The sequence below is a fragment of the Ruditapes philippinarum genome, unplaced genomic scaffold, assembly GCF_026571515.1.
Source record: "Ruditapes philippinarum isolate M1 unplaced genomic scaffold, ASM2657151v2 ctg6363_1_1_1_1, whole genome shotgun sequence".
Taxonomy (NCBI): domain Eukaryota; kingdom Metazoa; phylum Mollusca; class Bivalvia; order Venerida; family Veneridae; genus Ruditapes; species Ruditapes philippinarum.
The window spans coordinates 37,397-99,281 of record NW_026860791.1 but is presented as its reverse complement, the minus strand read 5'-3'; the positions used below and the strand labels follow the sequence as shown (position 1 = coordinate 99,281).

The following is a 61,885-nucleotide window of genomic DNA, read 5'->3' as shown; positions in this document are numbered from 1 at the left end:
GATGGCTTTTTTAAACAGTTCTTTGTTAGTAAGTATTTTTTCTGTTTTACATTTATTTTTAGCATTATTTGAAGTTAAAATATATATGTTGAAAATCTATTCACAGAAATGAAAACTTTTAAAGATTTTATAGTGCAAAATAAATCAAATCTTCAGCACAGAAATATATGTATGACTGTTTTATCAAATTCTCTATGAAAACAAAAGTCTTTTTTCTTCAATATGAACATAATCACTAAATGCTACTGTGATTTTTTGTTAATTTCCTTGCAGAGGAGAGGAGTTATTACTGCATTATTTAGCATTTATTTTATTATTACAAAAATGTACTTCAATTTTTTGTCGATTGTTTAACTATCATTTTAGTGCAATACGTGATTTTTGATGTCCAATATGAGGTTCAGTTAGACCAAACCTGTTGTTGCATGAGTGATAATTTTTATATTTTCAATATCTAATTCAAATGTACCAACTGACATTCCGTGTGTAAAGGATAGTCAGTTAGTAAAGGATAGTTGCTTTAAAGAATTAAGATGTTGTTCAGACTTGTATCCATTTACAAACGTTGCATAGTCGTAAACTAGTACAATGTAATTTGAATGTTTCCAAATACAGTTAAAGGCACATTTTTTATCAGAAACAAACAAAAAAATACTTCTTCAGAAAAGGCAAACATGAATTTTATACTGTTTAAATAATGATTAAAGAGGATGTTAGATGCATGTTACATGAAGAAAGTAGCGATAAATGTGAAAAGAATTGTCATAAAATAGCATTTTTTTATATTTTCCATACAAAATACTTATAACTGTACTTATTGTCAAAACCAACAGATGAAGAGGATACTTCTGGTAAATGGCCAATTCTATAGAAGTACACTAAAAAAGAAATCTTTTTGAGAAATAAAATCAAAAGCATTTCTGGGGTATAATGGGTTTTTAAATAAATCAAATGAAAGACAATGTATATTTTTCAAATGTAAAGTAATAAAAAGAATTCGAAAGTGTTTTTAATAGTTATTTTCCTTGCCTTACTTGCTAAGAATTTGAAAACTAGTATGTTTTATTACAATTCAGGGGAAAAAAGTAGTTTTGACATCATACGGTTGAAAATGTCCTCTTTATGATTCCTAAAATAATTTTCCAGCAAAATGGTGCACCTAATATCAAGTTTGTTAATCTTTAAAAAGTTGATAACATCATATATTGAAAATAAAATATGCGAATATATGCGAAAGTTGTTATTCTTTCTTCTGATTTCCATTAAAGGGAGGCAATGGGTACTCAAATCAATATTCGAATCTTTGTTTTGCAATATTCGAATAATCTATTTTTCAGTCAGTTTTAGAGACAGTCAACTGAATGTTCATATCCAAATTCTGGCTCAGTTTTTCATTCAGGTATACGATTTGCCTTGATCATCAATTGTGAAAAATATCATGATTACTTTTACCATAATATTGGCGATATGTTTGTAAATATAATTGTATTATAGATTATGTATGTGGCGCTGTTGTATGAGTTTACGACGCTAAATGTCGCACTTGTCGCTAAATGTTGCAACATTTGTGCTAAAACACGCATATTCAGGACAAAACAAGATTCGGTACGATCAAATTTTTCTATGTATGTAAGTTAACTATTATGTCACTCACTGTTGAGTTCATAGACGTAGGGTCATTCTTTATATTTTCAGATAATGTGAAACGGCACTGAATGGATTGGCTCCGTGTGATTACTGTGTGCCGTTAAAAAGTGTTGTAACTTCGGTGCACCTATCCCATGGATAACTTTTCAATCTTGAAAAATATATAGCAAATGAAACTTTTAAGGCATAAAGGCGTCCCGAAATCTGTAAAATAGAATTAGAATTAGCTTTTATCAAAAAAGTAATTGTGTAAATATGACAACTATAACCGACACTGCATCTTTACACAACCGGAACTGACAATTGTCGTATATAAACCAATTCAAGACATATTTTTAAAAAATAATCATTTACAATAAAAAATGGCATATCTTAAAGTCTGCTCTTTGATAAAAGGGAGAACAACTCTTTGCCCTTTAGGGGGGATCCTGTGGTGCGTATATGTAGTCCAACGGTCATTTTCTTTGCATGTCCTCGATGCATGTATGTGATAGCATGGTCGAAAATCTCTAATAAAATGACAACGTTTTCAAAAGAGTTTTGGTACCGAATTGTCTGGTGCCAAAATGTTAATGTTCTTAAAAAATGAAAACAAAACTGTTGAAATCGTAATAAAGAAATTGAAAAGCCTAATTCAGACTTTGTTACTTCTGCTGAGTAGTTTTAAGGCCTTTTTCAATGTCTTAAACGTATAAAGGACTTTATGTGTCCTAATTAGAAGTTATGAAAACATGAGTCAATAGTTAATAAAACAATGATAAAATAGAGTTTTCTGTCAGAATGTTAGCAAATTTCAGAGCATTTTCCGTCACCTTAGCAAATTTATTTCTGCCTACAACGACAGCATTTATAACATTGTCATTCTAAAGAAAAGACACACTGGGTACGAGACCGTAAATCAATTAAATAGTTAATCTGTAATCTGATAGAGGTAAAATAACAACACATATAGGATCAAACATTTAAAACAGATAAAACCGAAGGTAAATATGCTTGTAGATGAAAGGCCGACACAAAATATAAAATATTCTTAACTGAGATTGAATTCAATTTAATCTCTCTAAAATAAGCTTCTCGGTGTGTTAGATCCATCTCAAGCTGATTTCGTAGCTCAAAATCACGATATCTGGGTAGCTAAATGGAAAACGTATACAAATGTGTTTTATTTCTACACGGCTCTTTTGCATGAATTGTGGACTTCAATTTTAACTAATTACTTTGTACATCACAGCAAATCCTTTCCTGTTTTATAGATTGCTCGTCCCAAGATCACCTTCATAACGTTAATATTGATATAATACCATTTATTAAACGTGAATTTAGATTTTGCGACTTTTAACGATAATGTTGTGATATTTAACGGTAACGAAAAATTGTACGACATTTAACCTCATCGTTGCGCGTTTATCGGCAAAATATCTAGCGGCTGTTGCGACATTTAGCGGTATTAGTGCGATATTTAAAGGCAAGTGTGCTATTTAGTGTCGTTGCGACATATATGGGCGACATAGTGTACACTTCTAGATAAAGTGCCTGTTCTGTTCTTGATTAAATTTCCACTTGCTTGATGAATATTTTGATTAGATAGTATAGGTATAGTTATAGGTAACATTTTACACACATTGATTTTAACACGTCGAATTTGTAATCTTGGGATCACGAACCGTGTAGGTTTAAATCCCGTCCGGGCCAAGTCATTGTTTGCTTGAGCAAGAAACTTTACAATCAGTGCTTAGTACTTGCTGGTTTCAGGAGCGGATTTGAATTTGTGTCTATAAGCTAATAGCTGCCTACTCAATTGAACTACAATAAAGTCTGCATGAACCAATGTTTAACATTACGTTTCAATGACATCACAAATTCATTTTCAATATTGAACATATTTTGTGCCAACGGTTGATCGATGCTTAAATTTCAAGTCTCAATTATATCAGAAAATAAAAATTTTAAACAGACATATTTTCTATCGTTAAATTATTACAATACATCTTTAAAAAATGTTTCAATTTGTACATCTCGGAATGGGTGCATGCTATGTACCGTGTTTTGCTTTCATATTTTGGAAACCATAACGATATAGTGATTCATAAAAGTGGAAAAACTAAAAAACATGCGTCAATAGTTATGTTTACGTGAGAATAAACATATTGTTTGTTTCTTTAATAATATTTTGTGTTAGCACTAAAATTTGTTGACAATTAAAAGATTCAAAAGATCAAAACATATTTATCCTTTTGAGAACACTTTTATACATTACATACCAAAACAACATTAAATGTGCTAACATATTTTCTCAGTTTTCTATAGAAATGGCATTGATTTGAAATTTTAGAATAATATGCAATTACAAATCGGGGAAAAAGAGACAAAGAATCCTTCTTGCTTAAAATCAACGGACATATATATGAATGTTATTTCGGAGGTTTTCTTTCTGTGCTCAGTTTTAAAACAGAATATTGTTTGATATTTAAATGCTTTTTATGAGTTGGGTTTTTTTCCTTTTGCTGTTAAATGATAAGTGAACACTGATCATTTCAAAAATGCAAGACTTTTGACGCTAAGATGTTTTTATTGTTGAAATTGTTACTCTCCCCCCTCTCTGTCCCTTTCTCTGAAGATAATCGGGAAAGGGAATACTCAAGACAGTCGTGAAAAGACAGTGGTAAAAAGGAGTTTTTGTTGTTTGTTGTTGTTTTTATCTTAAAACGAAACAAATATGTTTTGTTGAAGATATCTATTTTACATTACGGTTTTATTTACATGTACTTTAACTATAAAAATCACATGAGATTGATTGATTTAAATGGGATAACATATAAATGCTTTACATGTTAATTGATCCCCTCACGCGACCCATCCCATATTGCGTAGATAAAAAATAACCAAATTGTGAATGCTTAGCTTCTGTTTAAAGATAAAAACCATACTTTCAGAGTTTTATTCAACACATGTCATTGTTCGTATGTTTTCAATTAAAAACATGAGACATACCTACAGATGCGACTCTCTTTGATACTTTTGTATTTTTATTTAGTTATTATTTTACGGGTAGGTACCGGAGGAGGCAAACACTTTTTTGTTTAGGCCTTATTGTTAGAAATAAGTGATTGTAAACCTATGAATGCGTTGATTTTAAAATATATAAATAAACAAATTGTTACATACATATGAAACACAATGTCAATTGATAAGAAAAGGTTGACAATGACTTACTTGTTAACAAGTTTTTCCACGAAATATTTTCGATGTCATGGTCATGCAATAAAATGATATTTTCCTCGGCTGTTTAAAGGTAAGCTGTTTGTTCCAAAAGTTGTTTCAAAATGTCATAGAACAAAAAAGTTGAACTAACAAGTTAGTGTTATATTTACATTTATTTGTTTGCTTCTATGGCGTACTAACGCAATTTAGGTCATATGACGCAGAAACGGAAAGATGATTTTGACTAACCGTGGGTGCTATAAAATTTAAGTGGTCAAAACCACCTCACCTACTGGAACTAGGAGATCCAGTTATTTGAACACATTTAGTCATCGCTGATATTTTAATATTTTTTCAATTATTTTATATTTTTGCATTGTTGCATAATTGTATTTCTAACAATTGAATTCATTTGATATGTTATTTTGTTTTAAATTTGTATGTTTTACTATTATGCATTTTTCACATTTAAAGTCATCTAAAAAGCATTAAATGAAAATGTCACTTTATTGTGTCTTTGTTTTTATCTGATATCAAACTGAGAAAAACTTCAAAAACAAAGAAGCGACATACATAAAAGATAATATTGTCATTTATCTACACCTTTAAACTGAATTTATGAAAAAAAATATGTTGTATAGCACGCACAATATTTTGAAATTCATAACTACAGCTCATCTAAGAGCCTGTGAATACAAAAAACAATTATTCATCAAAAAACAGTGTGTCATTCTATATTAACCATATTTTGAACGGATACAATATAACGTCCATAGAAATAACCAATTTTATTGAATCATGCATATGGCAATTGACAGGGTTGTCATTAAAGCCGAAGATTACCGAAACAGCTTATGGTTACCATGTCAATAACTATTTAGAGTAAGTGGCAGAAATGTAACATGGATATCCAAACAAATTTATTACAATGTCCATCATGAAACTATGTCCGATTGAGCAAGAAGTTCAAAAACTTCAGGTAAGTTTTTTTTTTTCTTCTTATATAAGGAAATGTCTGATTTGGCCGGGGAGAACAAAGTAGTTCATGCCGCGTGCTCATATGTCGTAGAAGCCAATTTGAAAATGTTATGTTGTTTATGAGAAAAGTGTCCTCTGACAAGAATTAACTGCTTTCTCCCGAACATTGTATTGCTCATAAAGCCTTGTTTTCTTTATTTTCATTAAAACACATCAACAAACTTTCTCCAATTTTATCGCTTCTCAATACAGAAAACTTGAGTGCAACAAAAGCGGAATAATGGCGCTCATGATAACCCTAAATCATTACAAAATTTTAAATATTTAACATTTTCAAAACAATTATTTTAATTCATTTTTTTTTCCAAGCGGATCCAAACATTTGAATGGATTATCGATAAAAAAAATAATTTTTAAATTGAAATGCTTTTCCTGAAACTGGCATGTAGTTATACTGAATAAAGTAAATGATTGATTAATATATCACTGATACTCAATGTTACTGAACTAAGAAGTCTCATTGCTTCTTAATAGTATATATCAGCACTCGTAATAGAGAGAAGGAAAAAAAGATAATTATTGTTCCTTGTGAATATTTTATGCATTGTGCAAAACAGCCCTTTTTAAGTTTTGCTTGCCTTTGAAGTGACAAGGACGTTGGTTTGACTGTTTATATAACATTATGATCCCTCACAGGTGATCCCAACATATTTATTTGCTCAAAAAGTATCTTAGTTTTCATTCTGCCTATATGTCAACGTCATTAAAAAAAGAAAAAGATGTACATTGTCTTATCTTATATTGATTCCCTCAGTTTGAATACATAAGAAACTGAAAGCTCTTTTTATTGATTCATTAAGTTTGTTAGAAAACTTTAAACTTTTATTGTTTCCCTAAGTTTGATTACGTAGAAAACATGAAACTTTTATTTATTCTTTATGTTTGATATCCTAGAAAACAAAAAAGCTTATAGAAACTCCCGAATCCTCTCATCTTACTAACATTGTAAAACTTCTTGCTCAAAAACAACGGCTTGCCCCTAACAAAGATCAGAAAACCTAAGATTACTGGTCAGATATTGCTTCATGACAAGTTAATGTCATTCATATAAAGTCCTTATATTGCGTGATGTGAGAAACCTGTAATATTGATATTTTGTGGTTGTTCTTTTTATTTTCAACCTGTTTGATACAAAAACAAAAACACAAACATGTCCTTCTTGTGAAGATGAAAGAATTTTCAAATTGTTTGCAACATTGTCTTTTGTAAGCACTTTTAACATTTTAAGATTCAAGAATTTAGAAAATCTCATTCAAGTCATCAATATCAGGAATCTTTGGAGTGAGAGACATTATTCACAAAATTTCATACTGCATTATGGCCTATAAAATATCGATATAGCACTTCTTAAAATGTAATATATATTATGATGGATCACTAGCTATGGATTTTGCGAAAATCGCGCGACAAACGTGCTACACATTAGACAGCTTAAGATTTCATATGGGAGCAAAAATATTCACAAAAAGGATTTTTTTATGCATCGAAAAGCTTTGTTATTAAATAAAGACTAAACAAGACCCATCCACATTTGTGGTTTTTATTTTTTTAAGTTACAGGAAACACAATACAGGGTAATTTATAATGGTACTCGTTTCAAATCTAATGACAAATATCTGAATTATCATCTATTGTCAAAACTCTAACATAATTATAAATCACCCGTTTCTTTTATTAATAAGAATACATATACATATAGTTATTCATGAAACTATAAAATGACAGGGTTTGTCTCTATTGAAATTGGTTCCTTCATAGGCGAGTGGTTAAGGTTCCTGACTTCGAATGACTTTCACTGCTGTATGTTCGAATCCTTCCAGAGACTTTGAAATATTTCTTGTTAGGAAATTATACAACTGGTTGACAGACGGTCAGTGGTTCTATTCGTGACTGTTATGATGTACGAAGGAGTACCTACCTCAGGTCTTTCTTTACCAGTTGAACTGGAAAATCAACATAAGATCTTTGTCGTGTCAGTGGAACTAAAAAACTTACTACATAAATATATATATAATAAATTGTTGTGAATGGATACTGAATCTAATAGACAACTGTATTAGTATATAATTCAGAATTTCATGAAACACGGATCATTTTTAGAGGTGAAATGTACACACTGAATAGTGAACAGTGCAAACCATAGTCAAACTGATTGCCAACTTAGTATGTAATTGTTGCATTTGGTAGAATCTGTTGCCGCAAACAGACTACTAGTTTAACTGAAGTTTTTGAGGTTTCTATTTTATAAAGTTACCCAAGTTGCAAACACTGTTCTGTCAAGAAAAATGTTCAAAAAATGTTATGCTATTCATATTTTTTTATATAATAATGTCATAATCGAAGCTTTTACAGGAATACAATGACATGATGTGTAAAAGCTGTCAGAAGAATTACCAACATTTAGCATAGAGTTAGAAGTAAACACTCTTTTTGCCAATTGGGAATGTATCATTCCAGGTTATTGGAACCAATTTGGACGTTTTAGATATTAAGAACACAATTATGTCTGCAGAAAATGACAAACATTTGACACATGATATGGAGTTCACACCTCCACGTCCATTGGTTGTTCTGATAATGACGACGATACACGATTGAAACAGGAAAATCTCTTGTAGACTCTGGAACTGACGACGGTACTCGATTGATTACACATTTTGATTGTATAATGCCATTCTAATAAAATATACAGTCATGTAAGTTTGAACACAGAAATAAACTCCAGCTTATATTTTAAATTGAATTAAATGTTGTTTAATATGCAAAAGCCAACATTTCTCTTGAATGGTGACGATCCCCGCCTTCAATTTTTTTGTAACATTTGCCTTTTGTTCAAAACATTTTAATTATTTACAGATTCAACTGTTTTAGAAAATCCTATTCTAGTCAATAATATCAGGAAATTTTAGAGTGAGTATCATTTATTCACAAACATCACAAAATTTCAAAGTTTATAATGGCGTATAAAATATCAATGTGACACTTCTTAAAATATTACATATATCATTATGGATTTTAAAAACAACGTGCTTCAAATGCGGCACACATTAGAGAGCTTAAGATCTCCTGGGAGCAAACTAAATATTTAGAGAAAGGATTTTCTATGCATTGAAAATCTTTGTAATACAATAAGGATTGAAAAAGAGCCATTTGCATTTGAAAAAAAATCTGTACTTGCAAGATATAGGATATAGGGTGATAATGGCACAAACTTTAAGTGTAATCATAAATATTTAATTTCTCATATTTTGTAATATTTCTGAAACTTTCAACTACATTGTATTATAATAATACCGTTAAAAGCCATTTTAAACATCAAACATAATTCTATACAATTTATTCCGTTTCTAAAAATGAAAACAGATACAAATAGTTATATATGTCAAAAACTCACACACGACATGTTTAAATCGGATTTGGAGCCTCCGCGGCCGAGTTTTTAAGGTATTTTCCTCGCTGTATGTTCGAATCCCACCCGGGGACTTTGAAACATTTCCCATGAGAAAACTATTCAATTAAATTATAGTAAGTCAGTGGTTCTACTTAATTGACTGAAAAAATGTACAAAAGTACCCCTACCTGAAGTGTTCCTGCATCAATAAAACTGGTGATTCGCTATAACCCTTAAACCGCGTCAGTGTGGCTTAAAAACATAACTAACTAAATAAAGAGATGATTAAATTAATTAATGTGCATTGATACTTGACAAGAAAAACAACTTTAGCAATACATATGACAGAATTTCATGAAATACAGATCTTTTAAAAATGCTTATTAAGCCATTTCCATGCTAAATATCCATCCGCAGCTTTTAAGGGAATAAAAATGGCATAAAAATTAACAAAATTTAGTATAAAAATAGAAGTAAACACTCTTTTTGCCAATTGGGAATATATCATTCCAAGTTTTTGGAACCAATTTGGACGTTTAAGATATTAATAACACAATTATGTCTGCGGAAAATGTCGAACATTTAATGCATTATATAGATTTCACACCCATATGTCTAAAGTCAAAGTCAAAAAACATTTACTTCACTCATTCCATGTACAAAGGTGACACAATCAGGTTGTTCTTATACAAAGAACGATACACAATTGAAATAGGAAAATCTAATGTAGACTACAGACGTAACAGACGTATATTTCTATTCTATACTAGTTTTGGTAATTTTGATAATATTGAAGCAATAAAATTCAAAAATATTACAAAGTATGTAATTTGATGTTCAGTGGCATGTTAAAAACTTTTGGTTATATAATAAAAGGTCTTTCAAAATACATGTACATGGTAATTAAGGTGTATTGAACCTTTTGCCTTCTGGCTGCGACTGAATATACCCATGCCACTGTCCTCTCTGCTCATGGTATGTGTGCACTGTTCGCTATTCAGTCAGTATATATTTTCTTATTTTCCGACTAACGGATTGGTCTGGATAGAAAGATAGGGCAAGTTCATTCATTAAGTGTTAAAGGTAATGTCAAACTATTCAAAGTACTCGTGTGCTGCCATTTATTACTAACTGAACATAATAATTATATCTTTCCAATATTCTAGAAATTGTATTTTAACAATTATCAAATTCATCATTATACTTGTTTACAAAATAGCGCGAAAATTGAATTCGTTTGATTTTATATAACTAGGAAATTATTACATCTACCACAAACACTAAATATTTGTACAGGCAACAGATAAAGTGAAATTAAGTTTAATTCAAATGAAAATCTAACCACAAACACTTAATATTTGTACAGGCAACATGTTAAATGAAATTAAGTTTAATTCAAATGAAAAATCTAACCACAAACACTTCATATTTGTACAGGCAACAGAATAAATGAAATTAAGTTTACAAGAAAAATCTTGTATATATGGTTTTTGTATTATCAAACACCAATTTCGAAAACGATATGGCGCTTGTTATGTTGTTATTGTTTGGCATTTTTTGTGTTTTGTTTTACTTCTTATTAGAAATCCGTCAATCACTTACATTTCTTTGCACTTTACTGTTGTATTTTTCCTCGCTGTTTTACATGCACATCCATTTCATGTATATATGTAATTTCGATAGTCCAGCGTGTTTTAAAAAAATTATTATCTCAGTCGTTTAAGAATTTCTACATTCGGCAAAAATACCTTGATAATATACGATGACTTTCATTTAGTTGAAGTTCATAATCTAATGTCTAGTAATTATAAACAGAAATTTAATCTTCTTTTCGGTGGTGCTGGGTTCCGTGTCGGTTGGTTGATATTGGCGGGGTTTTTTTTTGTTGTTGTTGTTTTGTTTTTTTGTTTTTTTTGGGGGAGTACGAGTATTACATATCGCCTTCCTATGTTGATGTTTGTCATCAATTTTCTATTATTATACTTCATTAAAGAAATTTTTGAAATTCGTTTACATGCCACTGACACTAGCTTTTACTCTTTCATTAACGGTATATATTTGTATGTGTTTGTGATTTTTGTACATGTTTGTATTGTTTGTCATGGTCATACTTAATGCGTGTACTTTGTAAATGGCCAAAGATTATTGTTATTGCGTTTATTTTGATGCAATGGCATGTCGCATTCTTTTATTTGTTTAATTTGTGTTATATTTGTCCAAGTTAAGCCGTAGCATTCAGTGCTTTCAACGCCTTGTTCTATATTATATAATAATAATAATAATAAATACCACATTTATATAGCGCCCTTTTCATTAAAATGTTCAAAGGCGCTTTACATCAATCATATATGTCTAAAACAATATAAATGAACAGGATTATGAACATTAAAAATATTTTGCATTAACTAATTAAAAGTATAAATTATGGAATTATTTTTACATATTAATACAATATAACTTAAAGATCCTTAAAACTCACTTTACAATATTATTGTCATACATTAAAATTGTCTTCAATATATAATAATAGATAAGATCTTGCTAAATCATCATTATAAAACAATAGAAATACTAAATTGATTTAAAAAATGTTTGTTTAAAAAAAAAATAAAACTTTTTAATAAAACTAATATTCAAATAACAGATACTTCGTATTCACTGTTTATAAAATTCATTCATACCAGTCACTGATTATTTTCCATAAGCTAAATTGAAGTAGTGTGTTTTAAGATGTTTTTTGAAACTTTCTACTGTGTTACAGTTTTTTAGATGACTTGGTAGTGAATTCCATAGCTTAGGAGCTGATGCCGAAAAACTCCTTTCACCAAATTTCAGTTTAGTTTTTGGTTGCACTAATCGTACAGGTGCATTTGAAGAGCGCAGATTTCGGGAAGTGGAATAAACTTGAATCATTTCCTGCATATATGATGGAGATTGTTGTTTCAGTGACTTAAAAGTATGTAATAAGATCTTGTAATTCACTCTATATTCGATTGGCAGCCAATGAAGATCTTTCATCACTGGTGTAATATGATCTTTCCTAGATGTACGTTTAATCACACGGGCTGAAGTATTTTGAACAAGTTGAAGTTTTTTTCATGGTTTGTTGAGGTATACCATATAGAAGAGCATTGCAATACTCCAGTCTTGATGTCACGAGAGAGAGTTAACGAGTGTTTTGTAGCTTCTTCGTTTTGATATATTTTCGAATACGTCCTATCTTACTTATTTGGGCATACGAAGATCTGCACACGGAGCTAACATGATGTTCCATATTAACCCTTGAATCAAGGAATGCACCCAAATTCCTTACACTTGATGACTGTTTGATTTCAACTTGGTCCACATTGACCATTGACCATATTGCATTTGCATTGTAATCGATCATATCATTTTCTTTTATCATCAAATTGAATTCAATAACAAGTTTCTCATGGAACTTAAAACGTTTCACTATGTAAAATAGCCCTTTTTTTCTTAAAATGTCTGGAATCGGGAGACGGGTACTTCGGCTTGCCATACCATGACAGCTCTTGAAAATTTCGGAATTCTGTTTTGGTTTTTAGAAAAAGTGTACAAGAAGGTTATCACACAATCTGATATACCTTAGAATTCTAGGTACCAAGGGTATATTAATGTAACAGCAAAATTGTCTTTTTTTATAATAGAAATATTACATAAATCGAGCAATATCTATTTGACGATATATGGCCACGTGGGTAGAGGTGTAAAAATTTATTTGCAAAATATATTTTTTGTTACCCATTGAAGTTATGATGTATATAGGACTTTCAAAAACAGGTATTATTCAGAGCGGGCGCTATGTTGCAATGTAACACTGTCTGTCTACCAATCAAGGGGTCGAGAGTTCGACCCCCCGCTACTACACTGTAAGAATAAAATGACTACAAGACTGACAAAACTAGAACAAAGAACGCTAGAGACTGAACACTTAACGTAGCTTTTTACAAGACACGAACAGGAACAGACAAAAGTGACTTAATGGAGCAAGACACAAGGACATGAACAATACAGACAGAACTGAAGCCAGCGGAACAGGAAACGAGGACCGATAACGAGTACCGAAAACAGAGGGATTAACAGATACACAACTACGGAATATGTCAACATATACAAACATCAAAAGACATAGCGAAACAACAGACTGAAACGGAACAGGAAACGAGGACAATAAAGACAAAACAACATACAACAGTCCTAATGGAGTAATCCACATGACATTGATAACCAGAACAAAACGCGAAGAAACGGAAAACACAAAAACGTCATATGAGACAACAGCAAATTACGGTAAGCATACAATAAAAAACTTAATAGGACAATTAATAGAAAATAGAAAATACAAATGATTAATAGATGAAAAGCGGAACATTCTCAGCAAGATTCCTAATGGAACATGCAAAAGCAGAAAACACAGACTTAACTGAGCATTCGACAAGACACAAGGACATAAACGATACAGGCAAGAGTTAACAGACAAGAACAAGACACACAAAAACAAAAAGCATAACAGAAAGCGAGAACCAAAAACAGAAGAACGAATAAGGAAATACGCAACACCGCAACATTTAAGGACAGACACAACGGAAAAGATATCATGTTCTTAACTGAATGACAAATACAGACATCAAAACAACAGAAAACAAAATATGTCACGTCCCGTCGAACATAACATATACATACTTAAACATGAAAAGGAACAAAATACACAAATTGCAACTAACAAATTAAACAGAAACACACTTTCAAATAAAAACTTAAATAACCAATAAGAACGAACTCAACAAAATATAAAATTAAAAACTAAAAGGGACATAATAATACTGTGTAGAATTTTAAAGACAACATATTTACTTTGTTTGAAGTTAAAACATGTTTATTTTTACAAAGAGACTGTGTAGCAATTATAAATATTTTCAAATCTGAAATTTGAGCATAGTATATCTTTAAACGAATTAGCTTTTTATTTCACAATTATAAACATTTTTTGTAAATGTTTAAGATCTTTGAATCAAATGTTTCATTTGATAGCTTTCAAAACGTCGGGGGTTTACTGGCGATACCCTTCAAGAAAGTAAGATATTGATATTTCTAAAGTATGTCCTTTCATAAAACGTTTGTCTAATTTCTATTTTTACAATATATTTCAGATTTAAACAAGTTCATATATTTGTTCAAACAATGTCAGAAAAAAAAATTATTTCAAGATTAATTCTTTTGACGACTTGAAAAAAATGAGATATTTTGTCGAACATGTAACATTTATTACAACAATCTAATCTGTTTCAAGGGACACGGATGTAAGCGGCGGACAATATGCGTGTAAAAGCATGAATCAGGCAATAATTGCTACAACAAGAGCCATGGGAAATGTTTCAATTTCACTTTAAAGAAATATTTGTGACATTTTAGACAGGGGAGACATAAAATGAACAAAAACTCAACTTTCCCCAGCATATTATTTTCAATAAAAGATCAATGTATATTAGCTAATGATGATGGATTTAAATGCGTAAAATGAATTAAATTAGATTATATTTCTGCTAAAAAAAGACAAAAATCGTTTTGCGGATTTTGTAGCTTTAGTAATCTTTGCATGTATAAATTTGACACGGAACATTCAAGCAATTATATGGCTAAAATATTTCTTGTTTTCATCGACTGTGGAATTAATGCATTTTCTTCTAATAAACGTCTGCAATTTTGTTCCAAAAAACAGCCAATAAAAACCAAGTATTCCATAGTGTCTTAATGACGACATTTTTACCACATAATATGACAATTTATTTTGGCACACGACTATAAAAGCATCTAACTTTCTACTGATAGCGTCTTAATGGTCGCTAAGGGTAAGAGAGATGTATTACTGTACCATCGTTTGGGATTTATTTCTTTATTAATTTAATACAAGTTGTTAGTTTGACAGACCATTCTGTAAATTTATTTGGAAGGTGTCAGATAGTGACATATTTAAGTGAGACATTTGTAGATAGCTTTCACTTATACCATTCATCTCGTGAAAGTGAAAAAATAGTATTACGGTTTTTGCGCAGTATTTAAGTTATTTTGTATAGGCAGTTCTAAAAATCATTGGTTGATTTAAAAGAACATTATATAAACTTATTTTAACAAAAATTCATTAGATAATGAAATAATAAAAACCGCGATCCATACTGAGAACCAATAAAAAATTCCGAGTAACATTCTATATACATGTATATTGCATTACAATACCCATTGAGTTACATTAGGCCTTTTAACAATTTATCAATAAAAATGCACTGTTTAGTCTTTTTGTCAAGTTTAAATAATGCATACTTTTTTGGTCTCGTCTTGAAATGTGTTATTTTAGTCAAATTTTTAATGTTTATAGTTTGCTCTACTCTGTGTTATTGACCCTCTGAGTATAGCGACTATGCAATGGTAATCTGTATGTGCTGTACAACTGAAAGATTTAAAAGAATCTTATAGAGACTTCCATTCTCAAGTATCTGACAGTTTAACGATACTGGGTTAAATTCATTACCTCAATAGCAGCAATGAGCAGCAAAGAATCAATAGTTAAAAGCTTCTAAAAAGAACCGATTTCATTTAAAGCATTGCGTAGGAAACATCTTAATTTCAATCCAGTTACAATTGTCAATTAGGATTATCTGATATTTTTTAACGCAATTCAGATTCAGAAGGGTTTTTTTTTTCTTCTTATGATTTCAAAGCATTACAATAACCAGACGGCAAAGACAAAGACTCTCAGCATCTATATATTTACTTTCCTTAGTAATGAACATAACTTAATGTGTATCTTAGTAATTTAATGGATATAAATAATTGGTTAAGGCATGTAATTTTTTTTTTGTGATGGACAATATTTCAAAGTTTGCTTGAATGTAGTACTGAATTGATCATACAACATTTAAACATTGTTGAACCACTTTCGTATCAAGTCGTTTGTAATAGATATTTTTTAAAATGTGTTTGACTAAATTAAAAGGTTAGCATTAGCTGATGCAACAATTTTGTCGCCTGTTATGTTGGTCGTTGTCATTTATTCACGAATCATTATATAAACATATAAACATAGGACATGTAGGCAATACTCTTTTTCATGGTTATACTGAGAGGAAATTTGATCACCAATAGTGACTTACATTAAATTTAAAAAAAAAACATAAAAAAACTGAATCTCTTCGAACACAAAGGAACATGCTGTATCTGTTTGATCAGCAAAGCTTGATTTAAGCAGGTTTTAATGAATCCCTTCGAATACAAAGAAACATGTTTTATCTTTCTAATCAACAAAACTTGATTGCATCTGGTTTTAGTAAACTTCAAAACTGTTGAACATTCAAAAACGAGGCAATTTGTAGCAACCCACTTACCGTTCAAAAAAGGTTGCGAATATTGAAACAATTAAGAAAAAACCGCCGTTTATTCATTGATAATTTTTTAAATGAAAGTGTGTTGTTAATTTCTCAAATTACGTTGATAGAATTGTAACAGCTGTGGCAAGCAAATGAGACTTCGCTTAAGCATATCTCAAAAAGGGAATTTTCTTTTAAATTTGACTGATATCTGAACTCATTAACGGATACACTTCTAATCTAGCTAATTTGAGATCAAACAAGAGCCACATTAACAAAATGATGTTTATACTTAAGCGCAAACATCTGAACTATCATATAAGAGCGTATCACATGGCGCCATAGTAAAATGGTATACTAGACTAATAAATAAGAGATTTATTACTACTTAACCACTATTATGTTATATAATTTACAGCATTGGTCTACAAGAATGACAAGTTTACAGGTATATGATTAACATTCAATGGAATTATGATGCAAGATACTATAAAAATTGGTCTAAGTTCTGGGAAGTATATACTATTTTGGATTCAAAGATAACAAAGTCATGATTCTGTCTGAATAAGCACACTGTAAATTGTTGATTTGCGAGCATTTTTTGTTATGAAATAAATCAACATAGAATACTAAGGTCACCATGGACCCATTAAAATATTCTTTTTTTATAATAATTCTAACAAGTGAAATAATTTCTTTGACAATATACAAATTTTTGGCAGTAATCAGAATTCAAGATGCTTTTATGTGTCGTGTATGAACTTGTACTCGTTTTTTAAAGTTATTTTTACACATTCTTCTGGAAACTTAACCTGATTTTGCCACTGGACTTTAATTTCTTTCGCGCACGTCTGCAATGTTTTATTTTTTCCTTTTTATTTTAAAGACTTCTACTACATAGATATCTGAAAATATTTCAATTTCGAAGTTTTTATTACATATTTAGGATAATTATTATTCATGTTATTGCCGTTGTTTTGCACTGAAACGACCGGTTATTATTTGTTGTTAAACAGATACGTGCCTATATTTATGACACATACATCAATTGACAATCCACACAAGAAGTCACATTTGATATTTAATCTTTATTACTTTATTATTTATTTGCTAACACATTTTTTAAGATTGCATAATATGCAAATACTTCTTCAATCTGTCGCTTCTAGTTTGCCTGTTTAAATCATCCGATATGATTATCGAGGGAGACTCAACTCTATGTAAGCAATTGACAATAACTAAAATTCCCTCGGGATCAAGGCTGAAATGTTAAAAGTTTTGCTTTTATCGTAAACTGACGACACAAACCTTCAAGAATGAATGTAATAGGTAATAGAATTCAGTTATGATTTCTCATTTTGCTAGAAGTTAATAGAAGTGACGATTTAGATTTAATATGAATAACGAAACAAAAAATTGAGATTAAATATTAAAAAAAGGAGTAAAATATTTAAAGTATCGCAGCAACCTCAAATACCTCATTGGACTACTGGTATCAACAAGAGCACCTAATGAAAAAGTGACAACGGGAGAGGAAAATGCGCTGAAGCTGAAGAGAGGGCGAGAGAAAGAAATTTTTAGTTGAAACCACAACATAAATCACAAATACAAAAGGTAGTTTTATCGTTATAGGTTAAAACCGGATATTTCTGTTGTTTTTGTCATTAAAAAAACTTTCTTTAAGAAAAGAAAACCTCATCGAAGGTGATACATTCAATTTATTAAAAATGAAGTACTGCAGAACATTTCAATCATTATAATGATGCAATACAACATTTTTGGGGCATCTGAAATGAAGCTAAAAAGGCTGATTTTAATTCTTCTGCTTTATTTCAAACGTATAAAAATTCAATTACAAGAAATTGGTAATGGCTCTAAGGAGTTTTGTACGGCTTAACTTCGACAGCTTTAAGACAATCTATATGACTTTACGAATATAAAAAGTATCTTACTTCTCAATGATTGCTACTTAATATACCACATGGGATGACTAAGATTTATCAACACAGCATTGCTTGAAGATTTATTTTTCTTATTAATTCAATAAGAGTTGTCATTTTGTCGGAAAAAAGTTGATATTTCAGAATGGATGGAATAAATCCACAAATAGGGAACATTTTGAACGGAATATTTAACATAAGTAACATACACCAGCAAATTAGTCTCTCGTTATCAAAGCTTTTTCAAGTATCTTTATGTAATATGCAATATTTGTTTTTGGTTGGATTTTACGTCGCACCAACACAGTATATCTCATATGGTGATTTTCCAGATTTACTGGTGGGGGGGTCAGGTCTTTATGTAATTAAATTATAAAGGAAATAATTATATGTACCGTGGCTACTTCTTAAGTAATTGCCAAATCCATTATCTACATATTATGATCTTTGAGTTATATCTCCGACTACTTCGTGATGAATTTAAGGATAATAACTGATGTGGGAATGCCTGTTATGCTCAGTCTTGATTCAATATCCTTAAGTTACTTAAATAAATTGAAAAAAATATGTTTTTAAAATACTACGGGTGATGCAACGGGAAAGTGATAGCTTTACCTTGAAATAAAAATTGCCTGATGTTTTGTTAGGGCAAAATATGATAAAAAAAATCCAAAACAAAAACACAAAAAACAAGAAAAAAACAACAACAACAAACAAAAGATGATAGGAGGATTTTCAAAATTCATTACAAAATTCAAACAGTATCACCAGATTGTAAATTAAATTAATAAAAATGCTATTTGATCGAAAATTACTGTAGCATTTTTTTTTTTTTTCAAGTAAACTGTTTTTTTGTGACAGCCACTAAATCGACGCGATAATCAAAATGTGCCTCTTTTTATGTTTTTGTGATCGCATTCCTATGGTAAACCGTTGTAAAAGTCACACCTTTAAGAATGCATTGTAAATTATTAACTTAATCCATGTAAAATGTTGTCCATTAGTGCGCTTTTTAAACGAATGATTACTCAGATACTTTGAAGATATCTTTCTTGATTTGACACATGGTAATTTGAAAATTACAGTCCAAACAAACTATACAAATAAAAGAAGTATATTAAACAGTTTTGCATAAAAGGTTTATAATAATATACATGGATATAATGGAAAATATTAGAGAATCAATTAAAAAAAGAAGGCAAAATTATAAGGGTATAAAAATACAAGAGCAATTTTGATGTAGTTTATTAGTCTATAGGCGATAAAAACAATGTAAACTCAACTTAAAAGTTTACTTTGATCCCTAAAGTAAAAAAGCAAGGTATCTGAATCATCCTAGTTATACCCATTAAAGTTTTGAACAAATGATAAACGTTGGACTCAAGTTTGTCATAATAATTTCTGATAAAGGGTACAGTATATTTTAAAAAATGTGAGAGTACAGGACTAAGCGTTACGAGGTGTTTTAACATGAGAATAGAAATTAATTTTGAAGATGTAGCTGTAATAATTGTAAACGTCTTACTACTGATCAATATTTATTTTACGTAAAGATTTCGTAATGTTTATTGCGACAATTATAACACCTCACTATTTTTGTAATTGTTAATTTCCAATAGGCCAATTGGTAGATATTCTTTCTGTTAATTCATAGATGTACTATGTGGACTCAAAATTTGTACTGGGCTCATAGGTACTTTTCCATAAAAATTAAAATAAAAGTCTATGAAAACCAGTGTCTCAATGAAGTATTGTTCTGAGTAATAAAATAAATAACACAGGTAGGTGGTGAGTACCAGCAAAAAACGTCATTCCTCGTGATAACAGTAAACTTTTCGTGATAATATTTTTGATATAATAAAAATAATATAATTAATAACTTGTCCCTCTATTTCTATTAGTACACTAATTCAGGCTGACAAAGAAATCTAAATAGTAAAAAGAGCATAATATAATTGTTTTTAACTTAAAACCTTTTATTATTATTCAGACAATAAATATACTAATTTAATTTTAAAAATCGACCATGTTTATTGTAACAAAAATTATGTACAACAGATATCATGCAAAAAATAACAATTTTGAAGTTAATAGTTTTCAAATCGTTTACAGTCATTAAATTATTAAATATTAACTTTATACTATAAGGATATGACAGGTTTCAAATTGAAGATTAAATTTATATAATTGAAGTAATATCATTACAAATAGAACCTTGCGGCGTGCAATTTAAAGATCTAGAGAACGGGTGATCCCCTTGAAGCAATAAAACATCAATATTATTTTAACATTTCAGACTCGATTCTGTGAAAGATAATGTAATGTACAACATCTCGAAAAATCTCTCATAATTGCAATTGCATGGATTTTAGCATAGACGATTTTATTGTTATTAAAGACTCTACACGTACTTATGGTAGGTACGTTGTGTAAAGCCAAATTTAATTTGACAAACGAAATCGATAAACTTGTAAGTGTATGTTACTTCGAAATCATCCATTCCCATAACGTCGTTATATGTTAATTAGATGGCTGAATTATATGACATACCGCATGCTCAAATTTCCATATATAAAAGTACGAGAAGAACACACAAAAACATAAACGATGAATGGGGCTTATAAATAAACGTGGTGTTTATAAGAACAAGATGACCAGTGCATTACATATTTCTTGTTATAGAAAAAAAAAATTAGGAAAAAAATACACGTCTTGCTTGCCTGAATATTAGTTAAAAGCAGAATTTAAAATTGACCAAGATGTATTTATGTGGATTTATAAAGTTCAAAAAAGTATCTTTAAGAATTGGTTAGATTTATTACTTATATTTACATCTATTTTTTAAAAATTACTCAGCTTATTTTCCATTTTTTATCGATATTTTACATTACGATTACCAGAGTTCAGGGTTATGGGTTGAATCTAGTTAGGGTCATGACGGACTTTTGTATTGCTATGTTCCAGGAAGCGGACTTGATCGTGATTCAGGGGAGATAAACATTTAAGGATTCGGTTAAGTAGAAATTTAACCATAACGAGCTATACAGGCTTTCTTAATTAAAGATGCTACTTATATATCCAATACTTATGAATGAACCTTTATGGAACTATTTAAGCAGCAATTAATCAAAACATGTATTTCGCAGTTGATGTTGATGATTTCGTAACCATATCAAAGTTTATTTGATATTGCTCAAAGTGTAATTTTACCAGTGATTTGTAAACTGCTAAATATACCAGGATTATCATTTCCCCTCTGTTAATTTATAAAAGAAAAAATAGATTTAACATTTAGAATTTATTATGAGCAAACCAAATTAGCCATGGCGAATAAAGTTGATAATGATGTAATGATGAAGATGGTGATTATGAAAACGATTTGGTCTTTTCGTTCATTCATATCGAGTTCATTTAGAATATTGTGTCGATGATTCACAGTTCAGTACGTTATTTTGTTATCTTGTATGATAGTTATAATATTTCTACAAGAATATATATAGTACAAGGGAGCGAAGTATGAATAACTATAATTTTCACCTATATTCAAATATATTTCATTTTTGTTTGTGTTAGCCATTAGGTTTGTTCTATTAATACGAAGTTTATGAAAATATATATACAAACGTTGATAGGTAGAAACATCGGAAAGGAATTTAGTTTCCCTTATTATAACAGTTCAGCCATTTTAACATAATGCCAACCAAGTATTGTAAACTGATAAAATACGATTTTTTTCATTAAAACGTTCTTATCTTGAGTTTATTTGTCAATGAGTAAAACTGCAACAGAACATTTCAAATCGTACTTGTAACATGCATCATTTAAACTGATACGCAGCATGAACCGCAAACACTATTTTGGTTCAAATGGTTCAAAAGAGTCTCTCGTAACTCAATTAAAAAGAACGACTGTTAAATAACAATTTATTTGAGTTTATGTCTATAAAAGGATCTTTTTTTTCTTCAAAGTTTGACATAATCTACCTCATGGGATTACGGAGATTTATCTTAGCAGCATTGTCTCAGATTCTTTTTCTTGTTAATTCAATAAGACTTGTCGTTTTGTCAGAAAACATGATATACTACGTAAAAACAACTGATCATAAAAACATGATATACTATGTGGAACAACTGAGATGATGACGCCATAAGTCATCGCAGTTTCAGATTTGTCTACCCATGCGATCAGTGCAGACCAAACTCATCCACGATCATAGTCTGCAGGGTCTGTTATTCAGTCACTGCATTGTTTCATATTTTCCCTATAAATGATTGATAGTTTTGTCAAGAATGAAAAATGGTCAAGCCCCTTTAAAGATTAATTAGTTCAAGTTTAATTGGTAAGGAAATTGATTTAGGCATAGATATAAATGCGACATTCCTAAAAATGGCTGTTAGGAAAATTGAGAAAATGTTGGTAAGCTTTTATATTTGATTTTGAAAAAAAATATTCTGGCATGTTCTGAAAGTTTTGAAGCTTATTAGAGCTGCTATCAATACAACTCCGTGGAGCTTATTATTACCTTTGTAATATTAGTAAACATAGTCTTGGTGCATGTCAATTCAGGCCTTTTCTTTTTATGTTGTATTTTTCAGTTTTAAGTTGTATTTGAGATATAATTTTTCATATTTTTACAGCGTGGAGGAATAATCTAAACTTGTTTTTATCTTCTACCTTTAAATTGCGCATTAATGGCTTTAAATGTTTATAACATTATGTAATGTTTTTGAAATCAAGATAAAAAAAAGATATAATTTTGTTCTGTAATTTCATACTATTCTGGTATGATTTTAGTAACAAAAAAGATGTTGTTTGCTTTATGGTAAATTATTAAAATGTCAAATACCGTTTGGAGTAATTACTAATAATGACGGAAATGCTAATTCAAATTCACAACTTTTCATTCGTGGTACTTTTATATAATTTTGACGTACATTTATTAGCGCCCTATCCCCTGTATTGGTGTTGTATAATTATTATAACTATAATAATAATAATTTGACTTTCGGTTACAGTAACACTGTAAATGTCATATGGTGACATGCCAGCTTTCCCGCTGTAGGCACCTTAGGCACCCTTATTTGTATTATTTTGAGTACGAGTGGGAACCTTAATAGAACCAGAGACCTCCCGTAAGTTTAATGAATAGCTTCCTCACATGGAAGAATCCGAAATCTTTGGCGAGATTCGAACTTACAGCAGTGAGATGCAAGTGACATGAAGTCAGTGGCGACTATAACCATTCGGTCTTGGAGGTCCTGTATTAATTTCATGAAACGTGCACTTTCATATCTTGGTACATTGCACATTAAACGCTATAAATGTTTGGCCATTTGGTATATAATGTTATCTTATTTATGAAATGATCGATGAAATATTTGATTCAGAGTTCGAAAATAAAACAACGGTGAAGGTCCCTCGGTTTAATTACTGTACAAAAAAAATATTGATACATGCTTCGACCATTGCTAAAAAGACCATTTTTTATTCTTGTTTTAATCAATTTGAATAGAAAACCCTCTCGTGCATTTTGATCTTCATCAAAACCAATATTTAAGAAACCCCTTTTGCTTATTTTTATGGTTGATTAAAACGGTAGTTTAAGAATAATAGAATCTATCATTGGATTAGATAGGGGATAGAGAAACACCTACCCGAGGGTGATCGGTTCTTTTGGGAACGAGCCTTTTTCTCACTCACCTGGACGCACAATAAATTTAATATTAAAATCAATAGCAGCTGCTGCTTATGCGTATTACAACCTTGTTTGAAAGGCAGGCGGGACTTAGGTACTTGACGTTATTTGGTTAAAAAAAGCACTTTACTGTCAGCAAAAAATACTATTAATCCAATTAACGAATAAAATTATACATTGAAAATAAATTCCACTGACATTTTTTATCAAGAAGCAAAGTTACCATGATAAAAACATCAATACTAAAGGTGGTGAAAATGTCATAATATTAGTGTTTATAAGGAATTCAGTCCATACTTCAATGGCTGACAAAAAGCATTTTATCGTTTGCGAAGATGTTTCCACTTTTTCAGTTATTTTGACAAAACATTTTATTAAAATTAATTAAGATGAGATTCGTCATCAAGAAGCATCGTGATCATTACAAAAACATGAATGTTTTCAAGGCAAAGTGTCAAAAAATCAGTTTAACAAAGAATTTAGCGAACTTTTAAGGTGTGCTATTTTTAGTTACAGATCGATTAGGAAAATTTCGGACCTAGGTAAAGTAGGACTCATTGAAGCGTGAAAGATATAATCAATTTATTTCTTTTCCGTGGATAATTTAAAAGACTAGCTCTCATTCTTTTATACATTTGGCTCTTAGTTTCATTTTTGCCAAAAAAGGAGTGAGTATCGCATATGAGTAGGAATACGTAAAGAAGTGTTGCACGGAGAAGTAATAGATATACCATTGCTGCGTTGACGATTTCTGGGTTTGCGTAAATTATACCATAATCACGTGACCTTTCTTATGCCTTAACCTCACATGTATTTCGTTATATATTATTCACCGACAATTAATCACGCTGTGTTTCATTAAACCCATACAATCAGGTATATAATTTGTACGGATTTCAACAATCAATCTGGGTAATATGCTTAAATAATATTTGAAGTCTGATTTTGTATAGAACTAACTTATATGGTAACCTACAAACACTTTTTATCAATTTAAATACAACATGTACACAAGACGGACAAAAAACAAGAAGCAAAGATAAAAACTCCACATAGAATCGTTTCATACAATTTTCTTAAACACTGCCTTGATTTTTAAACACTGACTTTCTTCATTGTGCTCAACTTGATATATACGAGGATGAGTCAATATGTAATTCAATATTGTCAATAAATTTAACAAAAGAGCAAATAATTTAAAATTGTCTTTTTCAACACTCCAAAATATTTTTTTACATACATAAAACCAATGTTTCAAACGTTTAATCCATTATTTAAATACTTTAACATAGTTCTCCATAGGTATACATTTCAATACCTGAAAAATGACCGAGCCAAGCCCATTTCTAGTCTTGTTGCAATGACCTGCAAATGATTATTTCTCAAGTCTAGGAAAGAGGAAAAGGTCAGTCACAGGGTGCCGGGTCTGGAGAATACGATGGATGTTTCAGTTTATATGTATCTTTGAATATGAATAGAAGTCCTTAATTGGTTGACTACATACATGCTTTTGGTATCATTTGAAATTATATACTTTGGATAGTGTACACAAACTCAAGAATAACGAGCTAAATTAGAAAATATACTTTATATTGCATTATATATTTATCCTTCCTCGTATGTAAAGGAAAATTAAATTTGTTTATCAAAATAGATATCATAGATCCTTGTTTAGTATTGATAGTTAAGAGTGTAATTGATAAAAATCCATGATTGTTCTAATTATCCAAACATTAGCCCATCAAATAGTCAAAAACAAATGCCTTTGTTAAACAATGTTTATGGCAAAATTGGTGTTTTTTGTTATTTAAAACGATTGAAACACTGAAAAAGTCCGACCATTTTAATGTCTTTTAAGATAAACAATTTTGTCCCACGTTTCATTAGATATCGATTCCTAATTGAATTTTTAAGGACATGGTTTGATTGAACGTGGGGGTAATCGTATTAACAATAGCTTTGATATTAATTTGAAATACTTTGTAATGCAAGGCCCCGTTTGATGTTTTCGGTTTTGATTTAGATATTCTGGTCGTATCATCTGATCATGCACAGGTTATCTACCGGAACCACTGTAATTCATACGTAGAAATTAAAAATAACGGCATTCGAACAAGAACACTTGGTAGATTAAAGGTTTTGCACAATTGAAATGAGTACTCTGGGAAATGATAGAGAGCAAACGATCTGAAATTTTGCACAAATGTTTCTTTTTTTTGTTCCATGCCTTCATCAAAGTGTACACAAATCTTAAACATATGTTCAGTCCTATGATGTTGAAAAACCCAGGAGATTCCTTTTGATGATGTTGCAATACATCTGAAATGAAATATCAAATAGATTTCAATAACATAAGGGAATGAAAATAACCATCACATTCGTTAAATAGTGTACCTTTTGAATTGTAAACATGGAACAAATAAATGTTAATAATTAAAAGGTCATAAATAAATAAATAAACAATAATATTGTTCTTTTCATACTAAATAGGATTCAAGCTTATCTCAATTCCAAAAGCGTGTGTTATATTTTGTAACGATATTTCTTGCAGCTCTTTTCCAGATGTAGAAAAGTTATAAAGTGATTGATAAAGTGTCTAAATCATGATTGAATGATCCTCAAATGACAACGACGACGGAATAGAAGGAGCTGACAAATAATTGTTCTTTAGAGCTTTACCTCCTGATAGATTTATTGGTACAAAAGTGTTTTGTCTGGTTTATCAATTTTCTTGCTCTTATCCAAATACAATCCACTTCAGACAATGAATAAAAACCGCTATCATAGGGTACCGAATATTTAACAAAACAAGATAATGTCATAAAATTTGACAGGTTCACTTTTTGGAATATATGTGTCATGGGAAGAGAAAAATGAGTAGCCTTAAAGTGACTCGAGACCGGGACCCTTGGAGTAACGTACCGAGGCTCGACCGAATGAGCAATTTGGTCACTGATAATTTCTCATAAGTAATTAGTGAATAGCTCTAAACCGCGTGACACGTCACATTTTTGGCCGGTTTGAATCAATATAAGTTAATTCTTAGCGTTTTTCATTGTTTTGGTCAAGCTCAAAATGTTTTGTCCTTAAAATACCAAAAATAAAACGCTTCAATTATAAAATTAGTTGCATGCACAAATGTAATCTGTGTACAACTTTAGAAAACTGGTGTGATGTAATTTATGGTTAAAATGTTGATGTCATTTTTTTGTCCTTAAGTTTGATTTAATGTACCAAACATTAACAACAACTATTCTACCATGGGCTATAATCAAGCGTATCCATTTAGAATCAAATTAGAGATTGATCTTAACTGAATAATTAATCACAATTTCAAATTAATTATAAACAGTCGGAATCCTTTGAATTTAATGTTCAGATTTTAAAACAATTCTAAGACAGCATCTATATTTTAATTACGTCATTAAAAAGGTAAAAAAGTTTAAAAACCACTTGAAAAATGTAGTTTTAATAATCTTCTGTGCACATTTGTTACAAACTGTAATTCAACCGGGCTCTAAATATTAGCAAACCGTTTTCCATTTACTTAAAGTAGTGTATGGATATCAATTTGCTAAAAATTTGATAACTTTTAAATCTACAGAATTTTGAAAGTTGATAATGACGCAAAATAAAATGTAAATGAATAGTTTAACTATGCTTTTAACGCTGTATGTAAAGTTTCTATTATATTTTAAAATTTTACTTATTTAGAGCTAATAATGGTTGAAAAGTGTGCTTCATATTTGATATCTTTACTTCCGTGAGCAGAATCTTACAGATAGAATTGAGTTTTCTGTTTGGCTTGAATATTTTGACTATTTGTGATACTGTTAAAATAATGTATGTATGTGTAATTTCCTTTTTAAGTTATAAAGTCAATTTTTATATGTCATTGATAGAAAGAAATCAAGTACCAGCAGTAACAAATTCATTTTTAGGATAAACCGAAACACGAGATCCGCTTTTTGTTTTCATGTTTTTGTGCTCGATGATATCTGCCATGATTGAAAATTCTGTTATCATTATTTTGTACAATTTACATGCAAGACTTCAGTAAACATTCGGAATTTTGTTTGTAAAACAATAAAAAAAACCAATGCACAACTTAAAGTGCAAAAATCGAGTTTTTGTCTCTTATGCTTTCATAGAAATCTCTAATAACAAGAATCAGAAACTCTTTGAAGAAAATTATGACTGTTAAATGACAATTTATTAAAGCTCATGTCTATAAAAGTATTAATTGTTTTAATAAGTGCGACAAAATCACCCACAAGGGATTACGAATATTTACCACAGTGGCATTGTCATTTGATTCGTTTTTGTTTTTTGTCAACTAAATAAGACTTTTCATTTTGCCAGAAACCTTGATATATAAGTATTGGAAACTAAAGTTAAATGAAATCACAAAAGAGAATTTCAATTCGACGTTTCTGGTGGTACAAACGATTTGCAAACATGATTAATAAAATTTCTTTATGTTGTCGTTTGATGTCGACTCGAAAGCTAGAGCAACTCTAAAGTACGTATTAGGTAAGATCTACCATATCTTTTTGAAAGTGATAATGATGAATCAGTTAAATTGTGTTTTATTTTGTACGCAGCTGACAGAAACGAATAGGAGTGCGAAGTTTATAAAGCATAAAAAACATAGTACAATGTTTGTAGCCACATAAATACAAATAAGCATATACAAATAAACATATACACATACAATAAGAAACAGAACCATTTTCCGAAGAGTTTAAACATTAATAAAAAAAGCCCTAGATTTTCATACAACATAGATAAACGCCAATTATTAACATGATATAATTAAACATCTTCTTTTGTAGAAAATAAAACAGTGTGTCTTTGAACGTTAATAAAGCTATTATAGAGATATGCTTCATGCATTTTATTGAAGTGTCAAATTAATAACTTTGTTCTGTTCCTATCTGTTCTGATAATTCAATTGTTCATTCATTCACGTTGTATTGCAATGTGTATAAGCTATTGTGTTTAATTATCCGTTTGAATTATTATTGTACACAGATTCATGTGTTATTTTTGTCTTGGCCATATTTTATATTAAATATTTACTTGTAAATGGCCAATTGAATATTTATGCTGATTACTGAATAAAGATTGATTGATTGATTGATTGATAAATAGATTGACTGATATGACTTTAAAATCTAAAAACCCATTTGTAACAACTAAAATGTAAATGACATGAAGATAAGATGATTGACAGATAAAAGTCAAATACCTTTGGCAATATTTGATAATTACGATAGACATGGGATGAGAAGTGTCATTTCAGATAAAATAAAATGTCATTGACATTAAGATTAGATGTCTGACAAAAGTTTAAATACTTCTTGGAATAGTTGATAATTACGATAAACAGAGGATGATAGGTGTCATGACAAATTCACAACTATAGTTAATAGTGCATGTTTACTTTATTTTCACTTACGTAGGTTATCGCCACATTCCCTGCATTGGTATTTTATCAATTATAATTAAAACATTTCGTGAACAAATACGGGAACCATGGCAATCATAAGTTTAAGTTTATAAACATGTATGTATGTATAGAAATTATTATCTTATTGAGTACATTACCTGTCAAATATGTCATTTTGTAGTACTTTAAAATTATCTTTTTCAGTACAATACCCCTTTGGTATACTCTGGAATTATTTTATTGAGTAAATTAACCGTTAAATATGTTATTTTGGTATACTTTGAAATTATCTTTTTCAGTACAATACCCGTTAAATATGTCATGTTGGTATACTCTTAAACTATCTTATTGAGTACATGGCAACCATGAAGTTAAGTTTATAAACATACATGTATGTTCTATGAAATTATTATCTTATTGAGAACATTTCCCGTTAAATATGTCATTTTGCTGTACTTTGAAATTATCATTTTCAGTACAATACCCGTTAAATATGTCATTTTGGTATACTCAGAAATTATTTTATTGAGTACATTACCCGTTAAATATATAGAGGATATTTGTTTGTTTTGCATGTAAGATTGAAATATAATTTCACTGAGTGAACACCAGATGCAATATTTTCACGAGTGGCGTAGCCACGAGTGAAAATATAATTGCTGGTGTTCACGAATGAAATATATTTCAATCTTATATGTAAAACAAATAAATTTTCTTTTTATTTCATGCTTTTTAAGTGATTTTAAGTATTTTTTTACTGATTTTGCCGCGTAACGTCGCGCATTCTCCTTTGTGACGTCATCACATCATGACGTCACATCATTAATTTTGAAATATAGTTCTGTTAAATTTCTCTAATTTTGTTACATTTTAAACATGTTGTATGGTGACATCGACTTTCTTTTCCTAAAGAAGCAAAATTTACGTATGACGGCATTTATTTTTGCCTGTTATTCCATTTAGTTATGTTTTTCTTTTCATCCGCATTCAGATATAGTTCGGCTACAGTGAAAATTATATTTTATAAATTTCACTAGTGGTTTATCAGAATATAATCATCTGATATATTACAATAAAACACTGGAAAGCATGAAATAAGTCATTTTGGTATACTTTGAAATTATCTTATTGAGTACAATACCCGTTTAATATGTTATTTTGGTATACTTATAAATTATCTTTTTGAGTACATTACCCGTTAAACATGTCATTTAAGTGTACCGAATGTACTAAACACATAGATAGCCAGGGTATTGTCTATTTATATAAAAATATATAACTACTATTGATATTTGTTCAGAACATTGTTTTTGTTTTTTTTACAAAAATCACTTTATAATTATATTTTAGTTAAAGATACATTATGGTCAAATAAGATGTTTGAAAATACTGATAATGTTTATACAGTTACGTTTTAATATAGAATACACATTTTTAAAGTACACAAAGAAGATACGTTAAGTTTATAACACTACACACTATAGGTTAACAGAGTACTTATACATAGAGTCATAAAAAACTAGCAGTTTTTTTTTTAAGAAAAGACTCAATTAAATTGACCATTCAAATGACGTGCAGCTTTCTTAACATAGTCTGTGTATTCTTTTATTAGAATATAGTATTCAAAAAGTTAGTCTTTGGCCATTTATCTGAAGCATCATTTTCATCTGTTGCTTTTGACAATAAGTACAGTTATAATGAACTAATATATCTATGGACGTCGTATCTTTATTTTGTTTACATTTTGCTACTTTTATGACGATTTGTTTTACATGTATCGCTACATTCTTCAGGTAACAAGCATCTAACATTGTCTTAATTATTATTATTTAAACATTATAAAATTCATGTTTGCCCTTTCTACTTGAAAAGTATTTAAAAGTATTTGCAAACATCAAAATGATTAGTTAACGACTATACAACGTATGTCAATGGATATACAATATGGTCTTAACAATCTCACATTTCTTCTTTAAATCAACTATCCTTTACTTAATGACTTTCCTTTACACACGGAATGTCAGTTGCAAAATTTGTATAGATATTGAAAATATAAATATTACCACATACATCAAACACTGCATGCAATAACAAGTTTGGCCTAACTAAACTTCATACTGGACAGCAGAAATCACGTATTGCACTATAATGATAGTTAAACAATCGACAAAAAGTGGAAGAAGTTATAAAATAAATGCTAAACAATGCAGTAATGATTCCGCTTCTCTGCAAGAAAATTGACAAAAAAATCACAGTTCTATTGTTTTTTATAGAGAATTTCATGAATCATTCATAGCATGTATAAATGTACTATAGATTCGATTTTTTTTTAAGTTTTCATTTCTGTTAAAGGATTTTCAACATATACATGTATATTTTAACCTCAAATATTGCAAGAAAAGTAACAGAGAAATAATAAGTATCAGAGAGTACTTACTACCAAAGAACTGTTTTAAAAAGGCCATCTTTCGGGATATCATGATTTCATACATAAATTATATAGAATATTTTAATTTGGCTTACAAATTACATCATTAGAACTGATAGGCAAATTAAATGCCATTCAACCACAAGATTGCAAAGATATATGAAATTAACCTTTTACCTACTGAATTTGTAAAATGATTTTTTGAAATTCATCTCACCTGATTTAGATTTAAACCAATCTGTACTATATTTTCGGGATTTCAAAATACAAAGCAACTGAGCAACCAGCAGTATCGAGTCTGTCCCGACTGCATGGGAGTGCAGGTCCGCCAATTTAAGTCATGTTCATATTAAAATCTTAATTAAAGTTGATTTTTTACTTACTTTTTACGTTTATCAACAACAGTTTTTTAGGAGTAAACACTTCATTATTCATATTGTTTTCCTTTCTGGAACAGAAGGCTCATTCAGAAATGGGTGGCAAAGTTTTCGTTTTCCACCTAGCTTCTGCTCGTTCTTCTTCCGCCGTTTCCTTGCCTTCAATGCCAATTCTAAAAGTTCCATTCAGAAGATGGATTAGACTCTGATTAAAAGAAATTTCCTTCTTTTAATTTGATTTAAAAGCGTGTCTATTTTTAGGATCGCAGATTTCACTTAATGATTGTCTAAATTAAAAACAATTCATCATCTTCATAATTCCTCCTATACTTGTGCATGACATGGTTTGTATAGTAATTTTACGACATTAACTTGTGAGAAACCACTTTCAGTTAATTGATATAATAGTGCGAATTATCTCTAACAAAAACGCTTGTAGAACCAATTTCCGTGAAGGAATATTCAGTACATCGAATAAATTTTCAGGACATGGATTTTTTCTAAAGATATCTTTTAGATTCATTGCAATACATCGCCATTATATCATTGATACGTACATACTTACATTCCTTGTCTTAGACATATTCCTCAAGGTTATCATATTCCCGAGGTCCGCATGGGTCATATATTTAAATAGCTCAGAGTGTTATAGATTCGAAATTAACAATATACCTTAAACCGGTGCTAGCGGGTGGGGTGTGAAAGATATTGGCACCTTTTACCACCGTTCACGGACAGACTCAATTGAAACCGTTGCTGCAATTTTCATATATTCATTTTTGGTTTCATTGCCTCTGTTGGGAACCCTGTTTTATCAGAATTTCCATGAATACCACGTAGCGTTGCTCACATAAATTGCTAGAAACCACTGATATGAGTGTATCCAAATAGGAATAATTACCAGAATATTAGTCTGGAAAAAGATATATGTAACATAATTTCCTACTAGATGGAGAAAATAGTAATATAAATGATATTGTTTATTTAGAGGATAATTTCTTTTGTAATAAAGCACTGTCGATAAACAATAAAAAGTCATTTCGTAATTTAATTAGGTAATATTGTCTTTAATTATTTAATGCTTCATAAATGTTAAGAACATATCAATAGGTAGCATTCTTGGAGGCGGTCAAATTACGCAGGAATATTGCTTACAACAAAATAACATATTAATATTATTTTTTCAATGACCAAAATAAGCTTTTTCCCATGTAAATATTATGTCTGCTTTGTGCACATTTCTAAAACTTATTCACAATTTTTAAAGATACCAAACCGTTTGAAGATGGCAACAATTCCTTCGAATGAGTAAAAAAATGATAAATTATTCCGAAACTGATAAAGTACGATTGGTTTAATTACGTTTTGCATTGACCAGGGTCATTTACAGGGAAACATATCTTCTTGCAGCAGATAACTTGATGGGTTATTAATATAATAATAATTTTTATTATTATTATTATTATTATTATTATAATTATTATTATTATATCATTATTGACATATTAAGCATGTTTAAAAATTATCTGTGCTTACAACGTGTAGCTCCAGAAAAAAAGATTTACAGTTATATAATTTTGCTAGGTTTACATCTTCATATTTTCAAATTAGTTTTTAATAATGTTATTGTTAAATATTTCACTTTTGAAAAATCAAGAAAGCTTTTGATTGGTGTCCTTTTTTCTACTTTAAAGTAGTTTGAATTATATTTTGCCCAAAAAAGTCGTTCCTTTTCTAAGTCAGTGGTACATTTAATATATTTTATCTGCATCAACGTGCCATGGTTTACTTTTCCGTAAAATCTTATTTTTACTTATTTCCACCAGTACGGTTTACTAACAAAACGTTTTGGCAATTCATCGGTCATTATTATATTCAAGCGCAACATTTCATAACAAGCTTATGTGCAATATTTTCAGATTTTTATTATTAAATCAACTATACTTTATTATATCAATTTAGTTAGTAAATCAATAAGAATTTTGGTTTAGATGTATGATATACAGTTTTTCTTTTACTTCGCTTCAGATCTTAAATGAACATTTTATCTTCCATTCTGGACACAACAAGTCATTTTAGGGAAATTTACAAAAACTATTCATTAAATAGCAAACTGTGCATGCCGGGGTTTCCATATGACTGCATTTGTCCAAAATGATCGTTCCTTTTTTAAGTTAGTAGTACATTTAGTCAATAAATTCTGCATCAACGTGCCATTTATTACTATCTTGTGAAATCATCGTATAATATTCGGCCGGGCTAGACAGGTTTAATTTCATTAATACTGACTTACAGACACTAACTATCAAAGAATTCATGAAAGAATGAAATGTATTTGTCAAAAATTAAGTACTTGCGTGATAAATAAAACACTTCATGTAACGTACGAGTAAGAAAGTTAAGTAAAAGCGCCTGAAACACTTGGATGAATTTAAGACTCTGCAAATTACCTTTAAGTTTGTTCTTCCATTGATTTTAGAGTAACTTGTTCTTTTCATTAAAGATGCGGGCGTATAATTTACTTATCGGCGAATGAATATGTGAATGTACTTTCATCCTAGTTTGAGATACACATACATGTTGTAGGTCATGTGAAATTCAATGACAAAATTTACTGTTCCAAGGAACATTTTTTGAATTGATTTAATGTCATCACTTCGTTAAAGCACTTTACTGTGACAGCAAATTTTAAATTATTTTGGAATTTAACTGACAGCGTTTGGGTGTTTTTTATAGTTTCTGGAGGAAATCAGTTTGCCAATATGCAAAACACTGAATTGTAGTAGCTCTCACGCCTTTCATAGTACTAGTAATTATATTTTATTAACCTGTCAAAACACTTATCAAAGACATGATAATCACACCACGAAAAACTGCATTAGAAGCTTGCAAAACATTGTAATTATTTCACAAGAGTTATCTTCTTAATTTTTTGTCAGACATTGAATCTCATGCTCTTTTTGTTATTCAAATTTTATTATTTTAGTTACTCATATAAGATCGTTCGTTTAGTAAAGATTATTCGACTAAAACCGTTTTATACTTATTTCAACCGATACGTTTAACTTACAAAACATTTTTTCAATTTATCAATCATTATAATAATATTCAACTGCAACATTTTTTAACAAGCTTTTGTGCAATATTCCAAGGTTTCTTGATCAAATAAACTACGCTTTATTATCCATTTAGTTAGTAAATCAATGCAAATTTTGGTGGTTAAGAGGTTTGCTATACGGTTAAACACCTACCACGCTAAAGATCTTAACTTCCACTCTGGACACAACGATTCATTTTAGGGAAATTTTCCAAAAAGTCGTTACTAAATGGAGAACTGTGCAAATACCGACTTTGCAGTTTCCATATGACTGCTGTGACTTAAACCCTAACCGCCCACCCCACTGAACAAAATAGTAGTCTATGCATATTTTAGCTCCAACAGGTGAGGTAGTTTTGACCCGCTGGTGTTGCTTTGAAGTTTGTAACACCCGAGGTTAGCAAACATTATTTTTCCTGTTTCGATGCCATATGAATGATATGACCTATACTGATTTGATGCGCCGTAAACAGATGAGGAAAAAAATAATGGCGCTGATACAGAATTGAAAGCATGACAATACCTCAGTCTTTATTAAAGTAGAATAGCCAAGAGCATCATTTTTACGGAAATGGGTGACTCGTTTTGAAGAAACTATCAGCGTAACCAGTGGCTAGGACGTCCATCGTAGTGTATTGCAAAAAGTAGCCAAGCGAGTGTGTAACTGCTTGTCAACCAGATGGTCGTTTATTCTACACAATCCAATGAAATGTAATGTACAAATTTAAATAAAATATAACCTAATTGTGCGGCAATATATGTAAAAAAACATTTTTACAATGAATCTGATGATTTTTCAAAAGCATAAAGCTGGACAGATTTTACACTTAAATTAAAATATTCTTTAGATTCGTTTAATAAAAAGGAGATGTATAGTAAGATTTCTCTTACTTACTTATGGTGGCTGATTTGTGCCATTCGTGTTTTCGCCCAGCGACCAACCAAGCGAAAAGTCGAGAGTAAACAAGTTAAAATGGCGGGTGCGCGGAAAGAAAACACACTAGATAGCGGGGGCGCGGAACGAAAACACAATAGCGGGGGCGCGGGGCGAAGATTAATCAATAAAACGTCGCAACGCGGAGGCGCGGAGCGAGATTTAAGAAATAAAACGACGCGTATGCGTAGCGAAAACACTCAAATTACTTATAAATTCTCGACTTTTTGCTTGGCGGGTAGCGGGGCAAAAACACAAATGGCAAAAATCAGCCACCATACTTACTTTAGAAAGTTGTTGTAAGATTTATTTTTGTTAGTGAAAAGATCTAGCATTAAAATGTCTCAGTTGTAGGTTTCGATATGCATTGATGTCATCATTCAGGTTTTATCCTTGATGAATTAGCAACACTGAAATAATTCTTTTCTATACGGAATTCACACGACTTCTTTTAAAGTACATCTCGACAGTAAAGTTTTGTCTAAACAGCGAAAGGTTTGGACAAGTATCTTGCTTTGATCATCTGATTCATGACTTATAGAAAGAAGTAAAATCTGTTTCTCGTTTGATTTTGTCGTTTTAAATCCTTTGATATTTATATTTTGTATGAATGTGAACAAAAAACTGATTTAAAGATGCATTTAAAAGACTTAACTTAAAGCGCAGATAATAATGTAGGCGATATCAGAATGCCATTATTTTATTTCTTATATTATATTTACCATTACAATAAGCTATCTACTCGAACATTATCATGTATTTAAACATACAGTCAAACCTGTGAACAAAGATAACCTCAAAGAGAGACCAAAATGGCCTTTATATGCAACGGTCTTTATGTTAAGTTACTCAGTTATGTTAAATCAATGAACGGTTGTTGAATAAAATAGTTTTTATTTTCAGGGTGATCTTTTTTAGAGGTGGGTTTTAAGACAGGTTTGACTGTATAATGGATCTGTTCTTGAAAAAATAATAGCTTTAAAATGGTTAAGATTTACGGAGAATAAAAGTACAACATATGCGCCGTGACAAAGAAAGATAAAGTGTACGTTTCTGTCTGTGGGAAGAAATAGAACTTCCTGAATAATTGGTCCAACATTTAAGCTGTCGTTTTCATCAATGTATAAACCCGTATAAATTACTTACCAGCGAATCACTGTCCGTCTCTTTTAATATTAACATTGCCTTTTACTCTGAGTACAATTTAGAGGTAAATAATTAATGGTCTATGAAAAAAAACTTTTCATTAATCCAAGGTCAACCTTCTTCACTGGAATAAAATAATTGTACAATTTTCTACTCTTCATAAATAAAATAATGCTATAGTTACTGATTTATCCGCCCACAGATATTGAAAGGTCTAAAGACGGATGCAAGAGCATTAAAATGACTGATATATCAGCCATAAAGGAGAGATGGGTCCTAAAACGTAAGTACATACTGTTGACTGAGGAATAAGCTCACGGAGATTGAACAGTCCACAGACGGATGTAAATGCATTATAGCATTCAAGTTACTGACCAATCAGATCCGACAGACAAAACGGTCAAAAATTGGATGTAACAGCATTTATGTGACAGGCCATAGACATTGAACGGTCCAAATACGGATGTATACGTAAAGGCATTTAAGTGACCACAAAGATTGAAAAGACAAAGCAAAGTAAGGGCTTTAAGGACGTTTTGGGAGTTTTCATATAATCATGTGGGCAGAATTTTAACTGCTCTTTAAACTTTGCATGTTATTAGATTGTGATGATAGTAATATTTTGAGCGGAAAAAAATTGGGTGGCACTGATCTCACTCTTGAGTAATCTGCCCTTGAATCAGAATTATTTACTTATTTCAGGTGATTTCAAGGGCAGATAACTTATACATACGTCTATAAATATTGTTTTTACCTCTGGATTGTGTTTTTCGTTTTATTGTTGATCACAATACATAAATACATGCAATTCCATATATTATTTCTGTTACAATTTTTCAGTTTAAATAAAGGGACTACAAATTCTTAAAAAATAGCCATTTTTAAAGAACAAAGGCACATGAAGAAGAAAAGAAAACAGCCAATCCGCTAATTTTGCTCATTGGCTTTAACGAAAGTACTTGAAATAAGATAAAAAAAAATAACGTATCGTGTACCGTCATTGTAAATTATCTGCCCTTGAATTAAGCAAAAAATCCAATTCAAGGACAGATACTTCACAAACGAGAATGGTGACCCCAATTTCTGTCCGGTTAAAATGTTTTTTGTTATCATGTCCTAACAACATGCCAAGTTTAACGAAATTCTGTTGAACAGTTTTAATTTTGCATATATGTCTTTATGAAAACTCCGGAAAACGTTAAAGTGACGGGGCTATCAGCAAATAAACGTTTCTTAATGTTCTGTATTTTATGTCCATCCGAAAGCTTTCATTTTCAAGGTTAAAACCAAACCCCGTGATATTTCATCGTTACGAATCTTGCTGCAAAAATATCTAGAAATATTGTCTCAGATAATTGTACGATATGAATCATCAATATAATTATAGTGAAGTTGTTCTGTGCCGATAATTTAGGTTTCGTATCACCACACTGTCAGTTGTTTTACGATTATTATTACTTTTTTGGCATGAGTACTAAAACAAGGGAGAAGAATAACAATATTGTTACAAGGAATATCGGCTACTGTGACAGTAATTAGTATAGTATTTCTATATATTATATATATTACCCGCTAAATAGGTACTAACCCACACAAAACGATATCGTTGCAACGGTTTAAAATAATAGCAGAATAAAAGTGTCGATAAGCTGGTAATATTTGGAGCAACAAAAGTGAATTAGTAATCTATTTCAAAGCTTATAATTATTATTATCAATATATTAATTCGTAATTATAGCTTTTGATAACATTTGATTTTCCAGAAAAGTTCAAACCACCATGTGTTATGAAAGCAGCTTCAAATCACGCCGAAACACTAACATCGATGCCAGCGACTAAGTTTATAAATTCTAGAAGCTCGCTGATTCACTTTCGTTGTTCTAGAAAGCTTCCGGAAGGCATTTAACTCTGAACCTGCTGAATATTTAAATGGGCTTGACCCACTTCCATTTTGAAAGGAACTGTCCATTATCAATTTAGGGGATATCAAGATGAAAATTTAAAGAAAGTCAGCAAACAGCCGCCAGTATAGAGCCAGTTCAGACTGCACCAATGTGCACGCTGGTTTTGCATTATACAGGTGACACAGGTTCCAGCAGGGTAACGGTTTAACGACGCCTGTAAGTACAAAAGACTAAAGTATGAAACTTATATGTAACTATCAGTGAACCTAACTTGACTTTATCACTTTAAGGTTAGAAGCAAGTAATATCCTGGTCAGAAAAACAATTGACTCTCGAGGTAATGCACTAACCCGTGCAATGCCAAAAGTAACTTTAATCGTCTGTACTTAATAACTTTTAAGAAACACTACATTGTGAATAAAATGTACGACCGTATGTTGTGCTTAGTCTTTTTGCAAAAAAATATTCACACAAAAAACACAAAAGAACAAAACAAAAACAAAACTGTTTTTTTTTTTTTTGTTTTTTTTTTCACACCTAGTATTTTTGCAACAATAGGTTCATATTTTATCAAAAAAGCGATTCAAATGCAGTCGTTTAGCAATGAACTCGTAGAATGATTTAATTCGAAATATATACCATGATATCAACAAGTTAATGAAGAAACTTTTATTGATATTCTATGAATTGTTGTATGTCTGCATGAACATTGATCATTCAATTACCCCAACAATACGAAGCCATTCTTCTACCATAAAAGTATATATAATTCAACTAAAAAGATGGAATAACGGTATGATTGTATCAATATTATTACACCAAGTGTTCGCTTGTGATTGATGATATGTGAGGAAATCCCGCCTTTTAGTGCTTGAACATCCATCGCATTTGTATGTGATTTTTTTGCATTAGTTACTATGAACTAGTTAATGTGCATAGTATTGTTGTTTATTGGTCGTGGATTAAAGCGATCTACAGAAAACGGAATGAAGTGGAGATAAAGGAAAAAATTAAAGTAAGCGTTTAAGTCTGTGTTAATTGTCATATAATTATACCTATGGTGACAACGTATATATTTTATTAGCTTCTAAACAGCACACATAGCTTTTAATATATTTGTTTGCTTACATCTTACCTTGTATTTATTAAATTTATTGAAACATTGATTGCCATGATGTTTAAAACTGGTTTCCCTGATTTGTGAAAATAATTGCTCCGATTTGTATATTGATTATCCTTATTTCTGTAAAAAAAGATTTGTAAAACTGATTGCCCTGAATTCTGTACAATTCATTGCCCTGAATTGTAGATTGATTGCCCTGAGTTTGTAAAATTGATTTCCCTGAGTTTGTAAAATTGATTGCCCTGAGTTTGTAATATTTTATTGCCGTTATTTGTAAAATTAATTGCTCTGAGTTTGTAAAATTGATTCACATGATTTGTAAAATTGATTGCCCTCATTCGTAAAACTGATTGCCCCGATTTGTATTTGAAAAAGTCCATTATTGGCTTTAGGGATTAAAGATTTAATCATTTGCAAATTATGTACTCTACAGTAAAAGGTATGGTCAAAACACTCAATTATTTGTCTTTCAGTTTATCAACGTTCACATACTGTTGCTTCTTAGGAGAAAGTTGTTACATTCGAGGTAGTGTATGATAATCGCTGCCCCGTTTCAGTGGCGACCTGGTCTTATCATGCCCGGTCTAAAGCACCGATATGTTTTTTTTTTTTTTTTTTTTTTTTTTTTTTTTGGTTCGTTTTTATCGCGCGTTCCAGCTTTACTGGTGGAGAAGACCTAGGCCTCCGTCATTATTCAGCACGACGGCACCTGATAGAACCACCGACGTTTAAGCTACGGATAGCAAAATCCATCGTCGGACACAGTATGTTTAGGTCAACGACCTTAACCACTCGGCCACGGACGCCCCGCACCGATATGTGGGACCTCGGTTGTTCAGGTTTCATTTGATAAAAGAAGAGCGGGGATAGAACCTGCGAACTCTGGATTACTGGGCTAGACCACGGATCGGTTGAAATGCACGAATGCATTAACCGGCATGCCTTTATACTGGTGGCATGATTATTGTTTATTATTAATTACTTTTTCAATATTGGATACGTTTCCACTTCAAATGTTAGGCAAATATGAAGTTCACCACGACAGTATGAACATAAAACAAGGCCATTTTGCAAAAAGAAAATTTGGCTATTATGAGATTAGAGCTCCAGCTCGGATATTATGAATCTTATTTTTTCCATTAAGAATTGCTTATACATGTATGTAGGTTTCCGAGACATTTTTAAAACAAGAATCTCATTTGCAAAACATCACAACAACATAATTTTGCATTAGTTTATTTTTTTCTTGATAACTAAGTACTTAACTTTTTTAGATTATGTGTTAGTTAGTTAATAAAATTGTCAATAATTAAGGGTTTTCATAATGACTTGTTATTGGGCTTTAGACTGTCATATTAGCCTGAGGCTAAAGACTAATATGGCAGTCTCCATACCCAATACCATAACATTATAATCCGGATAAGTTTCAAGATACTAAATGTCCGTATAGTGATAACAACAAACAAAAATAAATACATAAATAAATAAATTGAATATGTCTCTGAAACTTGACGTTTTTAAGCCAGGCAGATATATAACATAAATTTTCGTTATAACTTAACCGCAATGTAATTCATTATTTTATATTTCTGCGTGTTTTTCAAATGATTTGAATGTGATATAGTGTAAACTTTGTCCATTGAAGGTCTGGTATTTCAACATGGTGAAACTTACTTTGACACCCTAATTTAGATAAAAAAAATACTTTAAAGTTAAAAAAAACAAATGAATTCCGACACTTTTAACAACATTTTACGACCCTCATATAATTTTTAAAATTCAAAATTAAAAACAAATGCACGATCAGTTCAGCAACACTTGCTATTTAACCAGTAAAAAATGTGCATGTTTAAGTATGTCTTACATAATTTACAGTGAAAGTGGTTTATTTTCAATATTTCGGGTGGCCGAGTGGTAAATGCGTTGTAAAAGTAATCTAAAGACTGCTGGCCGCTTGAATTCAAACTTCGTCAGAAGCAAGCCGTTGTTTCCGTGAGCAAAAAAGTTAACACTCATTGCTTTGTACTGGTTGGTTCCAGGAAAGCATTCGAAAGTGTTTCAAGCGTATATCTTCCAATACAATCGAACTAAAATAAATTAGTATCAAATTATTAATTATCAATCTTTGAAGTACATAGCGTCAACAGTGTGATATGTGCCACCGACGAGGGCTGTGCAGCGGAAATATTTTTGGTCTGATGATCTCTCAGTTGAAATCATCATTTGAAGCCATAATCGGTAGATTTTATAGTCGTCATTAATTACAGTTGATTAGGTATGTCTGGTGGTCTAAAGTCATAAATGTTTGTTATGGATACTTAAGATAAGCTAGTCTTGCAGACATACATTATTCGGAACATGCTAATAACAACTACAACTAATTTTAATTAAATTATAAATTTAATGCTAATTCATTGCATTTTCTTTATCTCTGTTTAGTGGTCTGGTATGCGCATGCGCAGTTAATTTATTTAAATTTCAACTAAAACGTCAACTGTAGTGCTACATACAGGTATTATTTATAGATAACATGCGACAACGAAATTGATATGCGGCACATTTTTATCAGATTAGCAAACAAAGATTAAAGTCAACGTTAAAATATCCGCCGTCGTGCGGCTGTTATCTCTATGTCGTTGAAGTGTTATCTATCGCTTCAACTTAGGTCACTGTTTAACAACTCCATACAGATCACAATATTTGCACTCTAGTTTTAAAATTTATTAAAACAAGGAATACGTGTCTAAATTGTGAGTAAAACAGTTTAATAATTATATTGGTTCATCATCATTGTATTTTTATTGTGTTTATATTTTCTATAAATGAAATAGTAAACAGGAAGAAAACTTAGCAAATATAAGCGTACAATCTTAGTTTCGTATTTCGTTTGTTTATCAAAAATTTAAAATATCGCATATGGGACATTTTGTTAATTTAAAGTTTTATTGTGTGTAAAATGAGGGTAATAATTTTACATTTATATCGCCATAGTTGAAAATTAAGGAGCACAGGGGTAAGCATTATCAGATATCTTGTGCACTCATTGATCCAGATTGCCATAATACTTTAAACTTTGTTCAAACAAAATATTTACAAAGTATGGTGTCTGATCGATGACATCACTTTTCATGTTTAAATCTTCGTCTCGTGAAATACTGATTGGGTGTATATCGGCACGTGAATAGAATAAACAGCCGCTTTTTATTGCTTAGTAAAATATAACACAAGCGAGGTTTTACGCACGCGTAAAATAGCTGCTAAGGAATGGTCAACTGTGCACTGCATACCTTTGGAAGAGCCGAATAAAATGCTACCTAGACGAATGTCTGTTTAGATCTGTGCAGCTGTTGAAATTAAAGGGGAAGCGTTTAAACCCAACAATTCCAGTAAGTCCATATAAGTAATACTCAGACGGGTACACTTCTGCCAATGTCGTTATGTGCCAGAATTCCGTGTGTCTTATTTATATATAGACAGTGCTGCTCGTAATGGTTTATCATAATGCCTTGAACATTAATTATATCCTGACTAAACGATATATAAACTTTTAATAAGCAAATGACCAACGATAGAACTTCAAATTTGAGCATAAACGTATTATTTGTACACGAAGATAAGAAAATATTGTCTTTCCATTTGAGGAAAATGTAAATAAAAATGTTTTGCAACAAAGCCAGAAATTTTAAATTGATCATGAAGTGTAAAGCTGATGTATGTGAATGTTTTATGTACTCGTATTTTTATTGAAGACTCGCAAAATAAATCGTGTCATTCCTCAGGAAATAATGCGTCTTACTCATAATCATATACGACTAAGGCTATTGATAAAGGGAAATATCGAACGTTTAAATGTTTTAAAACAATCGTTTCAACAAGTTACCTTCCAGGAAATTGTCATTTTCTTCGCTATGAGGTTGGAAAGCTACAAATTAGCTTCCTTTTTAAATTATTTAGATATACCTTCATTAAAATAGGATCAATAAAATCATATTTACATAAACTATTTCTTTTATATATGATATCTAGCTATGACAACATTTTCCGTAAGATTAACATTGGATATAGTGTAAGTGTGGTCATCCTTATGAACTTAAAAGGATGCAGTTCGTTAATATCATTTACACCGCTTGTATTTACAATTCACAGGTCGATATCAATATTCTTTATTAAAGGGTCAAATAACATTATATTATTATATTATAATCAAGTCGATCGATTGCTCATTATGTACCTTTTCAATAAGTGAGAACTTGATCGTTGACTTTCATAAAATCTATTAAATTAAATTCAAAATGACTCTGAGCAAATTATAATCAATACGTCGTCAAAATACACGAATGAAAGAACATAGTTTCCGTGAATATTAAATTACGTAAGCATAGGCATTAAGTCATTTATGTCATTAATGTATCGTAAACATAATTATATGAATATGCAAACACTTTGAAAGAAATAAGTGCAAAACTGCGGAAACAAGGAGAAAACATGCATAACTCTTTGTCAAGTCAAGTAAAGTCAAATCAAATTTCCGTTATTACACACATTTCATGCTGACATGAATAAATGTGGTTTGTAATAAGTACTAAATAGAGGCTCCTTGAACATATACAATGTATATTTTATTATAGTGATATAAATAATTCGTAAAAGGTATTTGTTCTTATCATTTGCTAAAACATAGGCCCCAGTATAATTTACAACACTACAAAAACTACAAATTGGTAGATTTCTTAGTTAAGGAGTTAACCGCAGTAATCTGTGGAGAATCACATTAATTAGACACTTGGGAGATAACCTCATTTGTGCCTATTGTAGTTAATTTCCCGGAACCGTTCTCCTTAAAGTCATATTTTTTTAATTCTTTAGAAACCTCCATTAATAATAATGGATTTAGGGCATTTTAGAAGTTCAACAACTGAAGAATGTAGGACTTAAAGTGCAGTAATGTGTCGCATAGGTAGCAAAATGTAAACAAATAAGCATTTTGACTCCCATACAAAATACTAATTCACTATAATTATAACAACTGCCAAGCGAGCAGAAGTATTAAAAAAGGTTCATGTAAATAGCAAACCAGTACTTTTTCGGAAACTGTAATAAATTACCAAAATTAAAAAAATGAACTGAGGTATAATGGGACTTATGTTCAGTTAATTAGATACATGGTGGCATAACGACTGACTGTCCAATCTTAGAATCAAACACTTTCAAAAGAGAGAAACAGTTTCATTTATTATACAATATCATTTGCAATATATCGAGATCAATAATTGGAATTTTGTGCATAAAACAAATGGCAGGTGTCCTGAGATAGTGCAGAAAGTAGAGTATAGTTATTGATTTTGCAGACGTTATGCATAGATAAGCGTATTTTATTATTAACTTGTTTAAATGTCATTCATGTACATGAACAATATTTACAACCTAGTACAAATAACAAAGTTATACCCCCTCCCAATATATTTAAATATATTTAATCAACAATACGCACACAATTAAAGCAAGCGGGCAGCTGCTAAGCGTGTTATATCTTATTTATACAACACGTAAGTGAAATAAACTGAAAACCAAAACAGGAATGTACGCGTTTAATAAAAGATAATGATATTGTGTATCTGCTGCACTGAAACCATGTTTAACAACAGGGAGGAGTTACAAAATGTTATCTTTTCGATTTAGGCAGACAGGTATTTTTACAATTTCCATTTTCGTAAATTTCTGTTAGACGTGTTTAACAAAATGTCTGAAGATAAAATTTGATACTGTTACAAATTTGTAACCCAGTTCTTTGTATAGAAACTTGTAATTTTAATTTATCTTTAAAAGGTATGTTATAATTTATTTTCTTGATGAGGTCTTAGAGAAATGTATTCTATGAAACAGTGTTATCTCGGATGTAATCTCTTGTAATTTCTTTCTCCCTTAGGAAAGTTAGATGTAGATTTAATAGACATTGTTAATATATGTATTTATGGAATAATTTGACTTGAGATATACTCAGACGTTTCATTCGAAGAAACGTGATATAACTAATTTTAATTTTTAAACACACCCGGAGAAACCAGAGACTTTAATTACAGAATAACAATTCTTTAAATATAGCTCTATGGAGAAACTAAGGTGATAAAAACAATAAGGTACTACGTTGAGTGGGGTTTTGACGTCATACTTTTACGTTGCTTTAATCATAGTTTATTGTACACGTAGAAGAGATATAATGAAATTTGCTTTGCTTGTTAACAAATGCTTACAATATACAGCTTGTTAGATTGAGCAATGGTATTTCAGTACTTTATTTCTTGCAACAGATCTTTTTAATCGCATGTTTTACAAAAAGCCACACGTGTTCTATTGCAGTTTATATCAATCTAGATCTAGATTTTTAAATGAAACCATTTCTGAAATGGCCTGTATCCACAAAGACAGTTTGCTATGTAGAATCTGCTAAATTGATTGAATTCTTAAACGCCTAAATGAGTAGCTCTTGTCAACCAAATACGAGTTTTCTGACGAGTATGGTAGCTGAAAATTGCCATCTATTTTTGTTACGTTACAGGGCAACTTGAAACGACTACCAACGAATGTGTCGTGTTTCCGTATGTTTGCCTTTCCCGCCATACTGTAAGATTACCTTACATGGCATCAATTGGCCGCCAAAGATTACCTGACATGACACCAATTAGCCACCATAGATAAGCGCTTTAAAACGAGAAGCGTAATATACAATTCTTCTGTTGTCCTGGCGTTATCTTAAAAGTTGAAATATTATCTTCGTTCAAAATAAAGGTCACTCATTTGCATGGTATTTACATCCAATAGACACTAAATGGGATATGAGAGGTATTGGGCATGTTTTATATTACTTGTTGTTTCCTTGTTCTTTTTTTCCGTGGCTCCCCACAGATATTCTCTGGTAGAGTTTTAAAAAAGTTGCCAACTTAGGGTTTCGCAAATATTGAGCTTAAATAGTATGAGAAAACGAAGTTTCTTTAAAACAGATACTCGGACAAAGTAAAACTGCTTTTACTCACGTAGGTTATTTCGGAATATTGTCATAACATTTAATTATTATATCTAGGAAACACTGCAGGATATGTTTCTAAATGAAAATGGCATGTTTCGGTAAGTTTACCTTGCAATGACGTATTCATGCACACATAAATATGTGCTTCTTTTATATGCAAAAATATATGAAAAGCATGAAATTTATATGAATTAAACACATTTAATTAGTAATCATATAATACCAAAAATGCTGAAAGTTATCTACTAAAAGTACCAGGAAAATTCGGGGTTTAATATTTAGTGCCTTTACTGAGCTATATTTATACTCAAGGAACACCATATTTGTTATTGTAATTCATGATATATACCCTTGATGTTGCAAATTATTCCATTTAAAAATAAACTTGTGCATACGTCATCGTAAAAAACAACTCATTTGGTCCAGTTGATCAGCAGAACTTATCAAATTTAGTTATGAATATTTTATTTCATTTCGTATCAAACCCACAACAAATTAACTGAAATGGCGATACAATTCCTCTTTAAAATTATTTATGATATGAATTACTGAACTGGAATCAAAGGTATCAGATACTTGTTTTAGCTTTAACCCCGATAATTAAATTTTCATTAGTTCACGCACGTGCTTTTGACGTCATTAACTATATTAAACACACAACTATTAAACCAGCATTTAAAAACGCATTCCAGCAGCATTCAAGCAAAGTTAGAAAAACGTCTTTTTCAATAAACTTGTGAAGGTATATACATGTACATGTAAAACGATTATCGATAGTTTGCAAATAATTTTGTGCTCTTCATTCGAAACTCTTTAAAATCGCATACCTTAACAAACATGCAATAATACGTAATTAGGAGGCTACCGCTTAATTTTTCAGCCGATAATTTCCGATGTGAAAATGAATAATAAGCTTTCGTTGGAGTATAATGTAAAACTTATACAATCGTTTTATGATAAAGGACATGTTGTATGTATTTGAGTTTATTTAAACTCGACACTGGTTCCCCATATGAACGAGTCTTCCAGAAAAGTATTAGTCATTTTCGATTTTGGAGGATATTTCAAGATACTGATACAGAAAGATGCCCCAATTCCAGAAGCTTCTCCTGGTTCTTTAGCGTGCCCAGTAATTTAAGTGATTACTAATTCTATTTGGCCAGCCCGGGAATAGAACCCACAATGTCGAGATGACAAGTCTTGCACTCTTATCTATTGAATAAGGACCCTACGATAATGATAATAATATTACGAGCCATCATAATGACGTCACGATGGAAGACACTCTATTGACATTTAGCGACATTATCAATAATGGCTTGATGGCACCCAGATCTATTATATACTATTGAGAAGTGTTTTTAAAAATCACGGAGCTATACAATACACTAATTATTCAGCATTGTATTGACATGTTTTTGCATAATTCATATCAGATACCAAACAAAAGGCAATTTACGAGGTTGACATTTGTCCTATTTTCCTTTTCCGTCCTTTTGTTCACTTTCCGTTTTACCTTTAAAATGTTAAATCGATTTCATTTAGATTACATTTAAAGAAAAGTATATTAGATGATAAAAACCTCACAGACATGAGGACAGTTTTAGTACATGTGTATTTATCATCAATACCAGTTTGTATAAATAACGAATCATATCATCCAGTAAGGCCTAATATTTGAGCTTTAACTTTAGTTTTTAGTTAGGAGACAACAATGTATGTAGTTTGTAGTTTCTTGTTTTATTTCATAAGCAAAGCAGCATTTGAGGTGAAAATAGTAACGAAATAAAGCTTATTTCATTTCAGAATTGCATAAATATTAATCTTTAAATTAATTATTTACTGATAATGAAATAGCTCTGGTTGTCACAATGCAAGAGATAAATAATATATTAAATATTATATTGATTAATACTGTTGAAACAAATAACACAGTGCAGTATATTATTTGTCGCATTAAATTTTTATTCTAAGTGACAATAAAATATTGGAAAGTCACTTTTTTCTATGAAAGTAACAGATCTGTAATCGAAATGTTACCTAAATCAAACCGATTATTGCACATGTAATGATTACAATTTAATGTCATCGAATTTCAAAAATATTCGAATACTTTAGATTTCTCTAACAAATTGTCATTAAATTGTAATTAATTACGATTACATGTTTAGGATATTTCCGTGTCTCTTATGTATCAATATTTTACAATTTACTTTCAACAAACAGTAAAAATAACTTTTTATAATATATTACAGGACGAGCGGTGTACAGTTTTGCAAAATGCCATAACTGGAGGCCTATCGTGGTTAAAAGGAAGGAGGAGTGCTTCAAAAACTAGCTTTTAGTGAATTGGCACATTTGTACCTCTAAATAATAGAAATCTCGAGGCACTTAAGAGAAGAAGAGCTGTCAAATTGAGAACACTAATGCGTTGTCTAATAGAAAAGACGAGGTAAATTATTTTCAATTTAATGTGATTTAAATAGAAAACTCTAGGCTATTGTGGCTGAAATGAACTTCGTGAAATTCTCCTCGAAGGTTTTGCATTTAATGGCTGAAAAGACTTTTCAATAATAAATAAGCTTGAAATGGAGTTTAAAAGCAAAATTCAACTATGTTTTAACAAACGGACAGCGGCGTTGAAGCAGGGAAATATTTTAGTATTGCGTTAGTACTGTGTTTTAGATAGAGTATAGTGCGTGCGGTGAAATATTCATTCAATATGGGCTTTAACAAAATGCAGAAACAGTTTATTTTCCTGATAGGGATATTTGTATTTTTAACACTCCTATTGAATATAATACCGCTTTACCATGAGAACAAATTATTGAATTCTGTGTCAGTGCCATTCAATGTAGTGCGGCAAAATCAGACGTATTTAACTAGAAGTGTTGTAAAGAAAGCGAGAAGAGACATTTGGAAAATAATTCCAGGACAGGACAGTATTGTTGAACAAGTGGCTTTTAATCCAAAAATTAATCCAGACCTGCCGCCAAAGAAGATTTTAATGTGGAATGGAGTTTCAGGATGGGGGCAAAAAGAAGGGAAAGCGTCGTTTCATGAACATAATTGTAATGTGAAAAACTGCGAATTTGTGAGTTCTCCGAAACCAAATGAAATCTATGATGCGAGGATGTTTAAAGAAATTGATCTTAATAGCCTCATGGTTACAAACATGTTTCAGGACACTGTTCGAACTCCGGAGCAAGTTTGGATTATGTTCGCACTGGAAAGTCCCGAGGCGTCTCCAAACTACGAAGGATTAAATAATGTTATTAACTGGACCGCCACCTACAGACATCAGTCAACAATAGTGACCCCATACGATAAATGGGTGCCGTTTGATAATGCTTCTACTGTTCTTGCTCACACAAAGCTAAAAGACTATGCAAAAGGCAAAACAAAACTTGGAGCTATTTTTGTTTCTAATTGTGATGCATCAAATAATAGATTGCAATATCTAAGGGAACTGAAGAAGTATATGACTGTGGATATATACGGTTACTGTGGTGACAAGGAATGTACTAAAACGTCACAAAATTCGTGTTTTGAAATGCTTAAAAAAGATTATAAATTCTATTTTGCATTTGAAAATGCAAATTGCAGAGACTACATAACAGAAAAGTTCTTCATGAATGCACTTCGGTAGGTACCTCGATTTTCTTGTTTATTTCGTAAAAATAGTTTAAAATTGTAACAGAACAGGGATTTTAGTGCAAAAAGCTTATCTTGAAATAATAAAAAAATCAAAATATCCCGTCAAAATAAAAAATAAAATGCTATATCTTGATTAATTTCAAAGAAAAAGACTTCTAGCTACTTTTGAAGACTGCAGTACTTTAAATCCAACTAAAACACTTCATATTTCTGATATCAACCTGATTTTAATAACCTTAGATAAATTACGTGTAATGTAGGTTTAACCGTAAGCATACTGACGGCAACACATTCTGCCCATGCGACCAATGCAGACCATGGTCAGACATCTCTTACTGTTGATCATGATCTGCACTGTTCGCTCTTTAGTAAGAACATACTTTAAAATGTTCCAAATGATAAATAGTTTTGTAAGCTTTAAAAGATAGACAAGTCTGTTTAAGATATTTAGCATGGTTGAGTTGGATTTGCACTGCAACGCAAAAATCTCTCTCAGCAAATAAGTTAACTAACAGTTTACAAAAACTAACTAAAGTACTCGTATATGTTTAACTTACAAATTCAATATAAAATTATTTTTAAAAATAATATGCAAGAACCACATTCTATCCTGGGATACTTTTAAAGTGATATAGAAAATAAGCAAATAAAGAAGTAAATTATTATCTTACAATATGATTTATTTGATCGTAATATATATTTCAAAGATTAATGCCAGTACACAATTTAATTAACCGAAATAATTGAATGTATATAATGGGTTGTGAGGACTTAATCCTTCATATTTTTTATCGAAGGATCCTTAAGATAAATTAAAACAATTTATCATATGCACAATATTCTGACAAGCGTACGCAGAGATTTGATAATTACTTAAAATTCTTGATATAGAGAACAATTGTCCTTATATAGAGAACGATAATTCCATTAGATATATATTTTTAGTCCCCGAAAGCATCTAAGTTGCATTTACTTTTTGACTTAAATCAGTTTTTGTAGAATTAATCAGTAATAGGAGTAAGAAAAACGTGGAACCAAATGGGTTTAATAATAATTATTACGTTTCGATCTTATAATTATTATCTTTTACTCCTTTTGTCTTGATACACTTGCAGTTGAATTTTAACTTTTCATTACTAATCTTCAGAGCAGACCTTTTATCTTAGTAAAGGAATAATAGAAAATCAATGAATAATAATTATGTCAAGTGAAAAGGCAACAAAAAACTAGTATATTTTTTTAAATAATGCTTAAAATAATTGCAAGTGGTAAATATTTGCTATTTTGCTACAGGAATATTCTTGTTCGAAACATTATGCTTTTGTTAAGTTCTTGAATAATACATCTCTGGATAAGTTACGCTGCATTAAACATTTACAATAAAATAACACCATTTATTCGGGAAAGTAATTGGATTTTTCTTTCTGCTTGTAATTACGTTCAAGATGCCGTGTTTCCGTGATAAAAATCGCAGTTTCTGTGTCTCTTCTATCATAATTCCCAGACTGTTTGACTCAAAAGAAACCGATTGCAAAAAGTTAATCTCCATTTATTTTTATTCTACAGTCATGATGTACTTCCGGTGGTGATGGGAGCGCATCCTGACGATTATAAACGCGTGGCTCCCCCTGGATCGTTTATACATGTAGAAGATTTCAAAGGTCCCGAAGAACTTGCAAACTATTTATTGAAGCTGGCAGCAGACGATACCGAGTACAATAAATACTTCAGGTGGAAAGAAACTGGGTCATTTATTGATACCAAATTTTGGTGCCGTATTTGCTCAATGCTTTGGGATCCAAATCGACCAAGACTTTCAGTTTCTAATTTAAATGAGTGGTGGAGAGGAGAGGGTACGTGCATTGGATCCAGGAGATGGGACAGTATTGTTAACACGTAATGTTGGACATCCACCTTCATTAGGTGTTCGTCAATAAAAGCAAATGTAAAGTGCTCATCTAATAAGTGTTGAACTAGTGTTAAATAAAGAACTATTAAGAAAATAAAATGAAGAAAAGAACATAAGTTCATGTACATCTTCAAATGATATTTCTTTTTCATATTTTTATGATTCAATAATAAGAATAATAAAAAAAAATATTTCTATGACAATGTATTAATTCATTCAAGGTTGTGGTTTATTAATTGTTTTCCAGGCACCAGCTTTGGTTATAGATATGTTGTTTTTTTAATTTGCATATTATAATTTGATTATTACTTAAAGCATTTGCTTAATAATGATAATGTATATTCATAATATACAATTAACGTGCCTTACTGACGTTTTATAATTCATATCAAAGGGTAGTAAAGGATAGTAAATTAATGGTTGATGATTTTCTACTTGTATGTTTCCCATGTTCCACGATTACTACTTTCATTGTATGTGTTTAAACCAGTATGATTTATTTTAGTGTTTTTTTATATTGTATTGTCTTTCAAAGATTAATCATTGTTAAACAGATTGTGTTTATTTATTTAAATTATATTTTTTTTTCATTTTTATAGTTATATAAATTTAAAATAGAGTATTTTATTTATACGATAATTATATAATTCATTCAGGAATTGTTCTTTATTTTCTTTCTAATTAACAGCTTTGGAATTCAGATTTTATTATATTTTAATTACATATATTAATTGATTATTATTATAAGATTTTTTGTCAATTTTTAATAATCTTTTGCTTATTTTTAACAATATAGAATTCTCTGTGTTACTACATTTCGTTTTGAAGCATATTGTACACGAATATACAATTAAATTAAAATTCTTTTAATTCAAGTCTTCAAATATACCTTCACATTTATTTGTCTCTTCCCCAGTCATAATAATAACAAGAGGCATGTAATATTACCCCTGTCAATACGTGCTTGTGTGCTTGTTTTCGAAAACCATGTCCGGCGTATAAGTCTGTAATGCATCTAGGAATAATAACGCAAGTTTTTGGTCCAGACCTACATAAAATTTACACAAATTTGAAACCCAGAGCCCTTCTTGTAATGAAACGTTTGTGGAGTCCCATTAAGCACCAGTTGAATGTTTTTAACATCTTTCCTTTAATCATCTCTGGCTAAATCTGTTTAATGAATTTGCCTTGTTTCAAATTTGAGCCAATCCATTCAAAGGGATTTCATTATACCAAATAACGTACTCTTTTGAGAGACGATGACTTATCTTATGTAACGAGAAAGTAAGCGGTGGTTGATATTGTTGGTACACACAAACATTGCACAGACGTTTACGAACTAAAGTATGCAAGTTCATATTTTTGTCAAACGGGTACAATGCTTTATTAAATGAACGTGTTTCCCGTAAGATTATCATCAATTTGTAGTTAAACAAAACCGGCAACTTATATTGGCAGAACATCAAAAACAGTTGATAATCTATAAATTCTTTACTCGGAAATATATTTTTTTTAAATGCAAAATTTTCTTAACTTTGCTCTTAACGACACGCATATACACTGTTTTAAATGTTTACGGCACCGTTAAAAGCCTTCTTGGTAATACTAAATCAAAATAGCACCGCTTTGCTTGAAGCCTGATCCGGGAGATCCAATTATGATTTAAATAATTGAACACTCTGTAGGAGAAACTAATAGCTTTTCACAGATCATGTCCTATTTCTATTGATGATTCTCTACTGCCGATGAAAGGTTTGCTCTCCAAAAATGTCAATATCGGAATGTGGAAGACAAATTATAGTAAGAGATTACTATGTGAATACCACATTCCTTTCCGGTGACATTAAAATTGTTTTAGAATAAGTATATCCTAAAAGCTCATATGGGTTTATATACTAGCAATGTCTTCTTTTGAAAGGTACATTGTGACACGGAAATCCATATGTTTTTAATTCTATAGAAATCTCAAACATGTGTTTAATAATGTTTTGGTAGTGGATTTAAGAAGTTTAACAATGAAGAATGTGCAGTAATATGAGTCGTGTCACGACAAAACCAACATAATGCGTTTGCGACCAGCATGGATCCAGACCAGCCTGCGCATCCGCGCAGTCTGATCAGGATCCATGCTGTTCGCTATCAGCTTCTCTACTTGTTATAGTGTTTGTAAGCGAACGGCATGGATCCTGATCAGACTGCGCGGATGCGCAGGCTGGTCTTGATCCATGCTGGTCGCAAACGCATTATGTTGGTTTTGTCATGGCGCGGCTCATATGTCGTTAAGGTAGCAAAATGTAAACAAAATAGTATTTTGACTTCAATACAAAATACAACTTCAACATAGTTATACTAATTGCAAACAGAGCAAAAGAAGCAACAGTTAGTTTACTTATGTGGCAAATGAGTATTTTCTTTTGATACCGTTGTTACTTTAACAAATTGCCAAAACTTTCAAGTTTTTGAAAAAAAATAAAAGCAATTCTGAGGCATAATGTGCCTTTCAAATTGCAACAAACATTATGAAGAATACTATGGTTTTGTTCAACACACAATGATTTTGTTCTTTCAGATATGATCAAGCTTCTGTATTGGTATTGATAAATTATAACATTCATGTAAATGGATACACACTATAACATGTTTTTACAAGAATTCTGTAATTGCTGTATTATTACAAAACAGTTATTACTAAATGCATTTTTGTATCTTGTTTGTTTCAAACATTTCAATTGACATGATTCCAGTTCAGATTTTACCTCGCGATTTCTTTAGAGTTATTTGCACCTCATATACTTTATTATAAGACTTTCAACTTACATTTAATGTACTTGTTGCAAAGTTCTACATACTTTACACTATATTATAACGTTCATGAAATGTTACTTAAAGAAATTCAACAATACCATTTGAATCAATCCGTTTATAATTGCGACATAGGTTGGTTAATCAATACATTTGATTTTAATTACCTTTAAACCATTCTCGTGTACGATTGAATGGTAAGTATAGCGTTTCATTCAATACAAAAATATTTTTAGAAACAATTTTTAGGTAATAGACGACAATATTTAAACAAACCTGAAGTCATGAGTGTGACATATAAAAAAAATAACAACAATTTGATAAATGAAATGTTATTAAAACACTACTTATCTTATATTCTTAAACTTCTTTAAAGTTTCTTTACAACAGTTTTATAAGGATTTATTAACAGTTTTTTGGTCAAATTAAAATCGAATCTCAAATATATTAGACTTGTTTATTTAGGTTTGAAAAAAGAAATAACCTACAGTTTTTACAATTTTATTATAGACGTTTTACAATTACATAAATGTTTAAACCGTTTATAACCATTTGTGCTTTAGTTTTACAGGCACTTTAAAACCTCGTAGATTAATACAATTTTTATTCGTGAAATAAGTGCAAATATGTCTTTTAAAATGTTTAATAATGGATTAAGAGAATAAAGAATGCCTATCACCTTAATACAATAGCGCCGAAAGAGAACTAATTTGTCATTAATGCAGTGACATTATGACTTCCATACCAATTACTAACTGTACTTTGTACAAAAAGTGAAAGAACACGGTTCAGCGATATAGATAATAGATATCTTTTTTTGAAACTATGACATGACACGATGCTAAAATAAAAAGCTTTTGAGAAATAAAAATGATACATTTTGGGGCTATATGGGTCTTAAAGCTTGCGTCAATAGTGCATCGGACTTTATTTAAATTGTTTTGTGTGTTACCTTGCTTTGTCTTATCTTTATATTATTCCTTGCATCACATTACATATTAAAACGTTTTTTGCAATTCTAAATACTATTGTAAGTTAAAAATTTAGAGACATGTTTCTGTGTTTAAAATGCGATAAACTTATATTTATTTACGTCTTATTGACTTTCGTCATTGCCATCTTAATCGTAATCTTCTCACGTCTCGGTTTCTAAAACGGTTTTAAAATTTTCCAAAATGTTGAATCGACTTAGATTTAAAATAGTGTTTGCATTCAGATTATTTTATTTTTGATGCCCTTTTCAGATGCTCACTGTGTCATCAAAAGTAAATCTAACATCCTTCACATTATTCCCCATTCATATAGATGGGACTTTCGAGTGCATTATAACACGATTATATGAACGCCATAAAAAGGAATGCTTACAAGTCATATGACGTCAAATATGACGTCAATAAACCAAATGACGTCTTGAAAATTACTCCTACGCACAATGTAGTTCAACATATTTTTATTAGTTCTCTTTTGATAAGCATGTTAGAATGGAAATAGATATATATTTTTCATACGTAATAGTATAATAATGCACGTTTATCATTCTTAATCACTTAGGCCTTTCGGTCTTCGTGATTATATTCCTGCGCATTTAAACTCGACCCGTACATTATGCCTATTCTACAACAAAGAGCTCAAAATAGATTATAGTATATTATTTAGAACTTGAAATATGTTTGATATTTGTTGTATGTTCGCGAGTAAAATTTAACTAAATGCTAACATTGAAAAAAGATATATTTACATTCTTGTTTCAGTTATAGCTATTATACTCAGATGCTGTTACAAATACAAATATATGTTTGAACTATGTCAACATATCAATTAGAAGTAAATATGTGTTTAAATTTTAAAGTTGTTAAATGTTTAATTATATTGATATTTTTCCTTTTGTTTCATTCTATATGACAAAATTTAAATTTCAAATTGACATTAAATTGATATTAAAAAAATAAAATGATAGCTCAGTTGTGATTGTCAAACAAAATGTTAACAAGACATAGAGGATATTTGTTGTTTGTGTGTAAGGTAAATTTTATTTCAACGAGTGGGCTTTAAAACCAGTATTCTCACGAGTGGCGTAGCTACGAGTGAGAATACTGTTTTTCAAGTTCACGAGTACACAACAAACAAACAAATTTTCCTTTTGTTTTATGCTTAAAAACAAGTTAAAACGAAATTTCATTTCCTTAATATAAAAATCTGTTTTTCCCATTGCGAGCCTCAAAAAAGTCGAATTTCTCAATTAAATACAAGAAGTTTTGGGCTGAAAATAAGTTCGACCATCAACGTTAAATGGCGGTGCTATTATTCATTTTATTTAAAAAATATATGAATGATCGCTTGTTTTGATAATAAAAACAAAATATTCTAGTAGGAGAAATAATCCAACCATCCATCCATATTTCTGTTACTTACTGTGAATTTATATTAGACCTGGCTTTGTGAAATGTAAGCGGCCGCCATTTTTATAATTTGTGTATTTCACTTGAGGAAGATAATTGTGTTTGATTCAGAGGGATATCATTTGGATTTGTCAGGAGCATAATTTTAGCATTCTCCTAATATAACTTAAAGTGTACTTTCCGTTTTTATTATATGTTGCTGCTAAAAGCATTGCATAATATTTACAGCAAAAAAAATTTGAACTTGAACTACAAAATATGTCTTTATTCAATGTCATAAATACTGTCTTGAATTTTATTCTGACTTGTAATGTGTTAACAATATTAGATAACATAATTAGAAGTCATTTTTTCTAACTTCGTATCCTAACTTCTAGCGTCAAACAGATTACTTGTTCTCTTATCAAGTCATCACTTGATTTAGTTATCATTCAAGAACACATTAACCAACGAGTGTATATAAATGTTGGGCTAGTCATGATTGTAATTTTAATTCAATTCTCTTAGATAAAACTTTCAGTAATTTGAATCACTATTTTGAATTTAGAATGTTATTTCTATTTATGATCAGGCAAAACAATACATTTAATAAATAAATATTTGACGTCATAAAATGAAAGCAAGATTTATAATTATATTGTTTCGGTGTTTCTGTTAGAACGCATGTTTCCTGTGTATGACATATTTTATACAAATTGTTTAGAAAATTGAATGCCCTAGGTCTGACATCATTGTGACTTTCAAAACACATTCTGAAATAATAACTTGTAGTCTTATGTCGGTATCAAAGAGTCCATTACATGCTAAACCTTTAACATGAATCCTGTATATTCGAGGAAGTCGTTTGAATTTGGAAAGCGTGAATCGGGCAATAATTTCTTCAACTATTCCCCTGGGATATATTTCAAATTCACTTTAAAGAAGATTATTGCGGCATGTTTAGACACGGGAGTCATTAAATAAATAAGAACAACATAACTGTCGTCAATAAAACAGTTTGTTTTAATTAAAAAAGTTCATAATAAATAAATACTAATGATGAATCAGTGAATTCATCAACAATACATTATAATATCAAAAAAAATTGTATGCAAATATTCACGTTTTTTTAAATAGCGAGCGAAGTTCTAGGGTAGGAATATTGCTTATAAGGAATTGTGGGTGACGCTTATAATGTTAAATTTCTTTAGACAATCCTAACGTTAATTATTCATTTTATTATAAAGATTTTTGATAAGATTGCAAAATATAAACAGTTGTAGCTTATATAAACATGTTCACTGGGTAACATACAGCATGATTATTTATAAATGGCCATATAATCAATCGAAAGTCTTTATAACGAAATTCTAATACTACACAACTGTTTTATAGAGAAGAATATAAGCCATACATTTGTAGCTGTGGTTCATGAAAAGTGTTAATTTTACAGTCAAAATATGCATAGAGTTTTCAGGTTTTACAGTTCAAGAAAATCAAACTTGCATTCAATAATCGGTCAGTGTTCTTTGTATTCTAAAAGCCTGTTTAAAGAACCTGTACAGCAAACATGCACCTTTTGATCTAACAATATTATCTTAGTTTTTAGTATTTCTACTAGCCATTAAGTTATTACAGGATATTTTGATTGAGTAATGTATATGTTGTACAAAGAGTAAAAACGTTCCAAAGCTGAGCAACAGATTTTGTGTGTAAACAATTTTTAAAGTTCATTGGCTGTATCACGGTATTGTGTCAACACATGAACAAGTTTTAAGTGCTCCCAACCCATTCTCCTGGCGTATACATATGATTTCAAGACAGGAAATTATGTTGATGCTATTGCTTATAATTTAACCATGTCAGACACCACTTATTCTTGCACATTTTCATTTTAAATGCCTAGTGTTTAACCCCAACCAACTCATTTAATGATTTACAAATCCCTTTAGGTATACAAGTAACTGTTAAACGTTTATATTTGATTGGCAATGTCATACAGCATTGGGAATAATGTTGATCGGTTAAATCTAAATTATTACAATCTGTATGAATAAAAATGTTACATCGACTGCCATTATCACTGCCGTATGGTACATCAGTAAGTTTATTAAAAGAACAATTACATCCCATGCAAAATCCTATATTAAAATGTTCAATAAGGCTCAATCTTGCCTGGTTTGAATTACCAGCAGCACGTATTTAACAAATCTCTTGTTAAACATAAAATTCTGCATTTTCAACATGTCTTGATAGGCAATTCTACTATTGTGTTGTACTGGAAGGACGATCATGATAATCTTTTAAATTAACTTAAATACTATAGTTGCACACAAACTGCCCTTTTTTAAATACAGATGACTGACGACATTTATATTACAAAATATGGCGACGTCTATAAAAGAACATCTAAATTTCAACTGATAGTGACTAAATGATCGCACAGGGTATAAATGATATATCATCGTATCATTGTTTGTAATATATTTCCATATTTATTCAATAAATCGATTAACTGTAAAGATTTTGCATTTGCCATAAATGAAATATTCAAGTAAGATGTTTACAGACAGAGACGTCCCAAATGCATACAATAATTGTTTTCTGTCTGGTGTGGTCTGATGTGGTCTTTGCAATGGTTGCAAGTAAGTATGAATTTTTATTTCTTTAATATTAGTATACAAATAAACTGGACCTAGTAAGATATTCAAAAACCACATCATAAAGCACTGTCTTTTTTCTAGAAAAAGGAGAAATTATCATAGTAAATAAAAAAAATACATGCATGAAATAAAATAAGAAATGTAGCGATAATTGCACTGAGGTTATTGTTTATTGACCATATTTTTTAATTTGTTGTCTAGTATGATATATTATAACATTTCAACTTCATATCATCATGAATTCGGTAAAACTAATTATATGATGTTCAACACACTGATTTTGCTCAAATTTATATAATGTTTATTGACTGATTAATTTGTTAACTGCAAACCACTTGTTCACGGGTCACTAGATTTTAAATCCGATTATTTTCTACTGAATTTAGTGGGCAGATTATTGTTTTTGATAATAATGATGAAGTTCCAAGTGAATACTTTCTTATGAAGTGTGTGAATTTGTTTTAAATTACAATGTTACTTAAGTGTGTCTTATACTAAAAGAGGGGAGGCGCATTACACTTCTAAAAAAGTTATGGTAAATTCTCAAAGGCATTTATGAAATACCTGCCATGGCAAAATATGGATAATCTAATTTGCCATGGCAAATGCAGTAGTTAAGATAGAAATACATAAATTATTTACTTTGAAACTTATTGATAACATAACAATGGGGTTTATTTGGTTTGTCATATTTAAA

The 61,885-nt window shown here is 30.5% G+C and overlaps 1 protein-coding gene across 1 annotated transcript; it reads left to right on the top strand.

Annotated features, from left to right (window-relative positions):
• Positions 1 to 43,339: 43,339 nt before the first annotated feature.
• LOC132713414 (glycoprotein 3-alpha-L-fucosyltransferase A-like) lies at positions 43,340 to 53,430 on the top strand. Its single transcript, XM_060696002.1, has 3 exons — positions 43,340 to 43,505; positions 50,035 to 51,424; positions 53,003 to 53,430. The coding sequence occupies exons 2-3, from the start codon at positions 50,502 to 50,504 to the stop codon at positions 53,334 to 53,336; spliced, it is 1,257 nt and encodes a 418-aa protein (XP_060551985.1). The 5' UTR covers positions 43,340 to 43,505; positions 50,035 to 50,501; the 3' UTR covers positions 53,337 to 53,430.
• Positions 53,431 to 61,885: the final 8,455 nt, after the last annotated feature.

Excerpts from the sequence above, each read along its gene's own strand:
- LOC132713414 (XM_060696002.1), top strand. The coding sequence starts at position 50,502 with ATGGGCTTTAACAAAATGCAGAAACAGTTTATTTTCCTGATAGGGATA. Across the intron at positions 51,425-53,002 it reads TTCTTCATGAATGCACTTCG|TCATGATGTACTTCCGGTGG; the intron begins GTAGGTACCTCG and ends TTTATTCTACAG.